We start from the raw sequence: 72,089 nt of genomic DNA on the forward strand, positions 1-72,089 counted from the left end.
CGAAATAATACCAACACCTATTATTGCGAGAAGTTTAGAGCAACACAAACACGAAGATAAGTGTCAAAATCTTAAATAGGATTTGGTAGAAACAACTTTTTCTTATTGTTACCAGAATTTCCAATGTCTACCTTCAGCTTAACAGCTTAACTAAAAGTGTTCAAAGTCCCTGTAAATGAATTATTATCTTTAAATAGACGGGCTAACTAGATTTAAAAAAAAGAAAAACAATTTTATTTGGCAATTCAATCCTGTGGGATTGGTGCACATTTAGAAAGTATTTCAGGAAGCATAAATCAGAAAAGAGGACAGGTGCTAAACTTGCAGAGCTGCAACAGTGAGCTGGCAGCTGCTAAGATTTTAAACCAAGTGAGGTGACGTGAGACGGGAATTGATTCAAATCTTTTTTTTTTTTCTTTTTTTTTTATCTCTACAGCTGCCCGATAATCAGAAAATAACTCTGCTGATAAAGACAAGATCGGCAGCTAAATGTGTAATTAACCACAGGGAGTTCTTTGTTCTTGAATTAGAAAAAAAAATAAAAATAGATTTCCCAACTGAGTGTAATGCTTGAAGTTTTCTCTTCCTCTCTAACAAACATCAAGGGGAGATTTAATCATTGTTGTCTCCAAAATATACCTGTTACTCATTGAATGCTTTTGATGTTGGAACAGCAAATTATATCAAACAAATAGATCAATTTTGAAGTCTGAAGAAATCAGAATGTCAACTGAAAACCCAAACAAAAAAATTATCTAATCTATCAAATCGTCCTTGAAACACAACTCATTTCTCCCTTCACAATTTAAGGTAAAGGCAAGATGACATGTTGAGCACAATGTGATCTGTCCTGGGCTTTAAAATATATATAAATATATGTATACCTGGTGGTGTAGTGGTGCCTAAAGAAGTGGGTATAAATACGTTTTCCATTCAGCAGAGTATAAATGGCCTCTGTTATAAAAAGTGCCATGTAAGCATATTTGGTTAGTGGGTACCAGCCAATTAGAGGCCGAGTAGGGAGGGTCATTCCTTCACCATACTAGGAACAAAATTATTGAACTACTGAATATTATTCATCAATCAATGCTGTGAATCAGAGGAGCTTTAGAAGTGAGTGTACCCTATGGAGAGGTATACTCCATATACCTGTGTGTACCCTGCACTACACTGACTGTATATACCACAAGTAGAAACAGTGATGCATCATCACATACATTACTTACTCATAGCCACAACCAGGAAATCAAGCCAATTGTAAAAGTATTACAGCCTGTTTAAATGCACATTTTCCAGGTAATAGCCGGGACTGGAGGAGCTGAATAATGGCAGCTACATTCAATAGAAAGATAAAAGACCTCAGTCCAACTATTCCTCCCCTCTGTCCTTAGTATCTGTGTTACTTCTTTAAAACTTTTCACTTTTAGCGGTTGTTCAAACAATGAAATCAATATTATTATGATTTTTAACGTTCTGGTTTTGTGGAAATGTGTAAAACAATATATAAAGAAAAATGTAGGCTAATAACTGCGATACGTCTGTGCTTAACTTTGCCCAATAAACAAAAAAGTTGCCAAACACACACAAAGAGAAATTCATTGTTTTTCTCTTGATACTGCAAGACAACAAGATGGACAATTTATAGCATTAAGTCATAGCCCAGCAGGCAGACATGGGTGGAAATATCACAACAAACCGAGGCAGTGGTTGAAGCAGCTTTGCTGAATCCAGACAGTTTATCTAATTTTAAGATGTTTATGCTAACAGGACAGATAGATTTTTAAATGCAGTCCTGTGGTTTTCAGGCAGGGATTGAAGGGAAGTCACAATGGTAAAGATGACTCACTCTTTGGCCACCACTTTCCTTTTTTTGTGGCTCTCTGTGCATAATACAAATGATTTCCCTACTGAAAATGAGTGCTGTTATGGAAACCTTAACATGAACCATGACCCAATATTCTTTATGTCTGGTTATAATTAATAAGAAAAGGTCTCTGTTACGTTGCTCACAGACAGTTATATAAATGTTATAATGAACCACTTATGCATCTTCACGGTGGGTGCAACAGGGTTCGAAAAGCATTAAATGGGGATGCTTGATTTTATTATCAGTGTGTAGTTAGGAATATAACGATACCTCGAAATACAATTGCGAATCGATATTAGCATGAAAAATTAAACCGATATGTATGAGTGTATCGTTACATCCCTCTGTGAAGTAGATCCTTTATGACCCTTAATACAACACCTCTTCAGTTTATTTTTTTTTTACATCATTTTATTAAGAAAATAAGTATAAAAATATAAATATAAAACAATATGACTCAGCATTCAAACAGCGTGAAATCAGTGTATGACAGTTTCGCCTACAACATACACTTTCCAGTACATTTTACACCTATATGATGAAATGAATTCACAGTTTGACAAATAAACTGCACCAACCACTCACATGGACATTGCTTGTCGAACAAAGATAGCAAATAGTATATAGGGTGTCCATCGTTTTAAAAACACTTTGTACATATACAGTTATCAATGGAGGTGGCTGGAAATACCACTCGACTCCACCCCTACAACCCCCGCCCACTCCCGCTCCAGTGCCATTAAACATTGATAGTATACAATACTACTATCGCTCATTACAAAACACATTGTCCACACCATTTTTCACAAAAATCCTAAAATTCAAAGGCATCTTCACTGATTATGACCAAAAAACGGTAAAACTTTGAGAATTATACTGCATCTCCATTAATGAGAAAACTCAGTTCAAGTCTTACTTTTCCGTTTATTTTCGGCTTCCACGGGCGGACTGCAAGGAACTGTTGTTTGTGAATCAAACAGACTACTAGTTAACCAGCGAGCTAGCTAGCAAACTAGACGGATAAACAGATAGATAGCTTGATAGATAGGTAGGTAGACAGACAGTCAACTAGCTGGCTAGCTAACTAACTAGACACAGAGCTGTCTGGCTAGCTAGCTAGGAAAAACAGACAGAAAAAAAAAATGGGCTTGAGAAAAAGAGACTCGTGGCCCCCCGGCCTAGGTCTCTCTGTCGGGGCTTTTCCCTATGTACATCTCCGCCAGTTTCTTGAATTGTGGTCCCCAGTTTCCGAGGTAATCGTAGTCATGGTCCCCCTCAGTGGCCGCGGACTCCAGAGAGCTGAGGGATTCTGCCAGCGACCCACTGCCCTCGTAAGCGTACGTGGCCAGGGAGTCATAGGGGGGCGCCGTGGGGTCCGAGTCGTTCTCCTGCAGCCTCCCGTTAATGAAGTCTCTGACGTCCGTGTTATCCTTTAAAGGTGACGTCCTCCGAAAGGGAAACAGCATTTCGGGTATGATGTCCCTGCGTAGCTTGTTAGCATCCATCACCTCTGGGTTGCGCAGCGTGCCGATATCAAAGGCCTGAGTGTCCTCCTCTCCACCCCCTTCATCGTTGTAGCTGACAACGTTGTCTCTGACATCCTCTTTGGAGATGATCAGAGGCTCCTTCTTCCTCTGTCTCCTCAGGGCGGCGAACAGCACCACGATCACTACACAAAAAACAGTGGGAAAGACAGAGAGAGAAAGCTCAGCGTTAAGACGTGTGCCTCCTAACATGTGTCATGCATTAAAGAGCACGAGGGAGCAAAGGCGCAGAGGGAAGACACATTTGCTAGCAGTGATAAATCCCCAACACTGCCTCAGGCATTCACCTCATATTATTAAAGATTCAGTGAAAAAAGCGTTCTCTTTCCTTTTCCCTTGAACGGCACATTCACTGTATGAAACGCACAGAGGTTGGAAGATCCTTCCCCCCCCCCCTCCTCTCTTTTCATCCGGCACACAGCCTCATATCTCACCTCATTCTCTCTTCTTTTTTCCAGCAGGAGACTAGAAGAGACTGCAGAGTGAGCATGTTTCCAGAGAGTGGCACTGTGTAATAAGTTTTTTGAAGCCTCTTGAAATTCTGCTTTGAAATGCTACCAATGTAACATAAAGGTGTACAGCCTTATTAAGAGTCTAGAGTTGGGTTCGTTTAAAAAGAAGAAAGAGAGAATTAGAAAATCCAGATCACAAAAAAAATCTTATTATACATTCGGCTTGACTCATCTGCACAGCAATGTGGTAAAAAGTCTGTTTCAGTTTTAATTATCATCTTGCAAATGCTTTGCTATCCATAAAGTTACTTAGTAAACTACTTAAATTTCTTCTTAGCTTACCTTTGTAACTTAACTTAAAGCAGTATTGTATTGTATTTAATCCTCATACATATCACAAATTGTATATTCAACATATTTTACTTGTATTTGATGCACTTTTGTGTTGCTCTATGTTGCGCTTGAATTTGGGCGTAATCTGAAATTTAGAGATTTATTGAGATTAATCTAGACTTGTCTAATCTAAGTCTATCTTACTCTATCATACATGATGGTTTAACGTTAGCATATACATAAAATGCTGGCTATTATACCCCTACAACTCTGAAAGCTGTGAATGAATATTGGTTCCACATTATTAAGGAGTAAGGATGTAATGATACCTTGCAATTCAAATAAAATCTATACAAATTTAGACCATTGAAATCTGTTACAAATTAGAATGCAATGACCTCTGACCTCTAAAACAGAAGGTTTTTCAGATTTTACCTTTTTTTTTTTAAATGATGATAAATCTTGAACCCAGTATCATATCCAGTATTGTGAGTTGAGTGAATCGTAGCGTCCCTGTTAAGGAGATAAACCCCTTAACATCGGGCACTAAATCCCTCCAGCCTTAAAAGACACTGCAGTTAGCATTTCAGTTCATTCTTGGATTGGGAATGATACTCAAACTTGATGTGAACAGCTGCATTTGTTGCCATGTTGCTTTTCCTTACGACTTGATCTTTAAACTCAATATCAGAAAAGTTTTGAGAAACTTGAATGACAGCAAATTGTAATATTTTGTAGCTTTGTATACTTAAGTATACATTGCTAAAATGCTATTTTGAAATGTATAATTATTTGCAATAAGAGGAAGTAATAGCTTATTTTGGACAGGTCTAAAATCTGCTCAACCTGTGCTCCTCTTCTTTTCCTCCTTGCCTTTTTTGTCCTACCAGCAGGCACTATAGTCGTCTAACTCGCCTCCCACCTGGGTGTTAATTACAATGCCTTCATTGTGTGTTAGATGGAGGGTGTGAGTGTCTGTTTATAAGGTCCTTCATGGACATTTGCAACTGACCAGTGCCACAGTTTTTAGGTAGTGCAGAAGGCTGCAATGATGAGGAGCAGATAGGGAGAAGTGATCCAGCTCAGCGGCTGCCTGTCGGAGTCAAGCGGAGGTGAATGAGACAGCCTGCCGTGGGGGGGGTGGGGGTTCATGCGCGAGAAAGCGACGGATAATGAGCAGATGTCACGGTATTTTGCTCACGAGAAGAGCATGGAGTTTAACCTTCAGTACACCCGATACGTGAGAGAGGATCTGCCCACCATCAGAGGAGGAATTTAAAAATTTGGAGTCAAAACAAGCAGATGGAAGGAAAGCTGATCAATACTAATGTGCTCGTATCACAAGGTTGGTCAGGCGCAGATCAAATAGGACACAAACTTCAAAACTAGAGTTCATGACAGGAAGTGGATTCAGATTCAACCCACTGAAACAATTACAGGCTGACACACACACACACACACACACACACACACACACACACACACACACACACGCGCAGTTTCCTGAGGAGCATTTTGTTAAATATTTTAATCACATTTACCTCATTCTACATTCACAATGTCTACTGAGCCATAATGCTCGCCACCACGCTTGGCCAAGCAAAGGTGAGGTTCAGTGGCAGTTGAAGCCCATTACTTATTGATACGCCCTTGACCACGAGCACTGCACATTTGTGCTTTTTCTGCTGGGTAAAACGATAGGCACTGATGCTGTTTTGCCCTGTATGCTGTTACATACTGCACTGGGATCACGTGGAGGGCTGAAGTGGTGCTTTAGAATGTCAGGCGCTAACTAACATACTTTACCTTTGAGATACACATCGAGCATTTCGTTAAGTGGATATATCTGCTAATGAAATGAGCTTAAAACCCCAGTCGGTGTGTGATTTTCTCAGGGAGCTCTGCAACATTTATGTGAATATGCAAAGCATTTGGCCTTCATTGGACCTGTCTTGATTACTAATGACAGCTTACATGTTATAAGGAACCTCAAAAGTCCTCCTGGACCTGGATCGATCATTTCCATGTCTTCTGATAATGATCAGTGAAATAATAGCTGTCCTCCGCAGAATGAACAAACGCTGATGTGTTTTTTAGGTTTGTGATCTAGACGCAGGTCATCATTAATTGTTTAAAAAAAAAAAAAAACATGTGACACAGGTTAACCACAGGCTTCTGCTTCAGTGCTTTGGTTCTTTTACACATCTCAACCACTCGTTTCTATAGCTTTCCATCAAGCATCCTTTCGCCCAGACCTCGACCCATTGAGCGCACACTTCCCAACAATACAAGCACGGTCCTTTTTAAAGGAAACATACTGTTAAAAATTGTTCAAATTTATTGTCACTACGGCTTCCAAGACCTCCTCCAGCCGGAGTACGGACCACTGGCTGAATTGCATATTCTACAGAAAGCTTCTTATTGATTGCCGCGAGATGGGACTCCAAGGTTTCACTCAATGCCCTGTTTGTGATGATAGACCTTGTTATATCAGAGATATTCACTGGTTTTTGTGTGCTCTCAGCAGCACATACTTGAGCAAAACAACTCACTCTGGGCCATGTTATTGACTTCAGCAGCCTGAAATGTCTGCAGCAGGGAGTTTATAAAAGACAGACCTGACTGGAGTGCTAATGTTGCATGTTTTGTGTGCCGTGTATCCACAATGAGATCAACAGAAAATACATAAACACGGTAAAATGAGTATGACTGAAGCATAAAATGAGGATTTTGTTATTGACGTTGTTTTTATCTGATCTTATTTGCTACAAGTGTAGACTTGCCATAAGCATCTCTGCACATACACATTCTCATACAGGCGGGGGGGGGGGGGGGGTGACTTACTGAGGAGGATAACGACACAGAGCAGTATGGCCACCAGGGCTCCGGTTGTTAGACCATCTGAGAAGGGCAGGACCTCGGGGTTGCAGGTTTGCATGTTTCCGCGGCTGTCGCAAGCGCACACGCGCACTATCAGCGTGCTGGTGCTGCTCTGGATGGGGTAGTCGTTGTCTGAGATCACTACAGGCAGGAAGTACATGCTCATCTCACGCCGGCTGAAACCTCCCCTCCGCGTCAGGATATTAGCGGTGTTATCTGCAGGAAGATGTAAATGGAGGGGGGGGAGCTTGTCAGTGTGAAGATGTTTCACTTAGCTAAATGATCATTGAAAGAGCAATATCTTCTCCTTCCTCTGTGTATCCTGTAACAGACAGCTCGTAGTGATTTTGCCAGGGCTTTCTAAATTCACTGTGAAGACATTTTAGAGCTATCAAGAGACAAAAACAAGCATATTTATTACAAGTTATATTGCTCACTGACAATATTCTTCAAAAACAATTTCTCATATTCGCTTAATCAGTAATTATTATATAGTATTCTCCCTTTTAAAAGTACACAAACACAGTGTTCACGCACGGCCACTCTCTCCTGCAAAACTAATTAAAGTCCAAAATGTGTTTATTATTCCATGAAGCCTCCTCTTCCTGGTTTCCTTTTAGAGTCTGGGCTGCAGCATTTTTTTTTGGCTCCTGGAATATATTGCTGGCTGTTGAAGAGCTGTCTGCCTATAAGCTGAAACTGAAGTCTAACATCGTCTCATAGCTTAATGATATCATCAGTCAATGACTTTACAATTGGTGTAAGTGTTGGTGCAGGGTCAACATTTATAGTCTTCAACAACTTTTCAGTGGAGATTATGTCAAGCTCCAGGGTGAAAAACGCCAATAAGACAAACAATAGTGTAGAAACTGAAGCACCTTTTGGCCTCTTGTGTGCAATGGTTTGGGTTGTCTGCAAATAATGAGTCCATAACTTTACCTGGGTTAGCATTGTGAGCCTCTAGACTTGCTTTTCTGTCCTTCCGTATTACTTAAAAATCCCAACACTCTGTCACAGTCAACCATCATTGCAACAGTCTCCTTACAACAGGCATAAGCCAACAATAGCATCATAATCGATGAGGACACAACAGAAGTGCTTTTGGATGAAGGCCTCTTGAGTGTGCTCCTTTTAACATCCGTTCAGCAGGTATACTTCCTGTCTTGAGCTGGAGAGATCTCACTCTGGTTGATTATAGTGTTGTTACAATACCAGATTTTTGAACTTTTACACGATTCTAGGAAAAGTCGAATAGTATTGATCACTTTTTATGATACCACAGCAACGAAAATAGAGGTGTTAGTCCCCGTATTGGGTAATTTGTTGTTTTGAATGACCAAACGATTGAACACTGTCTTCCATTGGACAAATATTGGGGCGCCAATGGCGTTGCAATCAGATTTGCGCCCCATGTATGGAGGCTTAAGTCCTCCAAGCTGGCAGCCTGGCTTCATGTCCGGCCTGGGGTTCCTTTTCTGTTTGTCCCTACTCTTGATTTTCTACTCTGTCCACTGTCCTGTCTAAATAAGTAGACTAGAAAAGCACTATACAAGCTCAAGTCCATTCAGCCTTTGACTGCAAGCATGCTTAAGTTTAACAACATCTCTCTTCCAAAGATTCTTATTCAAATGAGATTTTCTGTGTGACAGAAAAACCAAAGTCTGTCTGTAACACAATGCAGCTTATATGTGGGATGCTTGTCAGATGGTTTGCTTTCACAAAGACTCTTCTGTAAATGCACTCCGCACAACAACTCCAGTCGTTTAAATGCTTTTCAAACAGTCAATCAAAAAGTTCAATCGGACAAAGAAAAAACATGTTCCAATTTTATGATTTTCTGCAGCATATTTGAGGTAATGGCTCTTTAGATTGCCATCATATGAAACCCCCTCTTTCGCTCATTCCCACATGAACATCTTCAAAGTTTAACTTTAAAATACACAGAGAAGCACTTTCATTTGGTTTTCCAATAAAAATGCAAATCGGCTTATCTTACCTTCCCTGTCAACAATGGTGAAGTTCGGGTTGGTGGCACTTATACTAAAGACAAACTTGTGTCCAACAAGGGGTTCATCTGTGTCAACAGCACTTATTGTCTGAATCAGCTGCCGAGAAAAACAGAACAAGGGATCAGAAAAAACACATTTGAGTTTGTTATTTGTCTTTTCAGAGAGAGGGCGGGTATAAAAGCATCTTATCTTGAACGCATGAAAATGGATAAATACATCCAAAACTTGAACATTTCATGCATTATAGTTCACTGACTTTCAAAGAGGACTCACACTGTAGTAAGAAAAAAAAACAGTCACTGAGAAGAAACTCAAATTACACTCATCTGCATGTAGTGCGAGGCGTTTGGGATTCGCTGTCTCTCAAAACTACAAACACATACTCTGCAGTGTGAAAGACTGTCCCCCAACACAGATCTATCAGTATTCAACACGCACCGTGAGCATTGTGGGTCACCTCCCCTGTACATGTCAGGAAGTGACCGGCGTGAAACTCCTCCCTGAGCTTCCCTGTTGTTTACTGCCAAATTTTGTTTGGCCTTTTGCCCAATAACACTGGAAATATGTTTCCCCCAAATGGTTTCCAAAGACTAATACATCCCCCCCGATAACTACAGGGTTCTCATACTTCAAGGTTATTTAAGTTAAATGCATATATGTATTCATATATTCTGGTGATTATACGTCTCCCGCACACAGATATCAATTTCACTTTGACAGATTCTCTCCGGATTGTAATCCGACTGAGGGAAAGTTACTAAAAGTCATCTAAGTGCAGGGATGGCTGGTGTAAATGTGCTGGCAGGTCTAAGCCCTCTATTTCTTATACAATACATATGAGAAAAACATTCTTCAAATAACTTACAACAAATTGTTTTAAGGTTTGGTAGAACCTCGAATAGCAACAGGACAGAAAAGTTTCAAGAAAAACACCTGATATCTCGAAATGAGCTAATACTTATTTAAAGCTGCTCAATCACAGCATCCTCTTTCATTCACTTCCACAGTTAAAACTAACGATATCTGTCATGGTACGCCCCCTTGATTTGCTGATCACTTGAGCTAAAATCATTCGGCCAACTTTTCACCAATGACACTACGGTAGTGCTACTGTAGAGATTCAAAGAAACTAACTGAGCATCTCTTTAATAGAGAAACAATCTATTCTTGATTTAAACATACTGGGATCGTGATGCTAATTTTGTTAGTTTGTTAATGGCAATTTCCATTTTGTGTTAGCATCAAGCTAACAAGCTAAGAAGTACATCCCGGTCCATCTGTGTGAATTTATGACTCTCCAGAGAATAAAGTCCCAGCTGCCTCTGCCTTTGTGCTCATTGCACATTTACGCTCTTAACTTTGCGTCACTGTATCACTTAATATGAATATATATCAACAAGAAATAAGAAAAAAATAACAGTCACAATACAAGGATTCTGTCATGTTGTTGATAATTCAGCAACATGGAGTCTAAGTTGAAGTGCCAAAAATATGTTGACACGTTGGCATAGCTTTAGATTTGAATTGACTTCAACTTGTCCTCAAACAAACACATTCTTTGATTAACATAATGATAATGAAATTGTATTACCTGCCCTGCTTTGACATTCTCGCAAACAAATGTATCGTAGGACATTGCAAACTCGGGAGCATTGTCATTGACATCCAACACCTTAATGAACACAGGCACTCGAGTCGTCTGACGTGGGTTATCTGAAATAAATGAATTTTTCAATAAAGTCAGCGTGTTTTTGAAAAGAAGTCAGAAAACTGTTCAAGAAATAGAAACACATCTCACTTATTTCAGTGGCCACCACAGAAATGTTGTGCCATTTGGACATTTCTCTGTCCAGGGATTTCAGTGTAGTGATGGTGCCATTCACAGAATCGATGTTGAACAGCCTCTCGAGATCTGTATGCCGATCGATGGAGTATCTGAAAGCATGACACACAGAGAGGACAGAGTAAATACAAAAAGAAGGAAAAAAATAACATTTTGTGAAGTGTAAGGATTTAACACTTCACTTAAATTAGACTAGCCTGTATTCATTCAAGTGTTTTCACCTTCATATTTTAAATTATAGGCAGAAAGCAAATCCCCTCATTGCAAAAAAGTTGTCCAAAAATAAAGAAATCTATGCGAGAAATCTCCTTATTCACAGTTGATTAATTACCTCAGAAAACATTTTCTACCGACCGGTTTCAAGCCATTTTCATATTAGAATGATGTTCATTAAAGTTAAAGTATGGTCCCGTTTATGTAAAATAAACAACAAGAAAGAAGCTGGGACTACTTAAGTAGTGATTAGATTTAAATCATGTGACTTGACCAGAGATATAACATTACGTTAAAGGACACACGAGACTCCATTGCAGTATCGATGAGCTCAAAAGTGATTGATTTTTCAGGTTGTGAAAAATACAATGTTGATCCCCATCCCTAACCGCGACTCGGTTTTTGAACATGAACAGCTTTCAATTGAATTACGAATTAAAGTAAAAGTTTTAAAATCCTTTCTTCTTATAAAAATTCAATTTCCACCAAACATACTGAGCAGCCAAAGTACATCTGTACTTCATAGAAATCTGCTTTATACAATACATCACTGTTGGTTTCCAAAAGACAGATTCCATATTCCCCAATGTCTAAAGATGATATATCTTCCCTCATGCCAGCTCATTTGTCATAGTCATCTTTCATATTCCACTGAAATTTGAATATGCAATACAATACGCCATGTGGCACGCGCCGGGAGTGGCATATCTCTGTGTCAGAGACGGGCAGGCGCCATATGTGTGGAATGGCGGCACTAAGCTGTGTGAGTCGATACAGCAAATTAAGCTCTTTCACTTTGACTTTGTGCAGTGCCACGGCGAGCTTACATAATGCAAAGAAATAAACAGTGTCTGTATTCACTTCACAGGTCGGCCGCCATCTTCCACTGGGGAAATGACCAGGAGGGAAGCATGAATAATATCCTTTTTTTTTTACCCTTCTCCACCTACCCTCCCTCTCCTCCACACTGACACATGGCAAGGCTGATGGATTAGATTTAGCCAAGTGGGCACATTTTCAACCTCCTGCTAAAGAAAAAAAACTGATACGAGGAGACTTTGTATTTCTGCCATGTGTTGCTTGTTTTCATATTGATTTTAAACTAGTTTAATTAAAGCTGGAACAATGAGTTCGGGAACAATCAAATTGCCACAATAAGGCATTACACCCTCCGGGTTGGCGAGGAAATCTTTGCTTAAAAGGTAATTGATTATCTTCTAAGTTTGCAGAATGGTGAGTGGTTATTTCCTCAGGGGTAAATTTGTGTTGTCGAAAAATTGGTATAGTTAAGGTAGGGTAGTTTAGAAGAAGTAAAGGAGGAGAAGAAATGCATCAATGTAGACAAAGCCAAGGCTTGCACACGTAACCCAAGTCACAAATAAAAATGATGAAAATGACAATGATTATTCCAAAGTTTTGCTGCTATTTGGATCTTCATCAAGTGAGAATGTTTGAAAGTGGAAACCACACTCACATGTTACACTCTCCACATCAATCGTCTCAAAAGCTCTAGGATATCTAGGAGTGCTGGAGGCTTAGATCAATTGTTTCAAAAGTATTGACTTTGCCTTCATAACCCATTCATTCATGCACTTCTGTTTTGAACCCAAGTTGGACATTTCAGCTAGCACGGCCTAAACCAGAGGTCACCATATTGGACAGTCGTTTGGATACACATTGCAACAACTCTATCCCGGATTATCCTGGCTGTATTGAATGGCACTTCAAAGTAGTAGTGGGGACCATAAACTCCTTAAAGAGGTCATATTATGCCCTTTTTGGGGTTTGTATATTTAATCTATGTACCTACTAAAGTATGTTCACAATAGCTAAAGTTATAAAAAAGTGTCTGTTTTCATGTTCTGTCGCTCCATGCACCGGCTCTCTTCTGACTCTCTCTCTAAGGCTCTGAAGTGCCCACGTTCAGAGTCCCCACGTGTGCCAAGTCTGATCTGATTGGTCAGAACTGTCGGCTCTGCCGTAATTGGTCAGTCGCTCAGCACGGTTCTCGGAAATGTCACGCCCCTTTTACCATATTGGGAATGCAGCCACTTTGGCTCCGAGGGCCGGGGAGCAAAAACATTAGCACCTTAGCACTGCTGTGCTACCGCAGGCTACGGCATATCGTGGGCGTGCTACGGAAGTTAACGGGCGTGCAACATGAGCTGCTGGGCTTGCCACAACGAGCCAATGGGCTTAGATCAGTGATCTCACACTGACAAGACGTCACATTGGCAATTTTTGCGAGTGTTACATGCAGCTAATGCTACAGCTAACAGGAGGACGTAGGAGAAGCTGCGTTTCCGCGGACTAAACATGCACAGGACACTTGGAAAACACACTAAAGAGCATATAAAACCAGAAAAAGCATAATATGACCCCTTTAAAGGAAGTGTTAACAGAGGTTATACATCAATTCTAAAAGTAGGCTAATTTTCCCCTGCTGGCCGTTTTCCTTTCACGTTGACTCCTCTTTAAAACCAATTGGTTAGTTCTCTGCTGTTTACATTACTTGCTGCTATTTATCATATCAAGTCACTTTAATCATCACTTGTCATTTTATCTTGTCATTCTCTGCAAATACTGTCTCAATTATATGCATAGTTAACTTCATCATTCATTTTGTACTTGTATATACCCCCTATTTTTATTTATCTTATCTAATCTATTCTGTTTAATGTGTATTTTGTATTTTGAGCTTACTTGTCTGTGCTGCTGCAACGCCCGAATTTCCCCTCTGGGGATCAATAAAGTATTATCCTATCCTATCCTATCCTAGTATTCAGAAAAAATTAACATACTTCAAATACCCATAGATATAAATACATATAGAAATCTGCACCTACTCATTCTGAGAATATGAAGTTGGAAAACATAATTATGTGAACAGGTCTTGTTTGTATACCATATTGGATACAAACAATCAGGAGAAATCTGTTTCATAGAAGAAGAAAAAAAAACAGATTTCTGTGCAGGTTGTTGAAATTAAAAGTAAGAATGACAGTAGCATGATACTTTCACAACCTGCTATATTCATGAAGAAACATTGTTGTATTTTTATAATCCTGTAGCATACCTCTCAGTTTAAGATTGTAGAGGGTTAAAATGAAACATTTTTGAGGTACGAGTGAGTGTGCAGGCTTTGTTTTCTTTTCATAAGGAAAGAATGGGACATTTGGCTTTTTACAGTCTGCCTCTGTCTAAGCTCCAGACACTTCTCTCTGTGTCTCATAACATACTTGACTGGCTTGTTGTCGGCGTCAGGGTCCCTGGCCGACACCACACCGACGAAGCTGCCAGCAGCCGTGTCCTCGTGCACCTCGATGATGTAAGGGTTCCTGGTGAAAACGGGCGGCTCGTCCACATCCTCCACCGTTACTTTGACTGTGGCGTAGTCTTTGAATTGCAAACCGTGGATGAACCTTGCATCTAAGTACGTGTTTCTCACCTCCACTCTGAACTCATAGTCCTTCTTACTTTCGTAATCCAGTGCCTGGAGATGAAAGAGCATCAGAAGTCAAGCTTTAGACTTTTCCATAAAAGAAAATATGTATGAAAAAAAAAAAAGAAAACGTCTGCCTCCAGGATTCTGATAGGCAATTCATTGCATTTCATTTGTCTGCCTTTATCTCATTCACACTCTAAATTCAAAGTTACAAATCCAAGTGAGGAATACTGATCTGGGTGATCTTCAGGGAAAAACTAAAAAGTGTTTCTAGCAAAAGAGGGCTTTATATTATTCATTTCACAGGCTTAGGCTATCTGATTCTACACTGGAGTTCAAATATATATTCCGTCATATGTCTTTATTACAAGAACAAATGTTATCGGGGAGCTGTTTCTAATCTGAAAGTGTACTATTCTGTCTTTCCATTGAAGTCAAATGTACATATCTGGTCGAGATAAAACGAAAGCTCAAATTTTAATTAAAGCCTATACTACAACTTGGAAAGCCAAGAGAAACCCCTGAACTTTGAAGAACTGAAATACCTTTTTTTTTACAGAAATAACACACACAAGCACATTCCAGCTTTTTACCGCATGTATATTTAACTTTCTTTCTGGAGTTGTGTAATCATATTTCAATCCAGGTTTAACTCGTTCTATTTTCCAATCTATTTATTTCAAAGGGCTCAACTTGAAAGCCCTTCAGCCTGTCTTGAAGGCAAAAGGATGTTTCATTGGAGCTGTATGAAAACATGTCACTTGTCACTCGATGTGTTATGTCTAATTGCACAGCCATTAGCAACCAAATCATAGTTACATAACAGCTGAGGGTGTCTTGTTTGATGCTGACTGCCGACTACAAAGTATGAAGAATAAGGACATGAGGGACAGAAATTAAATTACCTTTTTGATTATGATGACTCCTTCCTGTGTGGTTTGGTCAGTGATGATGTTGAATATGTCATGACCGCCAACAATACTGTACTCCATCTCTGCATTGCGCCCAACATCTGGATCATCAGCCTTAATACGACCGATGGCGCCACCGATCTCTGTGGACTCCACGGAAGTCACACGAAAGGAATCTGCACAGGATCAACCGGTCAAATGTTAACTGTGTAGAACTTTTTGTCACCAGTAAATGCAACAGAAAGTGTTTCATAAGCCAGATCAAGCAAAACATTGTAAAACAAATGTATACCTTTTTATAAATACCACACTCATAAAGAGAAATTTTCAATAAAGCCAAATAAAAAAGGGATTCATGATAAGTTTTAAGAAATCACATTGAATACGACTGAGTATTTCAAACTCTAACTTTGTTTATTTACACATTTATACCAACAAATACAAGTGACTGAAATCCTTAACTATATGGATGAATGAATAATGAAAACTCAATTAAAACCAGACTAAATAGATGAAATCAAATAATTTGACTGAAAAATTCATCAATGCAAGTCAATTGGAGCCACACTAAATAGGTAAATAAGACTCAATTAAAAGCTGCTCTTTAATGGTCATATATAACATAAATGGAAGAATACATAATTAAAACTCAATTAGAAGTCCGACTTAAAAGCTAAAAAACACCTCGAGCGATGAATGAATGAATCACGATCAATCTAAAGTTTCACTGAAAAGGTAGAATAAATGATATAGACTGATTGAGCCGAGCAAAAGAAGTTGAATAATGTCTAGAAGTCTGTTGGAAATCGGTCGTTGAACCCCATCAGCCAACGGGAGTAACAACTTTCTGGAGCTCAGAGTGTAGCAAACAGCCAGCCATGGAGGACCTCAGGATATGACTCCCATTGACTTTGTATGCAATCCGACTACATACATAAGAAGTGAGAATGGAGTTAAAAGGGTAAGTGTTAGGTAGGCCTCTTCCCGACTAAGGATTTACATAGACCAACCTGATTCGTCAGATTTTGCCTAAAGTCAATCAAAAGTTTTGTTGTTGTTTTGTTTTTGTTTTTGTTTTTGCGCTCAATGATCCATATCTTGATGTGAATTTAATCAGATCATTAAACTATTTGTCTTCTAATCTTGGAATTACAATTAATTCCACAACAGGTAATCGTCTTATCATAATAATCCACCAAAATGGTTAAACGGTTTCATCTGAACACATTACATCCACAAAGATCCCCAGACTGCTTTAAAAAACTCTGCTATTCCGCTGACCATTGAATGACACCTCATTACAGCCTATAACAGCCAATGACGGCCTTTGAAAGGAGATGCCTCCTCCTGTTCTGACGCCCGATTGCTCGCGACTGTGCCGATGACTGACATCTCGTGTAGCCAATGACATTTCCAAACATTGATATGCTTCTATCAATACTACTAGGTGATTTCTTCATGCACACACTAATGTTACCAACAGAGGCTACTGTATGAGCCATGAATTATTTGGAGAAAATGGGCAAATCTATGCAAAAATTAGACATTAAACACCCCCATTTAGCTGGAATGGAATAGTCCTTGTGCGCGACTATGAGAGTGGCAGTCGACTGAGGCTCTGATGAACGAATTGTTGAGTACTCGACCATATGGAGTCACCCCTAGTGTTAGGTGAAGACAACATCCAAGAGTGGATTTGAAGCTGCTCCTTAATGCGGATATATGTCAAACATTAACTTTGGGTTGGATGGTTCAGAGATGGCAATAAAGCGGAATCAGTATTGCATCTTATGTAGATCTAACATATATATATATATATATCCTCACACTCAGATTATTTGTAAAACCAGACAAGATGCAAATCAATACAGCACAAATGTATATATAGAGCTCTTACGATTAGCGAAGCGTGGTGGACTGTCGTTCACATCAGAGAGCGTAATGCTGACCGTCGTGGTTCCTGAAAGCCCGCCCATCTGACCGGCCATGTCTTTAGCTTGGATCACCACCTGGTAGTTTTCCTTCACTTCTCTGTCCATGCCGGGCAGGGCTGTCTTGATTGTGCCTGTAAAAAAAAATAAAAAAAAAGAAGAAATTATTTCCAGCACTTTTTCCAATTTAAAAAGAAAACTTCATTTTGGTGAAATTGATTTGCCGTCTTGCTGAAAATGAGATCAGATTAAGATCAATTCGATCTCTGTTCCCAACCATGGTTCCCAGAAAATTGCATTTATTTACAGCTAATTAGGTTTGCCAATTACGTTTTGAGGGGAAATGTAGCTGCTGCTTGGATTATGTTCCCTGGCAACGTGCTTCTAGTGTCAGATGTGCTACGTTTCTGTACGGCATAGAAGAGGTTGAAGGGTGAAGGAGTATGGAAAGCAATGACTTTGGCATCCAGAGTCCTGAACCTCATAGTCTGTACTACACAAATGCACCAAATGCAATTTATTTGGCCGTTTCCTATTTTAGATTTCTTCTTGTTTGGACCTAGATACTATGCTGTATATTGTTCCAACTTTTAAGAACCAAAGTTGACAGCAAAAACAAAAACGTTTTTTTGCAATTTAAAAAAAAAAAAATGTAAATCCAATTTGGAGTTTCATAATCTCTTTATCCCTTGTTGTTTAATATTAACAAATCAAATCAGAGTAACAATTTTTACAGCTCTATTCTCCCTGACTCCTGAAGAAATGAAGGATTACAAACAACTACAATCACTGATTTCATCTTGCGGCTGCGTGCCGTCTATTAGCCTTGCCTTGCCTCTCTCCCCCCACTGGCTCTATGACCAGTATTTGTGGTTGCACAGAGTTTTTAGTATTTTTTTATATCCACTCATTTTCAATATTAATCTATAACCTCCTACAAAGTGATCCCACACCAGATCAAACTTTAAAACCTTAAATGTCTTTCCCTAGAGAGCATGTGAGCTGAGTGGAGCCCAAATAATCAGGGAAGAAAAGTCTGGACTGAGCACAGAGCAATTCTGTTTTTACTCTATCCTACTTGAATTTTGCAGTGGCACCATTCACACCATGACTTCAAAACATGCCGGCCCCAGAATCCAAGAGAGCATAACTCTATGTATTTTGCAAGCAGTAATTTTATCTGCACATTATGTTAATACGAAGTTTTTTTTTTCTCATTTCGGAGTGTGCCATGGGTAATTCTCGCTCCGCACTCCACAGGACGTCTGATTGAGCGAGGAGCAGCTGTGGGTCAGAAGAAACGGATATGAATGCTGACCCACAAAAAAAACATATCTGATGGGCTCGCATCTTAACCCTTTATCTGACTGAAATACAGACACAACCAGCTGATTGACAGTTTGATGGACTGGACTGGGCATGGGTTGTTGGAGGGTTTAAGCGTTTGACGGGTTGGTTGGCTGACAGTCTCCCAAACAAAAGTTGATATCTTGAATTGTATGTGCAACCTCTCTGAATAGGCAAAAAAAATAAGTAATTATATCTGCTCCACCACCAATCGGAAAGGGTTTAGACTTTGAAAAGTCCTTGTTGGCCTTGATTTAAGGTCACTCCATTTCTGCTTCACCTCTCACACTTATTCTTCTCTTATCCGCTCACTATCTCTGTGATTGATGGCTGTAGTTATTACTTGCCATCTTCCAATCTTTCTTCTCTTGGTGATGCTGTTATTGAAATTAGATTTGAGCTGTTCTATCCTTCACAACACTTCATAAAAGTGAAAAGTATTTTTTTTTTCTCTTTTGATTCTAATTTTACAGTTTCTCATCTTTGAATATCGGAAATAATAAGCATCTTTCCGTCAGTCACAACATCACAGTCACTGCAAGACTGTAAGAGAACTGAAGTATGGCTTTATCATTATTTCAATATACTGTACATATTGACACTCTATTGGCAGCCATACTGCTCATAGATGATGTTTGTCTCTTCTTATATCAGTGATAGAACTTCAGAAACATAATATGTATATTATTTAAGGGTCATATCATACAGCAACTCATTTAAAAGAGCGATGTAATGCTTGTACATCACTTGTATTTGAAATATGATGCTCTAGTTTACTTCCTTGTTTATGTGATTGATGGCTTTCTGATTGGACACTGCCACAATTGTGGCCGTGGCTCAGTTGGTAGAGTCGCCGCCTCTCAACCGGAAGGTCGCGGGTTTGATCCCCAGCTGGGCAACATGTCCGATGTGTCCTTGGGCAAGACACTTAACCCTGAATTGCTCCCGCTGCTTCAGTGGCGGTGTATGAATGGGATTAGTTACTTCTGATGGATGATACTACATAGCGATCACTACCTTCAGGGTGTGAAAGGGTAGGTGTGACATTTGGTGTAAAAGCGCTTTGAGTAGTCGGAAGACTAGAAAAGCACTTTATAAGCTCAAGTCCATTTACCATTTGTAACTCGTTAACAGATTCACACTTTTTTTTTGATGCAACCCATTGAAGTTACGCATAAGTATGGAAGTCATCATTTATGCAATACTATGTTTGAAGATGCATTTTTCACCCCCGTTAAATTTACATTAAGAGATAAACTTTATTTGCAGAATACTTTTAAAAATCTGTTATAACATGCACTTTTAATTCCCTTTTTCTTTCATCTAAAAAGTGGGCTGCATCATATACCAATGAGACCAATATACCAGTACATAATGCTGATGCATGCGCCTTCATTATCCCAAGTGCAGCCACCAACATCGCCAACTACAAGCGGCCTGACACGATGGATTATTCAGACCCATTTATTGTGTATTGCAGGCAACGCAAACATGCTGGGATTCAAAGTGATGCAGATCAGGCCGGGGTCGTAACTTTCACATTTCTCTCCCTCGTCAGGTCATAGTCATGCATTTGAAGAAAACAATGGTATACTTTCAAGAGAATAAAGATCGTGGAGCCTGGTTCGATTGAAAATAAATGAAACACAACATGTAACCAGTGGAGGTGGGCGGGGTAACCATAGACAGAGAGCTTAACTACTGTAATGGTAGCTGCCTGGATTGTAAATGCAAAAACAGAAGGAACTAAATAAGCAACACAAATGCACAGAAACTGAGTGTGGTTGACTTTGCAGACCACAATGGAGATCGTCTCATAGGAAGACAGTTTTAACCCTTTTCCCTCTGGGAGACCCACAAAAACAGTCTGATACACTGGTCTGTCTATATTCCTGTATTTACAGTAATTGTTGTGATGGTAAGGTTATTTACTGTAAGTTCCACAGCTCTCACATGTAGATAAATGCTTATTCTGCTTGTTTATCGCTCAGAGATACTTCACATTGCAGTGCAAGAGAACTGTTTATATCCATGCTTGACATTAAAAAACTGAATCCAAGACATCCCGCTGTGTTTGGCTTACCATTTTCAGAATCTACAGAGAAATAGGGCTGTCCCTGTAGGATGCTGTATACAAGCTTGGCGCTGTTCCCGTATGTTTGATCATCAGCGTCAGTGGCAGTTATAGTAGCAACAGATGTGCCTGGGAAAAAAAGAAAGGAAGAGCAAACAAAGTCAAGTTCAATGCCAGAATCAGTGATTACGACACAATATACCATCAAGTAACAGACTTCACTTATTTTAAGCATCCACTGTTCATTTAGAGAGAATGTGCAGTTAATCTGACAGTTCTTTTCAGCAATGCAATGAGTCACACCGACTGATCTCCCATCGTCATGTCAAACATCAGGGATCTGCAGAAAATCAAATAGTCGGCTCCACAAAGGCGGAGAAGTCTGAGTAAAATCAATCAGGATTGTAACATTTGCAATCCCCCCTTGGTAAAAAAACAACATAGTATAGATGCTGCAGATTTGCTCAATTATGCATACAATAAATGAAAGGCTTGCAGACCATAACTGAGTCTCTTTTTGTTAGTTTTAGTTCAAATTATTGCTTTGATTAAAGCCTCTGTGCTGCTCGATTGATGTCTTAATCGTGAGATCGTGAGAGTGAAAGTGTGTACGTCATCAAGATATCAAGTGAGGATGTCTGCCTCTGAGTAAGATATTTCAGATTGTATGATGAATTCAATATTCGCCGCGTCCTGTAAATAAATCATTTGATTTTTTTAGATTTTTTTATCTGAATGTCTCAATATATGGACTCAATGTAATGAAATATTTACAGATCATATAAAGTTTTTTCTTTCTACAGTTATTATGTTTGAAAGAATTAGGGCAGCAACTTACCATCCTTTCAGAAACTACTGATTATTTTTGTGATTGATGAATTAATTGCCTTGTTCATCAAATATTCAAAAAGTTGTGAAAAACATTCACATCAATTTATAAAAGTCCAGTGTTTGTTTTGAACTTTCTTCTTAAACATCCAAAGACTCTTCATTTGTAAAATGATGAGAAGTGGGATACATTTAGCAGCGCTCTAAAGTTCACTTCTGTAGACTCCCATGCAAACATAAATCCAGACAAGCAGGGCTGTTTTAAGATAAGCAAGTCATATTATGGTTGCATTTCTTTTTCTGACCTCCTTTGCCAGAGCCAGAGGTGCAAAATCCTACTCAGGAGCTGGGATATAATTACTGTTTTCATAGACTTTCTTTGAGTATATGTGCTCATGGATAGTGATTTTTTTTTATTACAGTTTGGGATTAAATCCACTGTTCTTTTCTGAAAGTCTTATCTGGCAAAAAGTAACCACATCACTTACACTATCTTAAAAACCAACCAAAGACCTTCTATGCACATATCACACATTAAACATTAAAGTGATATGTTCTTCATTGCGTGATAAATATTATTTGTGAGCTAAAGTAAGAGAAAAAGGAAATAGATAGAGATTTCAGCCCTTGCAGAGCCCAGTTCCTCTCGGACTCCCTGTCATTGACTCACTCCCATATTAAGTCCTACATAATCCACCCAAGCGTTTCAATAACGCCACATTGCAAAAAAACGTCCTTGGCATTCAGGAGACCTCTGCCGTGTCCTGTTTGGGTCCGACTGTCTCCATGCATACTAATGAACCCTTGAACATCTGTCCCACTTAGTCCCCAGCACTGATAGCATAAAAGGGAGCTGCTGATTTCTCATGGCTGGCTGGCTTGATTAACCAGCGTGTTCAGTCTGAACATATAAGGCACTTTATTAGCCCGGAGATGAGCAGCGGTGACCCTGACCCACCTTTAGCCAGTGTGCATACAGCTCGGAAATCTAAGAGCAGCGCACATTATGAATCACAAACAGGCCATTGTTATTTGTCAATTGGGTTTTTGATTCACCCTTGATTGCTCCTGTGTATTAATTTGCGGTTGCATAATTGAGGATTGATTTCAAGTTGCATGCATTATTTTTTATAAGCTTTGTTTATATCCATGCCAATTGGTTCATTTATATTACTTGAATGGGACCAAGTGGAGGGCAATGAAGCAAGTCCTTAATTGGAAAGACTGCGACAATTTAAACTTTCAATATTTTCCGCTGCCTATTAAAAAATGGCAAATAGCATTACTTGTTATGCATGCTCAATGAGCCTGACTAAACAAATAAGGATCACACAAAACAACAACTCTGAATACGGCATCCGAGGAGGCAAGTCCAGCTCCTTCACAGCTTGATTGCTGAAAACTGCAGTGGTTTTTGACATGATATCCAAACAGTGGCCCGTTAAGTAGAAAAAAAAAAACTAACTTACCAACTTCAGACATCTCAGGGACGCTGGCAAAGAAGATATCCTTTTCAAACTTTGGCTCGTTGTCGTTGATATCGTGGATTTTGATGTTGAATTCAGTGTCAGGCTCCAGCTCTGCATTAGTGGTCCTATCCAACACCTTTGCATGGAGTGTGTACATTGCCTTCTCCTCTCTGTCCAGCCTCTTGGTGGCGTGAATGTCCCCGGACTTCTCATCGATCAGGAACAAGGTGCCCGCCCCGTCCCCGGTCAGGACATACCTCACGTTGCCTCCACCTCTGTCCATGTTTGAGTGCAGCTGAAAATTAGAGACACGGGTTAACTCACACGGAGTCGAACTCTTATGAACACAAGGGGGATATGTTTTGATTCCAATGGCAACAGGAAATAGAGCTTTAAATCTACCAAAAAAATGAATGAAAGAAAATACAATCCAGAATATACCCAAGGCACAATCACCTTGAACACACCTCCGCACAAAAACAATTCCTTTCCCCCGCTTGTTGCTCACATCAAGTCTATTTGCAATACTGCATGTTGTTTTTCGGACTGTGGCTCAACATTTTGTTCTTAAAATAAATAGAAATGTGCACCCATGGGCCTCCCAATGTTGTAGGTAGTAGGAGTATTGCCAAGGTTCTCTTGTCTTTATGCATTACAACAAGGAAATGTGCTTTCATGAAATATCTCCTCTTTCCTATGCCCTGACAAATTCACCTCTCTCTGAGCCTTCTTTCAACAAAAAACTTTCAGCATTCCAACGGAAACAGCAAACAGGTAATCTTTGTGTAATTTAAACCCCCCAATTAAATATTACATGAAAAAGTTAAGCTCTTTTAACTTACTTAAATGTCTATCCTTTCAAGGAATTTTGGCTTTATCTCTGTTGTGTTTAGGACGTTTGGACATTGATATGAGAATAGGATTTACTGGACTTGCAATGTAATTTACACTGGATATTTGTGTGTTCCAAGTACCAAACTTCTTGACACAGGCCATCGAATGTGTGCTCAAACAGGCCGTTTGGAGATTTTCCCTTCATGACATCACAAAGGGCAGTAACCCCTCCCCTAGGTACTGTAGGTGACACTCCCACAGCTATAGGGTGTTTGTTATGCCCTCTGAGTCTGCCTACACCGTTAACAATCAGGAATTGGCCACCCAAAGCCCTTCCAGAGAGGGGGCGTGGTCAAACACAGCTCATTTGCATTTAAATCTACAGACACAGAATACAGCAAGAAACTTCACAGACATATTTTGGGTTCGACATGCAGGTGGCAGTCCCTCATCTAGACGTAAAAGGACGCTCTGAGACTCGTTTACACCTCTCGAAAACGAGTATATGTGACCGGTAAAAAAAACTCCTCGACAGCTCAGTTGATGAGTCAAACGTATAATGTGCACCTGTGACATCAAAAATGTCACTTATGCACAGTTCCCTTTAGCTCTTTCCATCAACTTTTCAACCGGTAGCTAGTTCCTTTTTCCGTGTTTAAGTTAATGTCATTACTTTGATCAATTGGAAGTTCTGTATTTTTAAAGCAAACTCAGCTTAAGAAAGAACAAAATACAAAACTGTTTTGAAATGCAAAATAATGGAAAGGCAAACAGGCAATTAAAAATATGTTTAATCACAATAAATTATTGAAATTCAGCAATAAATTGCGATTAAAAAAATAAATGGTTTGACAGCCCTGATTTAAACCATAAAGATGTTTTGCAGATGCAATACATTAACTGAAAAGTATTATTCTTTTGTAGCATGCAATCTGCCTTGTTTTTGCAACCAGTGGAGGCGCCCCCTTCTGGCAAATAAAAATAAGGTTTCAAGTTTTAGACACTTCCACATTTGCTTCACTTTAGAGAACAGAGACTATACCAGCCTTTTTTTTCTGTATGTATAGTGTATCATTTACACTAATGTCTCGATTAATTTAATAGAATCCCAGCTCTGTTATGAACACTGAAATAATGGTGTAAAAACCCACTGAAGAATCAGTGAGTGAGAACAGAACATGGCCTTGGCAGTGTGACACACTCCATTAGTTCAGATCAAATTAGTCTTAGATTTTTCTTCCAAATTGCGCCTTTTGAAAAATGATGATAACCTGACCTACAGCAACAACTGCTAAAATTAGTCACCTCTGACCTATCCATCACCTTGAAGCACGCTCTGAGTGTCACTGAGGAGTAATGGCGGTCTGCTGTGACAGACACTTGATTCAAGCTCATTACTGTACTGGAACTGTCAGCAGATATATTTAGAGCACTATCTCATGGGCTCACATTTAAAATGACATGTAGTTAGGGACACAGAATGTACGTCAGGAACTTATTAATATTAATATTCTGCATGCTGTGAGGAAACTAATTATTTTTTTCCCCGCAGTTGGGAGAGCGATGTCAACAGCACAACTTTCAATGGAAAATCTGGAAATGTATTGCCAGAGCGCTGGCAATTTTCAGGCCGAATTAAGGAAATGGGGACGCGTGTGAAAACAAGATGCTGTCAAGTTCAAGATGAACAATATGCACTGAATTTCAGGCTGTGTTTGGGAATATTTGAATGCAAATGAAGCCCATTAATCCAAAGTCTATTAAAGAGGAGCCTTCATTTTTCACATGTGTTTGTGTTGTGGGAGAATCTATTTGTTGTTTCTGAATATGAATTCTCTGCTCAGTTGTGGACAAGTGAAGCGAGGATATTTTATGTGTCTAGGATGTGAAGGCTGCTGCTGCTATTGACTGTGAAAGTCGGGCTAATTTTGGTGACTGAGAGAGTGTTAGTATGAGGTTTTTTTGCATCTTAATGGCCTTCACATCATTGTACATTTTCTCCTGTGAAGTGAGCCTTCTGCAGTACCACGTCAACCTTTTTTCTACTCTGAAATTCACTCCACTCAATATTTTTCCAGAGCATTTTTTCATTCCCAGTTCTGAAACATTGATAGAAACTCGATATCATTTTGTTTAAAAAAAATAAGATACCTGTAGGCTATCAATATAGAGCTCAACAAGACTGACCACCTCTTCGGGGGGGCTCTGGTTCTGAGAGTAAATTCCTCCATTGACATTTCAGAAAATCCTCATATCCATATTTTTAATCCTGGAACTAAGCCAACCATCTCCCCCGAATACTCGTGAATATAAAACATTTGTTTTGGCACAAAAAAAAGATTGGAAATTGTAGAAAAGGATAAAGGTACAAGAATGCAGACAAGATTTTTCATGTGAGAAAAGGAACTGCACATCCCACAATTCAGTGTAATTCCAACAAGAACCAGTGAACATAGTTTAGCTGGCTTCTTTCTGAACGTACACGGTCGTCCTTAGCAGCTGCAGCCCCTTAGCTCAGCTCATTACTGTTGTCACTGTGTGTGTTTTAATAGTTTGAACTATATCTCTAAATACAGCCTTAAGCGTGTCTGGACAAATACAGAGTCTTCACATTTTGCTAACTTACCGGCTAACCGGCTAGCTAGTGGTAGCAGTAATCTATACCGTTCCTTTTCAGCTTGTTTTGCAGAGGAAGCAACAAGTTTATCTTGTGGGTGGTCATGAATGATGAAATCTGATTGGTGCATAGACTACTCGCCTTTACCTGATACCTGATCCCACATTTCATTATTTGATGTCTGTATCGGAGCAACTGTATGAATAATGGCTGCAATAAACCGGTTCACTTGGCAGAGCATATTTCATTACTGCTGTTCAGATTCATTACAACACACACACACACACACACACACACACACACACACACACACACACACACACACACACCAAAATCCTTCCATTGTAATAATTAGGACAATACAATTTCGAACAACAGGAAATGCATTTTATTCCAAATCTTTTGATTGTATCCTCAAGGACCTTCCGTCTGATTATTACCATATTTCCTTTCTTTGTAGTTAATCCTGCAAAAAAGGAACCTGAGAAGCAAAAACAACAAACAAGGAGCCATCAAAGGAGTCTCTGCTGCAGTCCCAGCTGTCTGCAGCATAATAGGAACTTTACAGAACCTTGTGTTCCGTATTTTACATATTTCCCTCGGTCGACGTGGGAGCGTGCAGGCCCTCAGCTCCTGCGTTTTGCTAATTATTGGATGTCTACATAGCGTCAGCTTCCTAATCATATGGGTAAACAGATCTGCTCCCCAAGGCCATATAGATTTCTTACTGAGTGGTAGTGCAAGTAAGGAGGTGTTTCGCTGAAGTAAGCACCCCTGTTGTGTTATTATGGGATAGCATCGAAAAAAAAAAAGAGTGCTCCTGTTCATGGAACTTTTGCAGGCACTGTGCCAGTGACATGGAGGTTAAATATTTGATTTTCACAGGGATGTCTGGTAGAAACTGTATGGATTCAATGTAAACACTGTAGTGACTTCGAGTTCAGAAGCTAAGCTAAACCGATTTTTATTGATGTGTACCAGAAGGGAGATATTAAATGTCCAAATGTAGTTTAAAACCTACTACATCCACTACAGCCTTTAAAAAAATGTGGCATCCATACTCTTGACAGAGTGTTTTCCACACAGCCTTAACAAAATCAAATGTTAGCAGCACCCAACTATATTTGCAGGGATTTAGTGGCTCCCCTTTCAAGGCCTTGCAGCACAAACACAGCCCTTTTCAAGGCCTTACAACAGAAGCACAGAAGAGAGCCTTGATGAGTTAAATCGCCTTGCACAAACACTGAGGAATTGTCAGTAAAGCAGCAAAATCATTGGCAATTCTTGTCAGGTCTCTGGTAAGCATTGCTCGCTGCTGCAAGGGGGAGATAGCAAAATAGAGCGCGGAACGGATACAGGATAATTACTCTTCCTCACTCGCTCCCTCTGTCTCTCAAGACAGAGCAGGAATTCTGTACTGTTGGAAAACATCAGTATAATGCACCGGTATACTCTGCAGGTTAAAGTTACAGCTTAAGGTATCTCGAGTATGCTTTGCATTTTCTTACAAGTTCTGCAAAAAAAATTCATGCAAAAAAAAATGTATCGAGCAAAAGGCCCCCTGCAATATCCCAAGGATACTTATTGGCAAAATATTAGCACAACAAAGCGAGCTACCTTGAATATTGTAATTCAGGGCAACACATTTTTCTTTACAAGGCACAAGACAATGAAATGAGGCAGGAATTTAATAGGATTTTGTTCACTTCAAACACGCCACTCAACTGCTCCAGGATGCAAACTTTGGGCTTGTATTGCTCAGCATTGCAAGTGTTCACACAGTCCACACAGCCCTGCTTAAGAAGTAGGGCACCACAGCTGCACACAGCGAGTGCTCACACTCATTAATGGCCCCGTGAAAGTCAGTTAGAATGAGATTTGAGGGTTTTTTTTTTACGCTTGACGCATGCAAAGCCACTGCGTAGTATATTTACAGGAATAAAAAATGTACTATGCCTCTTTTTTTCACCGTTGACTATTTCTGCAGAGTAATTGCTTGAATAGTGCTTTAAACCGGCCATTTGTTCTGATCATTGTGCGAGGTATCAGTCAGCAGCACTCAGTATGCGAGCCTTAAAGCAGCTTGCCTTTTTCGACACCTTGATAAGCAGTAAAAGCTACATTTATTATATGTTGCAGCGGTGAGTAGTGCTCTCTTTTCTGTTACAAAGTGAGAGTGTGACTGTTCTTTACATCCATTTTTTGATTGCCCTAATCAAGAAATCAACCTCAAGTGACAGTTAGTGAGTGTGTGTGTGTGTGTGTGTGTGTGTGTGTGTGTGTGTGTGTGGGTTGATTGGAGAGGTTTGTTCAAATGTGAAATAAACAAGGCCTCCCACGGTGCACTGCAAAGGCCATTAAGTGATCTTTATAAGGAAGACTATCCAGGCTGTGATGGCTTTGTGCTGGCCTTGAAAGTGCTTTATTTTTTGCATTTGGTCTCAATCTTACTCTCTCTCTCTCTACCTCTCTAATCTCTTTGCTTTTCTGTTTATGTGTTTAAAGGTTTCTAGCACTCGTTCGATTGCCTCAGCTCTTTCTGTCCATCCATTCAGTCGCAACATAGTTGGTTTAAATTGACAATAATTCAGTCTTTAATGTTTTACTGACATCCACAACTTAGACTTGCCTGCTAAGTTTTGCTTAAAAAAGAAGATAATACAATAAATCAAAGCTCCTGTGAGGACATTTTAGCAGGTTATGAAACTGACTGAAATGAATGCTGATGCCTTTGTATGACCTAAAATAGCAGACAAGACGATGAGGTATGAGATCAATTAATTAATTAATTAATTTTTATAGGGTTACTTTTTAAAGCTGCCACAGGGTGGGTCTCAGTCAAGACAGTTTTACAAACATCCTTTACTCCTTTACATACAGAAAAGTTTTAGACAGATATCTACATCCTGCTAAATGTCTACAGAGGATTCCTAAGTCTCTCTCTCTCCCCCTCTCTCCCAGTGCAGCATGTTGGCATGTAAACATGATCCCACATTATCTATCTTTTTACAATTGATGTGTTTTTCTGATTTTGTATACAGGAAAACATTCTTACAAGTTTAACTCAACAACATTTCCAATTTGTCCTGTTGATGTCGACATGGGCACCTGACCCAAATAAACTCAGTTGATTCAGAGATTTAAACAAATAAAGCGTTAAATACTAGCTTTACGGTAATGAACCGTAAAAAAAAGAGTTGCAGATCAATCAGGAATCATGTATGGTCTTCAGCTCTGCTTGTTCGATATCTATCCATCCATTCATGACCTGTTCTCCATTCATCTCGGCATCTTTTCAGAACATTGCTCTCTGTACATCCATCTCTGCTTCCACCGTCTGTTCCTCAACTTAGAACAGATCAGCTCTTACGGTTATCCATATGAGTAGTTTTAGTACTTCTTCCTAAAGGACAGTAACAGTATGTAACTGCTCCGCCCCCCCCCCTCTGCATTAGTAATTTATTACAGCCTGGTGTTTTTCTGACAGTTTAATAGCGACTGATATTGGACACAGGAGGAGAAGAGGAACCTGTGAACGCGATTGCTGTCATGGTGCAGAAGTTTGGTGCCAGAAAGCGTCAAAGAAAGGCGAAGAAGAAAGCCACATCGCACCCCTCACTGACACATCAAGGCATGGCCCCATTTAGAGTCAGCATTTGCGTTTGCTGCTTCATCACATAACACAACAAGGTGAGTTTCATCGGCCGTCGTGATTGATATGTTTTCGTCTCCCACCTCCTGTTCCCCGTATTCCATTAATTTTTCCGCTGTTCCTTCCTCTCCACCACATCAGGATGATGCTTTCTGCAAAAAAGAAGTTGTCATATCCCCCTACTCAACCTCGCACAAGACACTTGTTTACTCCGGAGAATGAGGTGTGTGTGATGAAAGCCAGCTTCCTCTGAGAAAATTGGCTGTCGACAGTCACCTCATTTCCCTCCCTCGAGTTGATAACTGTAGCGTTCCCCATCACACCTGTCTTTATAGTGCTGGCACGGGTGAGCTGACAACAACCTCTCTGATCTGGTTGGGTGGGAAGGAGGAGCATTGTCCTAAAAACTTTTAATTTTGAGGGGGGGATTATTGTGAGGAAGGTGTCTTGCAAGTGCTGAAGTTTTTGTATTTAATTTGATCTACAGACAATTTTTCTGACTGCTGGGATCACTGAAGTCTAATGTCTTTCTTAAATTTGACTCGTCTCTGCCTTTAACTTGTTCATTATTAAATCGTCTATATACAGGCTCTGTCAAACTTCCATACAGACTTATACAGATTTTCTATTTAAAAAAAGCTTGTAATGAGGATGTTGTTTTTGTAAGTATGTTTTCCAAGTGTGTAGAGTGTCTTATTATTTTATTTTATTCATTTTGGAGTGTCCTGTGAATGCCCCTCTTTGCTGACCCATTTTTCATTGTAGAAAAGTACAACACTGTCTAAAGTTTCCTTTCTTTCTGTACTTATGCTTGCTATTTTGGGTGCATTAGAACATTCATTAGACAATCGTGACAAAATTCAGTGCACTGTAAGTAGTAAAGAACTCGTGATGCACAAAACTTTAGTGAAGGAACATCTGAAACTTTCTTAATAATGGTCACCATCTTTGCTTAGCTGTTACATCTTTATCACCACATGCCACAGGGGGCACACAACAACAATTTAAAATGATAGTTACTTCAGTTTCAATCTTCACATATCTTCACAGGAAAAAACTGTAGTATGGTGGCGTAATTTCCCTGGTAGCAATCCACCATTATAAAGAAGAAGACAACACCATTAAAAGTTGCCACAGCTGTTTGAGTTTGATGCCTAAAAGCTGTGTTTTAATGGTGAAAAAAGTTACCTGTTTTAAGTCACACCCTACTCTAGCACAGAGTACATGATAAACCACAAGGTAGTATCCAAACAGGTGTATATGAACTAATAATCCCTTGTTTGCACTCCAAAGGCCAAAAAGTGTGTAACTCCTAGCCGTCGAAAGTTACTGATTGGTGACATGCTGCTGGTTTGGGGCCCTAAGAATTAGCGTCCTGGGCCTACACTGACTTTCATTATGAGTTGACCGTGCACATTATCAATACAAGAGATAAACGCATTGATAAAAGTAGGAAAAAGTCGTCTATGAACCCACTACACACCACCACCCTAAAGTAGGCAGCAGAGGGAAACGTCCCATGAACTGAGACATAAAGAGCGATTCATGCAGCGTCACTGGATCAGAGCATTGACTGCTAATGAAGGTGGATCAGAGCAGCAGAGCAGACCTCCATGAGTCAGCAGTTTTTATAAGTTTGTCTCCACAGAGTTTAAGAATCATACGCCTGAGAGTACGAGTGTATATGGTGTTGTGTGTTAAGTATAATAAGTAAATTAGATCATTGTGATGCTAATTCCGTTAGCCAGTTAAAGGCATTTTCCAGTTCAAGCTAACCAACGGCAATATAGGCTACATCCCGGTCCATCTGGGAGAAATTGTGCACTCCTGGAGAACAATACACCAGCTACCATTGCTCCAGAGAATACATCAAAGTCACTCAATTCAAATCTAGTATTGATATTGAGTCTTTTCTTTAATGACTGTGGTTTTAAAAAGGGCTCGCCAAAATTAAGTTTCAGCCTCATTGGCTGATGACTCATGTACCCTAGAATTATTTAAACTGATTTGATGAGGTGTCTGATGAAAATGACTTAAATTCATTGTAAGATAAAGCCACTTCTTTCCCCCCGCCGTTTCGATCCCAAAAAAGATATGAATACATTGATGGCATCTGCTCAACAACAGATAAAAGGGAGTTTGAGTTTTTTTGATCTAGTTGTGTGTTTTCACTGTTGACACAATTTGATAAAATGCATTCTAGAAAAAGAACGGTGTAAGGCTGCGGGGGCGGAGAGAGGAGTTAGTGTGCCGTGTATCTGAAAAGCTCCAGTTAACTGTGCCTGTAACCGCCAGATTCCTGGCAGCCCATTCGTCTTCAGCCAATTACATCAAACACTTCTTTAACAAGCTAAAACCGCCTATAATTAGTCTGCAGACAATGTGAGTGGACACGTTACCTTGCCGACATATTGATGGTCATTTCCTGTGTACTCCTCCAGCAGAAAGAATTGATTCCACATCCATCCACGTTTGGAGCGCTGCAGAACCCTCCCGTCACTCTCCGGCATCCCAAACAGATTCCCTATAGTCCCAGGCGGGAAAGGCAGGGCAGCGCTGGGCCACAGGATGGAGAGCATCAGGAGGAGCAGAACCTGATTGATTATCATGGTATCCAATCGGCTGGGAAACGTCCTGGACGACTTGTGAATTATGGTAATAGGCTTCTTGTAGGATGTGTTATCAGAACAGACATTGTATTCCTCTCTTTGATGTCCTTTAGATCCCTGTGAAAAGAGGAAGCTTCAGTCAGGAAGCACGTCCAGAACACTTACATTTACATCTTTTACATTGAGCTTTAAATCCTGTACGGGGTAGAAGAACCCCCGAGACAGCTTAGACACCACAATAGGGCAACACATCTTTGGATGAAACAGTCATACCAACATTCCTGTTCACTGGGTTTCTGTTTAATATCTTGATTTAACAGGCAGCGGTTCTCTCTGCAAGGCAAATACAACTCAAAGGTCAGAAATGATGGAGGCAACAAAATACTTAAATCAAGTCACTTCTCATGAAAACAAGAATCTTACACAACAAAGTTTTACTTTTAGTTGGTGGCAGAGAATCCTGAACTTTTTTGGTCGTCTTTGCCTCCTTTAAAAACCCATCTCTTAAAAGTACCACCTTACCTTAATAGAAGGTGGACTTGTGGGTAATGCATTCATTTGGCATATTATGGACTGTGCTTCATTTGGTAATATGGGCCACTCCTGTCTATGGTTCAGAAAATGACACTGCAAAGACTCAAATCTTAGCCGATGTTTTTGTCCAGGCCCAAGGCGAGACTGTCTAATAACACTAACTTTGTGCCACATTCATCCGATAAGTCCAGATAAACATCCTATTTCAAGATGTTTCCAGCAAATTGAGACATTACATCCCGTTTCAAGGAACTTAAGTATATTTCGATTACTGCATTGGCAGCCAGCTTTGCTTATTCCAAGCAATGCGATGAACATTGCTTTAGACCGCAGCTGGGCACACGTCCGTTAATCCATTCATTGTTAGTTATTGACAGAACTCTGCAGGGCTGCCATGGGAGGGCTACTCTCCAGTGCTGGGAGAAGAGAGCCTAATAGGTAAGAGGTTTCTACGGCTCATGAAGAGGCATGAAGCCCTTGGTTTCATAGCAGGGAACTATCATGTGATTTGCAGGAAAACCCGTTTAGTTCCCTCCTCATGATCTAAAACTTTGCCCACGTTTAGTTTGGGCATCCAACATGTAACACTATTTCAATCAGGAGAGACTTCATTAAGAATGAACAATTATTTATTCAACAATATAGGAAATAAATGTTCAAAGCCTTTGGGGATTAGACGCCATCATGTTGACTTCATGAGGGGTAATGAGGCCGACATCAGGATGGGATGCCCCCCCTATGGAGTCTAGACACTGTTGGTGATGGTGAGGATAGGAGAATGCAGAATGTGATGAGGAGTGGGTTTCTGAGGCTGTATCTGAACTCTACTGAGCTGGAATGGAGGTGACTGAGGCGGAGGAGGTTTGCAGCGATCGCACTGAAATGACAGACTGACTGTTGAAGAGAGAGAGAACACGTTTTCAAATTTGACCGCGGCAGGATGATTGGTTGAGTGAGGTTGTGGCAGAATCGGGTTGGATTGTTTAACTTCGAGAGTAAACGCCCAAAATCAAGTGATCACTAGAGCAGGGAGACGGAGGAAGTGGTAGAGAGGGAGTGGCTAAGTTGTAGGAAGAAATTTGATAAATGTGTCAATGTGGGATCAGCATAATTGGTCAACTGTGAGATTATTTCTTATTCCTGTAACTGAAAACAATATATGCTGCTTCCAAACATAAATGTAACTTATTAGATAAGTCTCAGTAAAGCAGACAACCATTCACAAAAAGGCTTGAATCCAGGAATACTGTAGTAGGTGACTCCAAAAATCTCAGAGGAGAGAGAGAGGAAGAGAGAACAGTCTTCAAGTATTAAACCCCAACTTAGAAAAAATATTTGGATAGGTTTTATGTCATAAAATTTTTAATTATCCAACAAGAAGAAAGCATGCGAAACTAATGGAAGTGATTAATGACTAAGAGAAATAAAAAAATAAAAAAGCCACTGCAGTGTAAGAGGCTGCGATCACTGTAGTGCATCAGCAGCTAAATGAATGTCAGACCCAAATGAAGTTTAATAACTGCAGCTACAACTCGCTTGTCATGTCCCCGTCTCCCTCTGTATTTGAGTTGTAAAGGAGCGAGCCGCACTAATTATAAGTTGCATTACTGATCCGCAAACAGTGCTTCACAGCCGGTGAGTGTGTTTGAACAGCATAATACAGGCACCTCCAGGAGCTGAACGCTTCTGACAGGAGCAAAAGGCACTGCTGTAAAAACGCTCCACTGAAAAGGCAGCTCTTATTCTTTTTTTTTTTATGTCCTGCAACGCTCTCATTCGATTTCTTACGGACGCTACAGGAGGAAAAAGTACATTACTGCCACATCTAACCCAAGAAAAAAAACTGCTTCTTTTTCATCTTGTCTTTCAATTTTTTTGTCCAAAAACTTTAACTTCTGGGAAGGCACGGTGTTATTCCTATAAGATTTAATGATGAACAAACAGGAGAATACGTCTAAAATCATCAAAGTGATCCCACTGTGTGTGTCAGATTTGTGCCTATAATAAGGTTTCTCCTGTTATTGGTAAGACTCCTTCCAATACTTCACTAAGGCTCTGTCCCTATTAGGACTCATCCTGATAGGTAATTTGGGTATGCATGCATAATTGATGCTCTTTTGGAAGTTAATCCTCATAAATCTTGCCTCTCTTTCTAATAGAGCCCATTTAGTAGTTCCCCCTGTACCAGAGTTATCCAGACAAGCTTTTCACTGAATCCCTAAGGGGAGGTGGGGGGGGGATGCTGCGTTAAGGCACATGCTACTTCCACAATTCCTCTTTGCTTTTGTTCGGCACGCGCTTAAATAAGGACTTTAATGTCAGCGGAGGCATTCGCTATGAGCAAATTAGTATTAGAGTTCCATTGATGAATATAAATGAATGTAATCCTTTGAATAGAAAATCAAATAAGTGAGCTAATGAGATCCCCACGTAAATCATTCTTAGTCACTCAGACAGTTTTAGCCAATTAAATCGGCAATCGTTTTCAAATGCCACCCAAGTTTACATCGTTTTTTTTTTTTTTTTGTCAAAGTTTGACTCATTGTGCTTCAAGAAATCCAGTGAAACACAAAGAACTATGGGGGATATCTTGGTAGCATGGCAGGGCACCAGAGCTGACTTTGACCTTAAATAAAAAGTCCATAAACATGTTGAGTTGGATAACTAAAATATGAGTTTTCTTTATGTGATGCCAGGACAGAAAGTTCTGCTACATTTTTTTAATGTTACTTCCTTGTGCGCGCCCATCGTGTAGCTCGAGCGTGACACGTGCATTCCCCGAAATCAGGAAACGCCGCCTTGCAATTAATCTAGTCTGATGCTTGTGATTGCATTTTCTAATTATCATTCCAGCCTGTCCTTGAGTTTTAATAGCATTCTGGATATTAATCTTTGATGTGGTGTGCCTATTAAGCATTAGGGGCGAGTGTGTGTCTTTCCCGAATTCTTCCAAACACTCCATTAAAAAGGATGAGCGAGGAGCTGAATCCAAGCCAGATCCTATAGACTCAAGCTGAGTTATCTCAACTCATTTAGCCCATTAAACGCCGGGTTTATGAAGAGAGGAAAAAAAGTTGTTTATGATCAGATTAAGTTTAAAGACAGCTTATATGGCTCGGCATTTAAAGCCAAAGATGTGAAGGGATGGGGATAGTTAAATATGCTTTTTAAGTGTTTTTCCGCGGCTGTTATTCTTAATCTTGGCTAAGACGCACTCTGGCGAGAAGAAGCTCGGCTGTGCCCCACTTCTGTAATCTGCAAAATTATACATTCTTGTTTTGCTGAATAAGAATATCTTTGATCAGATATAAACTAGCTGTTCATCAGGATATGCTTCCTGGAAGAAAAAAAAAAAAAAAAGCACAGCCTTGCACATTAGTCTGTATAAATTTGTATGCACATGCAGCTCCCAAAATTGAACACGCAGGCTTTCCCCCCACAAACATTAAACGGAGCGCTGCAACTAAGCACTTTTTATGGCTCCTCTGACTTTAGGAGGACAATCATTATAGGTGCAATGTGCAGCACAAGTCTGGCTGCATGGTAAACCTTTTTTTTTTCCAGAGGTCTTGCATGCATAATGAATCGATGATACGCCATATATGGGAGACTATAAACACCTAAATTGACCATCTGCTCCTGATGTTGCTGCAACCTTTCGGCACAGATTATTGTAAACATCTCCCTCTGTCTGCATGGTTTTAAAGCAGCGCTGTACTCTTACCCACAAACTCCCATTACATGAAACATTTTGCTTTTTTTTTTCCTGCAAGGAATATCTTCTGTCCTTAATGGATCCCTTTATGAAGACACATATATGACAAAAGTCTTCCACTCATTACAGTACTGTATGTACTTTCCTTTGTATCATCTACTTTGTCCCATTTCTTGGCTCATTTTCTCTGCTGCAGTAATTACGTCATCATATGTATTCTTTTTTTTTCTTTCCAATTTTTTCTTTTCAGTGCAATCCAGTGCAATGCATGATGACCCTTTGGTTGTACCCTGCCTTCGCCGTGCATTATGGGACTTTTTGAATCCACCATGTGATGTATAATAGTTATCACCATACATCCGGGCACTACCACAAAACAGAGAACTCACCATATAACTGAAGTTACAGTAGGATACTGCAGAGAGGGATTTGAGAAACAGACTATTTTTTAGATATTTAAATAATCAAATGTATGTATATTCATTAATATACATTGCACATGCACATAATGTGCACGCAACCTGATGCAGATCCAAAAAAAACGTTTTGTCATATAGATCATATTTTTACAGACATTCAGCTCCTCAGCATTCAAATTTCTTGTAGTGCAATGTACAGATTTTAAAACGTCCTAAACATCTACAGTATGCATACTGTATGTCTGTTATGCAACTGTTTTAATAATTGAATTATTTCAGATATTTACTTATGATTTTGTCTGCATGCATTTCCATCCTAAAAATAGATGGAACTCAAACTTGACCCAATTTCCCCCTCGGGATCAATAAAGTATTTTAGATTCCGTTCCCACATCTTACCACAGAAGCCTTAACCCCCACTCGAACCAAGAAAAAAATCACACACAAGCACACTCGCTCGAACACAAATGCAGAGCTTCATATGGATGGCACGACATAATTATGCATCCGCCATCCAAATCCTCCTACCTACTGCATAATTTCAATGCAAATGTTTCAACTGCTGGCATTGAAGCACCATTTAAATTACAGCTTTCTGCTCTTCTGTTTGAGGAATTCAACAAGTGGCTGTATTTTTAAGAGCCATAAATAATCCCAGACGGATATGGATTCATTAGGGGGGATGCTGAGATAAAAAGAAAAAAATGGAGAGAGAGAGAGAGAGCAGTGGAAGGGTTGCAAGGTCATAAACCCATTGTCACGATTTGTCCGCGTGATCATTTTTAACCTGCAGCATTCTTCCAATAACGCGATTTACAACTGGGTAAATGCAGTTCTTTTGCAGCCACAAACACTAACTACATGTAAGAGCTGGCTGCAAACTAGTGTGATGTGATTGGCAGTTTGAGTAGCTCCAGTGATTGCTCGCCGGCACTGACAGACCAACAGAGACAGAGAGAGAGTGTAAATCTAAAATGAGGGGCGTCGATGCACCAAGATGCAGCAGCACCTGTGCAAACCTCCACTTGGTGGAGCCCTAGTCCTTTCCTCGTCTCCTGTCTACCACCGGCTGCAGTCTTTGGCAAACCTCAGCAAGCTTTACTCATGTTTTGAAATCCTCTGAGCAGTTTTTTTTTTGTGATACAGTGCACACTTCCTTGTTGAAAAGCTGCTCGAAGAAAGGGAGGGAGGTCCGCTTTTTTTTTTTTTTCTTGAAAAGGGTGTATTGACTGTGAAAATGCAACAAAAAATTTCAGTCGATTAGGGGAAGAAAAAAAAATTCCAATATTGGGTTGACCTCAGGAGAATTTAAGCATATTGAGGAAGGAGAAGGGGGAAAAAGTAAACACTGCATGTCCTTTTTTTCTTAAAGATCTAACAATAGTCTGAAGGAGATTTTATCTTCACCAAATCACAAGAAAATTCCTACAGCAAAAAGATAACACTTGGATCTTAAAAAAAGGGTCCTGGTATTGAAACAAAAATGTTCTTATTAAGTCTATAATTTCTAATATTCTCTCCTCCCTGTGTTCTATTTCCTCCCTGACATGCTACAACAAATAAATATTCATGCTTAATCCTCTAAAAACCAGCTGTGAAAAGCTCCTGAGAGCCTCTGTGCCTGTGTGGGAGAAACACATTCCCCACCTCTTTCTCATTCCAACGCCGAAAAGGTCACTCCATATCTGACTATAATTCAGGGCGCGTGTTAGTGGCTAATTTGCGCTAAACAATAATGGCTTTACATGGGCGACCTGGAGCACACTAGCATACCCTACAATATCACTTTAGTGGTTGTAAAGCTGTCAGAGTGCGAGAGCAGCAGGCAGCACACGGAGGACTGAGGCGCTTACAGCAAGAGAGAGAGAGAGAGAGAGAGAGAGACGGAGAGAGACAAGAGGGGAAGAAGAGAAAAGAGTGAGCGGTTGGATTAAGTTTGTGCTGTGGAGGATATGCACATGTACATACTCGGCAACACTGCCGGGTGCTCTCGTCTCGCTGCTCGAACACGGCGATAAACACCTCCATGCGTTTTTTTTTTCCTTCTTTTTTTCGGGGAGATATGAATGGTACAGTGCCTCTCCATCAAATCTGCTCACAAAGTGTGATTTGCTGTCACTGCTTCATCACTCACACACACACACACACACAGACAGACTCACATAGGAGACACTAAAACAGGTGCACAAACACTTAGAGGCATTCATTTATACATTGCACATGTGTGCACATTAGCTGAATGCATCCACCGGTGCGCAGTATGGATGTCAGAACAGCACTTAGTTGCATGCTGCACTTTGGAATGAGTGACAAAGTCAGTGTGAGTCTTTATAAACGCACAGGCTGACCCTTTAATATAAGGTCCACATCAAAGTGACTTAATGCACTGTGTGACATGTGTCATGGGCTGATTATTATGACATTTAAAGGTGATTTCACACATGCTAAAACACATACTTTAACATGTTTTTTCTATGTGCTTCATCAGGTTTTATTAACAGAGAATCTAAGAAAAAAAATCCACATATGAATAAAAATACTTTTTTTGAATTCTGCTCTGGTGCTGCCACAAACACTTTCATTCATTCCTCGTCAAGCACACCTCGTACATAAGTGAATCAGGAAGACAGATACGAACGTTCTCACTGGACAGAAAATCACATTTTCTCTCACTTCAGTCATTTTTATCAACCTCTTTGAAGTTGCAACACTTTCTTTTTTTTTTTCTTCCAAGAGCTATCCACACTGATGCATCCGTCTGGCTCTGTCACAGAGCAGGAAGCAGATCATCACCCCCGGAGTCTGGAGGCAGACAAAAAATACAAATATGTCCTAAAACATTCATCAGGAAAAAAAAAAAAAAGCCCCTTACCTTTGGTTTTTCACAGCTTAGCATCCATCTGTGTCAGGGAGTGCGCGGCGGCTGTGTTCCTACTCCTCAGCAGTGCTTAGCGGCGGAGAATCTGACTCCTCACGGCAGTGCTTACATTCCAAGACTGACAACAGCACAGCTGGTGCGAATGTGTATGGGAGTGTGTGTGTGTGTGTGCAAGAGAAGAGGGGAGAGAGAGAGAGACTCCTGGCTGCTTCCCTCCCTCGCTCTATGCTTCTCTCTTTCTCTCTGCCCTCCCTCGCTCCAGTTCTCCTCCCCGCTCTCTGGCTTCTCTCCCTTTTTCCTCCTCTACACTTTCTTTCTCTCATGTCTCTCTCTCTCTCTCTCTCTCTCCCGCTCTGTCTCTGCCCCCCTCCCTCCCCCCCTCCCTCCCTCCCTCCCTCCTCCACTCTCTTTCTCTCTAGCAGTGCATCACTTCTGGCGGTGGATGTCACCGAGGCTGAAGCTGAGGCGACTCTGTCCCTGATTGGCTGCCATTCACAAGTTAGCGATAAAGAAAGAAAGAAAAGGGAGAGAGAGAGAGAGAGAGAGAGAGAGAGAGAGGAAAAACAGGAAGAAAAGCAAAACAAAAAGGGGAGGGCAAGTAAGAGGAGGGGAGGAGGGAGAAAATAGTGCCCTTACATCCCAGTGAGCATCAGTTGACTGTGGAATGGAGAAACGGGGGCTGAAGAAGAGGGTGGATGCTTGGATAAGGCACAGAGAGACGTTTTTTTTTCTTTATTTTTCTTCTTACTGTGAATGCATCCAAAAAGTCCTTTTGCATAAGAGGCTGCTATGACGGATCATCTCCGTGATGTTTGATGTCTAAAGCAATCGGCCCCATCTAATCTCTTTTTCAATGACAGTGGAATGAAGGAGAAAAAGGCCATAACTTGTAAATCAGCCACACAGTGATGGCTGTTTGAAAGGGGGGAGGTTCTCCCCCCCCCTGCCCTGTTCATCTTCATCTTCATCCCCCGTCGTCCCTGCTGACTTGGCCGGGCAGTATGTGGCAGGTGCACACGGCGTCCAGGCACTCTGTCATCTCTTCTCATTACATGCCCCATGTTGGATGCATATCAATACGTCTCCATATATTGAGAGTGATATAACATTTTAATTCAACTGAAGGGGGAATGGAGTGGTAATATATCAGGGAACTGTTTGACGCTGAGGGGGGGGGGGACAGTAGAGGGAGTTATTAGATGCCGATATTGGTCCCTCCCCCCGCCCCTCCCCCCTCCGACGTGTACCTTGAGCAGATAAACGGCCGCTTGAAGTGACTTTGAAATGCATGGGATGCCGTGAACTCGGAGCCAGGCCCTGGCCTGACTGTGGATGAATAATTGAGGAAGGAAAAAAATAAAAAATAAAAAAGGCGCAGTTTTTCGCTAACCGACCTCGTCTGAGCTTAAGTTTTATCTCTCAATATCAGTGTGAATAGATAATCAGCTCCAAGTCTCTGCAGCAGATAAATAAAAATGCAAACAGGCCAAACTAATTAACATTGGAACAAGCGGCGAGGTAGCCTCCCTGTGATACCCGGCCAAGTCCTCGCTGTTCATTATTCACTCCCTCGTTGTGTTTATGGTGCCCAGAGATTAAGAAGTAAGTGTGTGCGTTTGTATTTTCCGTGCATATGTTTGCCTGTACATGCGACTCGGGGGGGTGGGGGGGGGGGGGTGGGGGGTGTGTGTCATGTTTACTTATACCCATGTGTGCACAGGGTTGGATTTGGAGAGAGATGGTGTGCTTCTTGCTAACAAGCTACTGTGAAAAATTAAAACGAGAAGCCCTCATTTGTTCATCTCTGCATAGAATTAGTTTTAATTTACCTGCTATCTACACCCTCAGGGATGTTAATAACACTGTTGTTACACAAACCAAACAACTCTGTGCAAACATCAGAGAACAGCAACCGGCATTGTACCCGACAGTTTCAGAAAAAAAAAAAACATAGAAATCTGTGTCAGTGCCAGGATTCTCCACTGCTAAATCAGAGGAATTAAAGTTCATGCCATGGTCTAGGGGGATTACTTGCATCCTGATTGGCTGCAGAGAGTCAAATAATGGACAACAGAAGTAGATCTGATGAAACTGCAATGATCTTAAAAGATCCCATTTGCAAAGATCTTGCAGCTTCTGGCTGAAGCTGACAGTAAACAAGCTCCATCATTGGTTCGGGGAAATGTGGATGCTGATTTTGGGAGGGAAATTAATATGGCATTATAGCTAGCTAGTCTTGTTGTTAAGGAACAATGTCAAAATTAGCTGTGGATTAGTCAGCAGCTGTGGATTTGTTGGTAGAGTCGTTCTTCTCTCAACAGGAAGGTTGGGGGTTTGATCCCCAGCTCCTGCAGGCAAATGTCAAATGTGTTCTTGTGCAAGACCCAAATTGCTCGTCAGAGGCGTATGCATGTGTGTGAATGGGATTAGTTACTTCTGATGGTCACTTTTAAATAGCAGCCTCTGCCATCAGGATGTTAATAAGTGTGAATGGGTAGGTGTGACCTGCGGCTTAAAAGAGCTTTGAGTAGTCAGAAGACTAGAAAAGCGCTGTACAAGCTCTCAAGTAAAAGCACTTTGAGTCACTGGTGTCACTCTTCACCCTGCCCTGCCTCTCTCTCCTTTTTATATAAGGGGATTTTTTATTGTCATTCTTCATTTACATGTTGTCATTGTGGCCCATATGGATATGACTTAGAACTGACTCTGTTTTTATTTAGTTTTTGCAATATGATTTTTGGTTCATATTGCCCAGCCCTAGCCTATACAAATACAGATTAATCAATGTATTGATTGATTGATTGATTGATTGATGTATCAGCACAACAATATGATTCAAACAGGAAGATCATACACATGAATAAAAGTGAAGTAGAACATACTGATATCCTGCATTAAACTGATTCACACGTTTGTGATATGAAACATTGATCCTTTTCTAGAATGCTTTTACATTATTTTCAGAATAATTTAGGTTTATAGGTCTTTCAGAGGATTATTTTTTGGGCTTTTTATGCCTTTATTTCACAGATAGGACAGTGGATAGAGTCAGAAATCAGGGAGAGAGAGAGAGTGGGGAGTGACATGCAGGAAAGGAGCCACATGTCAGATTCAAACCGGGGCCGTCCGATTGCAGGACTATAATCCCCGTACATGGGGCGTGCACACTGACCACTAGGATACCGGCGCCCAGAGGATTATTATTTACATTAATTCTGTTAATATGACCGTTCAACGCTTTTCCTTTCTAAGTTTTCCTTCATTTAAGAAGTTGAATCATCACTTGTACAAGTACTTCTGCTTAAGTAAGTCATTTGTGGACTTTTTCCTTCTCCATGTTTTATGCACCAACAAAAAAACCATTATTCTCATTTACATTTCATAGGCCATCCATGCAAAGACTTTCCAAAATCCTCATTGTTTGTTTTCTTCTTTTTAGCCTGCTGATTAGGACTTCATTACACTAAATCAAAGTTTTCCAGGCTGAGGAAACAGCTTCCTTAAGTAAGGGTATCTCCCGATCCTTTCCCAATTCTCGGTGTCAGCTTCCATCAGCGTCACCAGCTTGTTGCTCTCCCAGTCCCCTCCACAGTCCTATAGCCGCTGCTGATTAGTTCTCTGATTTCCCCGGGCCTTCCCGAAGGATCGCTCAAGAGCGGATGTCTACCCACTGTTTGCTGTGCTAGCATAACAACTGCAGCTGCTGATGGGTTATTGATATAGCTCTCTGTGTGGCAATGACAAGGCTGCATTAGCAGAGTACTGAAAACACAAATCCTGTCTCCTGTTGCTGCTGTTAGAGGCCGCTTGAAGATTCTTTACAAACTATCTATAACGATTATTGGTGGTCTATTAAAATACACAGGTCATACTCACACACAGACATTTCCAATAAAGATGGGAAAGTGCTTTGGACCTATTTTTTCCACTGTTTAACTGAAACAGGTATCAATATTGTTGGTTTTCTATTAGTATCATATCAAAGTTCCAAATTCTTCTTCAAGGTCATTGGTTTGATCATGGAATCTGCGCTAGACTCTCTCTCTTTTAAATGGCAGTATCCACTCCCCCATCAAGCATTTATCAAGAAATGAATCCAATTGCTTGTGTTTCAAACGCATGACCCAGTTGGCATATCGAACTAGCTTTGGGGATCTGGGGGTGGTGAAATACCAAGAGCACCTTCTATTTTTGCATCCTTGTACAGGATTGAAATAAGATTACATTGGTTCAGCCCATGATTAAAGGTCCAAAAACTATCCACATGTTGTAAGACTTCAGTATCAAGGGTTTGTTAGGGAGCCCTGTTTATAAAAGCCACAATACACTGCACATTTAATGGATGCAGGAAGGTTAGACGTTGTTCCCAGATCATCACAGATGTACTTGGTGAAAGGAAAAACAAACATAAAATCATAGAGTCCAAACTATGTAAAGCAGCAGCATGTAGTTATGATGTTAACCCTAACCCTGACCAGGATCTAACTTTCTTACATAGTTACCCTAGGCTACTATGGTTACCAACATATTACCAATGCACTCAGAGAAACAGCACATAGAGAGGCGATCATTGCACATATCAAGATTGTACTAATGATGGTTACTTGTATATGAACCTGTAGTAGAGCCTATTATGAATACCATGTTTTTGCACATATACAGTAATTCACTTGATATTAAAGCCAACGTAAGGATTGTTAACAACCACAAGTCTGCAAATTTAACCAATCAGAAGATAACCCACTCTACCTCTAAGCCATCATCACTTCTGTACAGGGTGAGATGTCACCCTGATGGACCATTAACAGTTGGGCAGATTGGAAGCCCTTTTGTACGCCGTGGGTGGTGAAGGTTGCTGTGCCCCTTTTGAGTTGCATATCCCCCCCCCCCCCTCTCCTCATTGAAAACATTCCTTTTAAAGATTTTAACAGGTTCTATTTCAACCCACTTGCACATACAGTAAACGTACTTCCTTTTTGTATGAAGCTGCTACAGGTTTATTGGGTATGGACCAAGTTCAAGAAAAGTGTCAATCCATCCAAGGGCAGTCATTATGTTTTTTGCCTGAATAGCCCATACACAGAATAAACCAGAACAGTTTGACCTAGTATGTCTCTTCAGAAATCCTCAGCTGCCAGGTGTGCAGCTGTGTTTTGTGGTTTGTGGGTTTTTCTTCATATCTGACAGCATTGTTCACAATAGAAAACTCTATATTGCTGGAATTGCAGAAACAAAATTGACTGTCAGCAGAAGGCTGGGTTTGTCAAGGCCAAAACTAAGTGAAAAAAAAAAAAACACTCATCGTCTCGTAAAATGAAGCCCAATGGTGTAACATAAGCTATAGAAGATTTAAGTATTACAAAGTGACATTTGTCTTTTTCTAAGCCAATTCTTATTTTCATGTTGAGTGCAACAGGTGTCTCAATTACCTCGCTTAATAACTGCAGTGATAGAATACTCAAACTCAAACTGCTTCTCCAGTGAAAAGCACAGCAGTAAATTAATAATGATTCTCCATCGCTTTCATACGATTGGAGATGCTGCAGAGCTGGGTTATTATTTGGTGAATGTCAGAAACATTCTCGCTGATTACAAACTGGAGCGCGTAAACACAATACCTTGCGCAATCATTTGATTCAGAATACACAGTGGAGTGAAGTTGTTTAATGTGAGAACTGATTTTTACAGCCGTCTTCACAATGAAGTAGATAATTGTTATCCATAGAAGTTCACAATAATCAGACATGTATCGCCGTGTGACTCAAGAATCAAACATGTGCTGTGTTAAACTGGATTAAGACAACATTTTTGTGTTTCATGTTTATTTTTTTTACTCTCTGGAAAATTCAATGATGCAAAATAACAACTCGAGAATATCTTGAATTGAACCAGAATTTTAAAGTGAGAAACTGGAGTTAAAGTGTGACATCTACTCTGAAAGTTGCAATTTTCAAAGCTTGATCAAAAATCCAGCTGGACTTGGTTGAAGATGTTGAAGATGTAGCCAGTTGCCTTTGGATCGAGCTTCAAATTTACCATGACCTGGAGGACTGAGAACCAACACAGACAAAGTTTCATTTTATACCTTTCAGGGGCTGCAAGCTAAGCTGCAACTAACATCACATGAACTTGCCACTTTCATCACATCAAATATTGATTTATGGACTGATTGATTGATAGAAGTCTGCAATTTTTCGTATCTGAAAAGAAAATCCAGGTCAGGGCCAGCAGATGAATCCAGTGTTTTTTGTCTAACAGACATAATTCCTTAGTGTATTAATTCCCCGAAATAGCACATGAGAAGAAAGCGCTGGAGACAATCCAAAATTTGGTGCATAAAATCATTTATTGTATCCATCCAAGTCATGCAAAACAATAAATTGAGTTTATTTACCCAGGCAAAAGAACTGAAAAATGGCTTCAAAGCTTCATATTTTGCAATTCAACACATCTGCTGATGAGGAGAATTAGTTCATCTTGGTTGTCCTTTACTGAAGAGCCTACTTTTTATTTGTCAAATAAATCATTTTACCATGTATTAGTATAGTTGCCATCTTGAATTTGACACCTGGCTGTTCAGGGAGTAAATATGTTTTTCTTACATTCTGACATTCGATGTAACTAATGGTGCGTTCCATATGATCTTGGAGGTCAGACATTCCAAGTTACCGGTCTGATATGTCATTGGGAACGCCCTCCTGAAGTGGGGCTCGGAGCAACTTCAGTAGTTGGAGTTAATATCCAACATGGCTGCTTCGTGAATCAACAGTAACATTTAGGCTGTAACTATTGTGTTTATTAGCAGCTTAGCTTTTTCTGTCAAAATGTTGTCATGTTATTTTCAGGCGCAAACTATCATGTTGTGGGTTGTTATCAGGTATAAGTTAACAAAAAGAAAGGTACTCCTGGTGGCGTCCATGTTGCTTGCCCAACTTGCCATTTGGGTTAAATCGGGTGTGACATCATTCCTAGCTCCGAGATCTGAGTTCCTGGGTAAATAGAAAGTGCCATATAAACTCCAAGAAAGTTGGCTGGAATGTTATGAGACTCAGGGATTTGGGAGTTTTGTGTGGCACTGAGATTGAATAGAAAAGAAACAATCTCACTGAACAGCCAAAGCTGATTCAAATAACACAATTGCTACACGCCATTCAAAGAGGGCTACAAGGCGACTTCCCTGCCCCCACTGGGTAAATCAGACCATTCTGCCATTTACCTTTTGCCAAGGTACAAACAGACTATTGTACGTGAAAAGGTTGTGACGAGGCAGGTTAGGCGCTGGAACGACCAATCAGAGGCTACGCTGCGAGACGCTCTGGATGACGTCGACTGGGGCATGTTCCAATCCAGCTCGAGTGATGTAGACAAGTTTACAGAAGTTGTGACGGACTTCATAGCAACGCTGGTAGAAGATGCCGTTCCTATGGTGTCTGTCCGGTTTTTCCCAAACCAGAAGCCATGGGTGGATAAATATATCCGCACTGCTGTGAACGAACGGACCGCTTCATACAACTCGTCACTTCTCACCGGCAGGGCGGAGGAACACAAAGCGGCATCTTACAGACTGAGACGAGCAGTGAAAGACGCTAAGCGGAGGTACAGGGACAAAGTGGAATCACAGTTCCAGCAACGTGATTCAAGGAGCTTGTGGCAAGCACTGCAGACAATTACTGACTACAGGAAAAGAGCCCATGTCTCGGTGAGTGCAGACGCCGCTCTGGCTGACGAACTTAATGACTTTTATGCGCGATTCGAGGCTAACGCTAGCACCGCTAACGTTAGCATGCCGATTGATGCAGCCAGCAGGATCTCCGAGGCCGGAGCGTCACACTCGCACCCGCTCACTGTGTCAGAGCACGACGTGAGGAGGACACTGAAAAAGGTAAACACCAGGAAGGCTGCCGGGCCAGATGGTATTTCTGGCAGAGTGCTGAAGTCCTGTGCTGACCTGTTAGCTCCAGTGTTTACCACCATCTTCAACCTCTCCCTGAGTCAGTCTGTGGTCCCCACATGCCTGAAAAAAGCCATTATTGTCCCTGTACCGAAGAATGCCTCTCCAGCTTGCCTTAATGACTATCGCCCAGTAGCACTCACCTCAAAAGTGATGAAGTGCTTTGAGAGACTCATCAAGATGCAAATCTGCTCCTTGCTCCCCGAGTCTCTGGATCCACTTCAGTTCGCATACAGACTGAAGAGATCCACAGATGATGCTGTCTCCCAGGTACTGCACACCACCCTCACCCATCTGGACAGAAGGAAGGGGGACTATGTGAGACTGCTGTTCATTGATTTTAGTTCAGCTTTCAACACCATAGTCCCCGCCAACCTCCATTCCAAGCTGATCAACCTCGGACTTAACACCTCCCTGTGTGCTTGGATCCTGGACTTCCTGACGAACAGATCCCAGGTGGTCAAAGTGGGCAGACACACCTCCAGCCCCTGCACCCTCAACACCGGAGCACCACAGGGCTGTGTCCTCAGCCCCCTGCTCTTCACCCTGTACACACATGAATGTGTGGCCACAAGCAGCTCCAACATCATCGTGAAATTTGCAGATGACAGGGTGGTTGTTGGTCGCATCAGCAACAATGATGAGCAGACGTATACAGGGGAGGTTGGAAACCTGACACAGTGGTGCCAGGACAACAACCTGCTCCTGAAAGTCAGCAAAACCAAGGAGCTGATTGTGGACTTCAGGAGAGGACTGCAGAGGGATTACACCCCACTGAGAATTTATGGGACGCTAGTGGACAGGGTGTGCAGCTTCAAGTACCTGGGGGTGCACATCTCTGAGGATTTAACATGGACAACCCACATAGACAGTCAGGTGAAGAGGGCGAGGCAGCGCCTCTATGACCTCAGACAGCTGAGGAAATTCAAAGTCTCTGTGAAGGTCCTGAAGACTTTTTATTCCGGAGTGGTGGAGAGTGTGCTGACTGGAAACATCACCCAGTGGTACGGGAACAGCACTGTATGTGACCGAAGAGCCCTGCAGAGGGTGCTGAAGTCAGCAGAGCGTACCATGGGTACAACACTCCCCACCCTCCAGGACATCTTCACAAGGAGGAGCACAGCCAGGGCAAACAGGATCATGAGTGATCCCCACCAACCAGGTAACGGACTGTTTACGTGGCTACCCTCTGGCAGGCGCCTTCGACACGTCAAGGCGAACACAGAAAGACTCAGGAAGAGCTTCTTTCCTCAGGCTGTCCGGACTGTTAACTCCACTCTCCTCAGTTAAAAACAAAACAGAACTGTGACTACATGATGCACACACACCACACATTCCAATCTGCACATTGCACTTTGACACCCTGGACACTTTACACTGTTTACATTATTCTATATTTTATATTTTGTATATTCAAATAATTATTTTTTAAATTTTACATTATATTCTATTTTACTGTATATATGTATATTAGTAATTTGAGTGTTTATTGCATGGCCTTGCGGAACAGTCTTTACATTTCACTGCACATCTGTATGAGCATGTGACAAATAAAAATCTTGAATCTTGAATTCGGAGTCAGGTAAAAGCCTAGTTTGCTAACAGGGTAGCGTGTGATCCATAATGATTTCCTGCATTTCACAGATATCCTGCTGCTGAGGCTCCAGCCCTGACCATCCAACACCGGGTGAGTGTGTGTACACCAAAGTCTCAGGTCCTTCATCAAGGACACCTTCAACTTTTTCTTAATGGACACATTTTAACCATTACCGGTCATTGAACCTGAAACATCTTGGTTTTATAAACACACGCCCAGTGGGTCTTGATAATTTTTTTAATTTTTTTTTGTTAATATCTAAGGTTATTCAGAAGTCATCTTCACTTTGAATGTAAGATATGTGATTAGTATTTCATTATGCACCTGGCTCTGTTAAAAAAATGAAAAAAATGAATTTGGATTCAGGCCATTGCAGTAAATTGGGAGTCCTCTAAAGCAGAACAGGTTCTGCAGTATTTTTCATGCTTTTAAGAAATTCTTGTTTTGTGAGGAAGTCTGTAGGCTTCCACGGAAATAATGGATTGGTTACCTGCATAGATTCATTTGGAACTCGATAGTTGCACACTGCTATGCTTTCTGTTAATTAGTCTCTCACTGTTCCATTGGATAAAACATTTATTTTTCTACCTAACAAAAAAGTACTCTTGTTCTATTTCTGTATTGCTACAGTGCTACCAAAATTAATGAAGACATTTTAGTCAAATCGAGCAACAAATCATGTGTATTTGTGTTGCTAAGAAAACCACAGCAGGTACTGTTTAAATACAGGACCAAATGCAACTTTAAACACGCCAACAGTGTTCCATGTTAGTTTTGGAGGGAACCTCCATCACTCGTAGGCATAAATCCACACTAATGTTCAGTGACATTTGTGTGGAGTGAGGTGGTGTGTGGGAAGAAGTGCTGGATGATGGTTTCACAAGAAAAAGCCCCGAGGACGCTCCTGTCCCAGCCAAAGTGATGACACTTCACTCCGTCTGCGAACACTTACTTATGGAAGTGCTCAGCGGGCGATACATCTGCTTTTATTGACTAAATTGCTACTATCATAAAAATTTCACAGTCCACTCCCTCCTCGTGGGCATTTCCTCGATTTTTATTGTGGTCTAGGCTCGGCTGGGGAAATTATTCATTTACTACTGGGGAAATAATTATGCTGAGAAGCTATTTGCATAATATACCTTTATTTTTAATGAATTTTTCTAGCTTTTTTTCTAAACAAGCAAAGATCAAGTTATAATTAAATGAGGAAACAATGTTTTTTTAAGCAATAAATTGACAAGTTAACTTTCCCCTTATCGCCCCAATAAAAAGCACATTTTTATGCAACAAACAATAAATGAGTGTCAAAAGCAACAACTTTACGGAACCTTGCTGGAGTACAGCTTTTGCAACAAATAAGCCCTGATCCTTTGGTAGTATATTTTGTCACTGAAACTATAAATCAATAGTCAAACTCCCCTGCGACTCGTTCACTGCAGGACTTGCACAAAAATAAACACACCTTCGCTTTTCAAGAAAAGATGAAAAAGGCTCCGTCTCTTAATAAACCATTCAGGCTATTTCCTTTATTACGGCATGCAAGGTCATCCTTAAAGTTTTTAATTTCCCTGTGAACATAGTTCAGCAGAGTAAACACAAAGAGAGACAGAGCAGAGCTTTAAACTGTGGTTTTTGAGTGAAGTGACAAAACGTTAACAATTGCACCAATTTCAAAGGATGCAGTCTTATTTAGTGCTTTTGCTTGCATGCAAACATGATGTAGCTCAGCTTGTGTGCAGTTTATTTTCAACTGGACCAAAGCAAAGTGGGTGGAACACAGTAGGAGGTTTGTCAATATTATCATGCAGCACCTGTGCAGTGGGCTTAATGTCAAAGGATTACTGTGAATTTGATCTTGTGTCATCCTTTTTTTTTTTTTTTTTGTCAAAATGTTGGCGGTATACGGTGAGGTCATCTTCTGTGATTTCAAGGTTCTATTATGTGATGCACTTGTGAGTAGTTCCCTTTAAAATCATCAAAGTGTACCAGAGTGAAAGCCAAAAGGAAAAAAAAATACACAGGGGTATTTTTGGTTTTGGGGTTCTCAGTTAGTTTGGTAACACACTCCAATCACAGTGGGGGAAATGCAAGTCTCAAGTTAATGATTAAGGCCCTGTGTTCACCTAGAGTTGTATTTTTAGTTTTTTGTTCAGAGCACCTGCATCTTTTTTTTTTATTGTTACCAATGAGGAGGGAGCGTTTGCAACAGCAAGCAGCCGATTAAATTTAGCTCGTGTGCTAATTCTGGCATATGTACGTAACTTAACTGATAAGCTGATTAATGTACACAGTCATAATTACTTTTTTAATTTTATAAATAAATAAATAATTTCATTAAAAATTAAAATGGGATGTTGAATTTGGTTTTACCATCCCACAATATTTAAATTCTCCCTTTCTCTTTATAATTCCAAAGCAGCATTCAGAGAAGATGTTAGGTAAAAAACATTGACTATATAAATATGGACGTGGTATTAATAACATCAGCCATCTGTTTCTGAAGCGGATTTTTGAAGCCCAATGCTGGCGGTCGCTATATTAAAAATGCTATCTAATACAAACTGTTTACCACATGATTATACATAACTATAAGCCTTCATATAATCAAAACCGATGAGTAAATCCCCCCTATATAAAGAAATAAGCCATATTTTTTGTCCCCAGAATGTTCGTTCAACAGATTTTTATTTCCTTAAAAGAAAAAATAATTGTATAGATTTTTTGGACTTCAAGGGTTTTTGGAGTCAGCCTCAAATGGATACTTGAGGAACTGCAATTATTTCTTTTGCATTTGACACTGCATGTGTCCCTGAGATAACCAAAGGCTCAAATATTTCAATTAAAATAAAAGTTTTTCCAGACCTATAAAAAGAAAGTCACAATTTCTATGATATTTATAGGCAGCAGGATATTTGTGAAGCCGACTCTGCGGTGTATGGGCGCATTATTAGAGGTTGGTGTTGAGTTTTGTTTGTAGTGTGATAATGTAAAGTGTAATCTATGGGGGAGGCAGCATCCTAAATAGATGTGAGAGACTGATGACACACGCCGAGGGAAATGTGTCACTTCCACTTGAGGCTGATGAATACATGTGTGGCACAGCTCTGTTCCTATGTAGTTTCATTTAATATACGTTTTAGTTATCCTGTTGATAACACACCTCTCACCACGGATGTTGTTTTTTGTATGGGTTTGTGACCCTCATGACCAATCTGTCCTCCAAAATTGACATGGATTGTAGAATCTCTAAGTTGTTCTTTGAAAGAGAAGGTGATGCGATTGTTCCAGACAACCTTGATACAAGCCTCAACAGCAGCTTCTAGCAATGTATTCCTCCTCTGTGTTTCTCACTGTGCGGCTGTTACACAACACACCTCTTGACCGTACTCAGGGTGCGTGCTGTGGGCAGTGATCCTTGAAAATAGATCTTAATGAGAGTCAAATTGTCTTTTGGTTTACTTTTCGGATCAGAATAACATTACTAAATCCAAAATGTAATCTCATAAATGACACTGAGTAGAGAATGGATTAAGGCATCAAAAAAAATACATTGTTAAGTTACCAAGACGAAATACAGTCCAAACAAATGCGAAAAACATCACCCCAAAAAAAAAGATTTTTGATTATGCTTTCATTTCCAGCACCAATAATATGTTTTTTGACTGTTACAGATTCACATATCAGGAAATCCAAAAAAAATAAAAAAATACAGGCTGTAAATTAAAATTGAACACATAGCCCTGAGGGGTAAACTCAGACAGAAAAACAGCTTGAGCTCTCCTAGCCAACAGCCCTGAGTGCCCTCACAGGATTGTCTGTATACACACTGCATGTCAGCCACTTTCCATTGTTGAAAATTCACACCTAAATGTTTCTGGAGGTTTCACCATGGCTGCCTTTTTGTCCCTCCAACAAACTCACTTTTGAATAAGAAAGAAAGTCCTATTACTGTAAGAGTTGGAGACTTACAAATACAGCGGTGTAAAAGATCAATATCAGCTTGACCTCTCGCATGCCCTTTTATGGACACCAAGGACATGTGCTGTCAATCATAGCTAGAAGAATTAGAGAAGCATTGCTTGGATATATGTTGGGTTCTAAGCTGTAAACACTACTGATATTCATTTGAAGACTTTCGTATTATTTTAAACCTCAAAGCTCTTGTATAGTTTTAAGTCATTCAGTGGGATTTCTAGACCAAATTAAAAAGCTCATGAAGCTCATAGCAGATGTCCAAAGCTTTAACTGTAAAGTTAATGCAGGGTTCATGTGGCTCCTTGAAGTCTTAAGAAGTTTTTGTTTATATATATTTTTTATACTATGCTCAAAGAATGTCTTTGAAAGTCTTACTGTTACTTTTGAGAGGTCTTAAACTGTGTTCTATGACTATTTATCGATCTTTTGGGGGTATTTGGTTATTCAATTGGATGGCAGTGTGTTTTGTACATTTTCAACTCGTGAATGAAGGACAAGCATGCAGCAACTTACGGTCTTGAAAAATGAAGCCAGTGTGGAAGTGAAAAAAAGTTACAGTTCCATGAGTGTCCACTTGAGGCTGGTTCCAAAAGATCCTTAAGTCCCATACACACTCCATATCAGAATGTCCATTATCACATCAGAAATAAACATGTTTACAGCCTGGTACAAAACAATGATTTTGGTCTTGTGTCTCTATCTGCAAACACTGTACTTAGGGTAATAAGACTTATTCATAATATGAGACGTTCCTCACCTGACTGAGAGGTGGAGGTGTTGTAGCTTTTTGTCAGATGGCTAAAGGCCCACCTCAGCTCCAGCTCTTTGCCTGTTACTACGCTGACCGAATGTTAGTTTGAAAAAGCATTTCCAACATGGCGACCACCATTAATGGGCTTCAAAAGTCGCCTTTAGAAACCAATGGGTGACATCATTGAGACTACGTCCATGTCTCTACAGTCTATGATGACAAGGAACAAGAAGGAGACGAAGAAGATGGTGAAATGCAAGAACAAGGCAGTTTATTTTAAATAGTCATTAGAAGTTGTTTAAACACTTGACTTGTTATCATTGAGAGTTCTTGTGTTGCACAATATCCATCCGTGGTTCAAGTATAATATCTTCCTCTAAACCATGCTTTCCCAACTTTGGGGTCCCCAAGGGGTCCCCCTATGCAGCCCCATGTTGGGTTGCTTCTAATTCAAATGGGGTGACCTGAAATTTGTATTAATTGATTAATACAATAAATATATTATATATATTGTATATTGAACACAGTTTTCTGTGGGTTAAGCCAAATCCAAAACAAGAAACTTGCGGAGTGTTTGTCTGTCATCCATTGTGCAGAAATGTCACCCCAGCCTTTCTTCCTGTCCAGAATAACATACATGAAAAAGCCTAGATGTGGCTTAAAATGAATCTTTACTTGCAACACAATAGGAAAATGATGACATGATTTAGCACAACATTTGAGTAAAAAGCTGTTTGTGTTTTTGGATGTCTGAGTTCACCAGAGTTGTGTGATGTCAAAGTGGGGTCACAAGCTAAGAAAACGGTTGAGAAGCACTTCTCTAAACTGCGAAGGAACCCAGTTGAGATGCATCTCACACATCTGATCATGATTCCTCCCTGCTGAGGTATTCTTACTGGCCAAATGTGAAGCCATGCTGTAGAGAGCCCAGAACACACTGCCGGGATTATACTCTGAATCCCATCTAGCCCACAAATACACCAGGATCTCCAAGGATAGCCACAGGCAACTAGCCAGGGAGATGGGATGGCTCAGTCATGGATAAGTGCTGGAAAGTGGACGGATTGATAGGATCATTTGCTCCCCTAACATGTCTGACCAAAAAGTGGATATCACAATGAAATGGTGGGTATATGTAAGGTACACAGTTAAAACTAAAACAACACAGGGCAAAAGTTAGAGCTACAAAGTAAGAGTGTTGGCTAACAGGTTTTCACTTAAAAGAGTTTAAAGAAGAAAATCTGACAGAGGATTTTAAAAGGTGATGCAAATGTCCGACCCTGATGACATTATGCAAATTTTAAGTCACAATTAATTGATGAAATTCAGTGATTATTCGCGAATGAAAAAAATGTATAGCTTTTCTGCCCTAATATAAATGTATTATTCTAAATTCCTGTTTATAAATAGAAGGGATTTCAAAGATGAATCTAACATTTAAAGACGTTATTCCTCTATGCCCATGTACACAAAGTAATTTTTCTATTTCCTGAACATCAGTCAAGCTTATTGCAAGCTTGGATGGTAAGATATGTATATAAATAAGATCTGTCGTGTGATGTCCAGCAGGCTAAAGTAGTTTAATTGTATCAAACAAATGTACAATAAAAATCAGAAATAAAAAACATGTGGGAAAAGTTTGACTCAGAACATCGTTTATTATTGACTTTAAAACATAACCAAAGACATATTTCTCTATTAATGGAGCTATGACTAATTATGCAAAGCAGAAGTTAACCTTGACCACTTTCAATCAGTGAAGATATTTTTTCACAGACTCATATATGAATGTGTCTTTTACGTCATAGCTAATAGATATACAACATAGAGGACACTTGAGTTCTCCCCCCATTCCCTTTGGTTCTGCATGGCGTGACCCATATATCATTTTATTTGGTATTATTCATCTAGAGGATTTTACGTTATGTAACTCCTTTTTGTGTAAAATTGTACTGTACGCATGGACAGGCTGAATATGTGGTGGGAGGCTATTATAAATACAACCATTCATCTCTTTCTTCTTTCGGCGAACAATTATTTGTTTTTCAGAGGTCGGTGTGCATCGCTCTGTGGATTTAAAAACCATCCATGTAGCTGTTTTTCCTTTTTTTTTATTGGCCTTGTTATAATTCTCTAAAAACAGTCTGACGGTAAATGACACATCCGGACGTTGACACCTACATGCGGCAGATATTTCTCCCCTTCCATGCTATTCGTTTTCTAATTAATTTTCTAATTCTCCGCAAACCAAGTGCCGTGATAAACTCAACGATCCCCACACATACATCCATGCATGCATTCAGTGACTATTCATCCAAGATAACGTTATGACAAGAAGCACAAATATGACAATTCAGTCCTTCCAACCTGTTTCTATTCAATGTTTTGATCCCCCCCCCCCCCCCCCCCCCTGTCTCCCCTTAGGGATTACATGGAAACAGCGTTGCCATGACACACTTTGGAGAGGTTACAGGACATCAAATGAAATGATGATGGATTCCGAGGCCTCATTCCTGTTAACATTTTTTTTGTGAAAAACAAAGGAATGAGTGGTGTTAAAAGAAGCAATAGCATATCCTATTTCTCCATCTGGCTCTCAAAGGACAAAAAAAAAAAAAAAAAGGATTCTGTAGAGACAGATTTGCCACGGAAATGTTGACATGTAGATTAGTTTTTGTTTCTTTGGGTTATTCATGACATATACAGTAGGTAGGAGGAAAAACCTTTTTGCACTGTGAAATGTGTTATTTCGATATTTGTCCTCTCTCACATCCATGTTTTTTTTTTTTTAAATAGATATTTATTCCACCCACAAACCCGTGTAAACACATTTCACCTGAAGGACATAAGCATTTCAACCAGATACTAAAGCCCAGTAACATTCCTTGAGGGCACAGGAGGACAGCTGTCCTTAAAGCCAACCATTCAAAAAAACGCTTTCCTCCTCTGTAAGCTCGCACTCTGTGAGGATAAGCAAAATAAAAAGAAATAATTCTATCGACAATTCACGTTTCCATCACCGCACGCTGAATTTTTGTCTGACAATTTCTCTTGGGGATTAGGAAGACAGCAACAGCATCATTCAGCGTTTTGTCTGTGCGGTAGGACATGCTTACAGTTAAGTTTCATATCCAGACATGCGTGAAAGCAGAATAAAAAAACAAAGCAACAAATACGACATCTATGTGTTTCAATAGATTTCCTGCTGTGAAATTTCATGCGCACTGTTTTCATGGAATTTTCTCACGCAATCACACATCCCAAAAGCGGCCGCATGCTGCCATCGTAGAGGTCGAGCAGACTCACTGTGTGGAATAATTTTACGTGCGTACAAAAAAACATTGCTGTGCAGGGCTGTAACATGTTAAAAGTAAATTAAAGAGATTAATAATATTGTAATTATTGATAGTGGATAGAGTCAGAAATCAGGGAGAGAGAGAGTGAAGAGAAAGGAGCCACAGCCGGCGCACATGGGGCGCACCAACCACCAGGCCACCGGCGCCCCCTACTGTGAGAGGGATTCTTAATGCAATGGCCAATGGGCTTTAGCAGATATAAACTAAAGTGCTTCACTCCCCCCCACTAACCACACAAACTACAATAACTGAATTCCACATAAGACATGCGTTTGAGCATATGTTTCTGTACAACGAGAAAGCATCTAAATGGTAAACAGTTGAGCCTTGTGAGCATAAAGAACGCATTCTTCCTTCTAATTCTGTGTCTGCAAAAACTTAAGTTTTGGGCTGATTTTCTTTGAATGCGTTTATGAACATTTAGTTTATTAGTTTATTTTGAATCCTGGGCAGTGTACTAAAAAAAGTCTCAGAGAAGAAGAGATGCTTTGTACCAGATTTAGCGTACTAGCTGATTTCCATCTGTTGTCCCTGAACAGATAAACACTTGTATTATTGCTCATCCCTTAAAATTGATTCAGAAAATTCCAATCAAGTTCAGAGTTGATCGAATTTCTTAAATACATTTAACACATTATTGCTTATATTGGAATTAGACAGTCACGCTGCCATATCTTTGAAGTTTGGATGAATTCCTTGGGGAGAGCGGAAACACAGATATAGCAACTCAGCAATAAGTTTGCATTACCTTAAAGAGGATATTGCATTTCTGAAGAGTTGAGTTACATATTCAGCGGATTTGAAACAGAGAATCACATTATTTTTGTCCATGTAGTGCCATTATGTCCAGTACTCACCTTCATTGTAATTATGTTTTTTGTACCCTTTTGGCTAAATGAACCAATATTTCCACCCACTACGCACTAAATGTTGTTTGTCTGCCATTTGGTGATGGGCAAGGGGCAAATTCACCAAAAACACAAACATGAGTGCAATGAAAGCAAAAAAAAAAAAAGTACAGTTGTGAGACTGAAATGAAGTAAGCGTGAATAAACCGTGAGCTGACAGAAACTACATTTATTTTATTTTTTATTTAACCTTTATTTAACCAGGAAAAAGTCTCATTGAGATTAAAAATCTATTTTACAAGAGCGTCCTGGCCGAGACAGGCAGCAGCACAATTGCAGGGTTTCAGACATAAAAACACTGAACAACAATGAACATAAATACAGGAATCACAAAAAGAACCGTTCATCAGAATCTGTCAGAAGTCATCAGCAACAAAGCGATCAAAAAGGACAAAACGAGTTAGCTAAAACATCTACAGTCAGATATTTCTGCCTCCAGATCATTAAGACGACCTTTAAAAACATTCAAGGAAACCAGCTCCCGAAGCAAGTATCTTGCAACCGATTCCAAGAAGAGGGAGCAGCATCCTTGAACGCCTTTTTTCCTAATTCAGTACGGGCTCTAGGGATGGTTACAAGGTGTAAATCCTGCGAGCGAAGATGGTAACTTCCAGTACTTTTTTGAAGTATGTAGCTCTGTAGGTAGGATGGAAGCAGACCGAGAATACCCTTGTAAATAAAAATATGCCAGTGGTTTAGTCTACGTGCAGACAAGGCAGACCAACCAACCCGAGCACACGAGGAGCAGTGGTGAGTAAGGGCTTTTTACAGTGATGAAACATAACTATGAGGGACTCTACTTGATGTATCTTGGAAACACCAGAAGTAATGTTGTTGATAATTAAATATCCCAATTCCCCAAAAATTCAACTGAAATTGGGAAATATAGTCCATCTGCCACATGGGATATGAAAGAAAGAGAACATTAAATCAGATAAGTGCAGTCTGCTTATGTCTGCATCATATTACTTTGTTCAGTATTTCAATAAGGATGATGTTGAATTAACAAACCTTAGAGAGTGCATATTATCTATAACTCGTTTTTTCTTTCTATCTGCTGATCTTCGTTTTTTACACAAAGCTTGTTTTTAGAACTTGTCCCTTGGCAAGCCAAAAAAGATTTATTTTAAACCACTTAACGAAGAAGGCAGAGTCAACCATCTTCTTGGCTTAGCATAGGCTCTATGAGTCAGAAAACAAGCCTGGACGACTTCTGGCAAGACTGGGGAGACCTAGGATCGAGGCGAGTACCATATCATCATTGTTAGATGATAATCAGGTCAGGCACTACAAAACCAAAGACACTAACAGCATCATGAGGCAATTTAATCAGAAACTCTACTCATCAAAAGAAAGTGACTCTTCTGATGAAAGAATGACTGATTTTCTCAATAGGCGGCCTCTCCCATCCTTATCAGAGGAACAAAGGGAAATGTTCAACTCCCCAGTGTCTGAGGAGAGCCAAAACCTCTCTCATGGGTGGAAAGGCCCCTGGACCTGATGGCCTCTGTCTAGAATTCTTTAAAAAAATGAGCCATCTTATAGGTCGACCTCGTACTGCCATGATCATGGACTGCTTTGAGAATGGACCCAGATGTGGGTCTCCTTTTCTTGGTTACTTATCTGGAAAATTGACTCAGCTAGAGTTAAGGGGCCAAAACTCCATCAAATGGCCAAACCTGTCTAGGACAAACTCACAGAAGTCATCCTTCTTTACTTAAAGGCTTTATATGCGATTTTTTGATCCAGCAGATGTCGCCCTTGAGCACCAGCATGAAAGCGAAACAACTCGCGGTGCATTGTTGTGTTAGCATGCTAATGCTAGCGATCTTTATTCTGCTCGTATCTTCACACTGCATGTAAATTTACCTGAAATGAGCGTGATCTAGAAACGCAGTTAAGCAGTGAGTACAGTATGTTATTCTTCTTTTCTCTAGTCCCTCAATTAAACAACTTTTATACGCGAGGGGAGGAGTCAGCCGGCCGTCCTGGCGATGTAAACAAAGTGAAGATAGGACTCTGAAAACTCTGAAAACATCACAGACAGTGGGACTCGGGTGTTACACCCATTGTAGACAGTCATGACTCACAGAGTTATTTTCAGAGGATATACTTGGTTTCTACATTTAAGAGTGAAAAATCACATATAAAGTCTTTACTTTAACTTAAATATTAATGAGTTCTAATTATTGCACTTAGTCCTAAATGATGTACTGGGTGATCCCTTAAGGTGGAGTTAAGCTGTTGTGACTATCGTATACATCTAGATGAATCTCTATTTATTTGATGTATGGATGGCAGTATGGATGGCAGTATTTCATTTCAGTATTGACTGTCTTTGGGTAAAGACTCTCAGTACAAAAGGCCTGCTGTGAAATTATTAATTTTGGTCTGACATCCACCTTTCCTCCCTTTTTTTTTCTCCTTTCATCAGTTTCTGTGGCTTACAGTCTATATCTTTTATTGAACTCTTGCTTTCCACAAAGCATTCATCCGACATCCAGCAGAAGGTTCCTTGTAAAACTACTTTTGAGAACATCTCAGGCTCCACAGTTACACCTCCACTCCTCTTTCTGACAAGTGGTGACACAGTAACTGTCGATCTTTCCTCCCCCATTAAGCAGGAGGTTTCACATTTCTCTGCTCCGGGCTGCCAACATACCTTTCTGTCTTGGATATTCCTCTTTGAAACTTCCCACAGACAGAGAAATCAAATTGTGACGTATCGAAGAGCACTGTTCTCAAATAGTGGCTTCTCTGACAATGCTGCAGAAAAGTTTGGATGACTGGTTTGGTATATTCTTACATTTGGTAGTTGGCTGTTATCCAACAAGAACTCTCTTTCTCTCTTGTGTTTTTTCTCCTACTTATGTTGTGTTTTTATGCAGATTTGGTGCATCATGGGCAATGTTTGGTATTATTTATTGATTGTGGTTTTCATTGGTATGTGCTGCTCCGTTTACATAGGAAATACAGTATGTTATTATTATCTCTTTTTTTTATTGACCTCTATATGACTATAGAGGCAGGTAAATGTTAGCAGCACTCGAGTCAGAGACACATTTCTCCATGGGGACAATAGCATGTTTCATATACTGTAGTGTTGCATTGTATTGTGATGGGTCATATCACATTGGTTCGTTTCTTAGTTATCATATCACCTTGGTTAGCAGGTAGATGTTAGCAACATTTAGGCCAGAGACCAATTTCCCCAAGGGGACAGTAACGTGTATCATACCACATTGGTGGTTCAAATTGTATTATATTGTATCACATTGGTTGAATTCCAGGTTGTATCATCATTTTTTTTTATAATTTATATTTTATTGATTTTTATAACAACATTATAACGGCAAACAATTATAAAAACAAACAAACAGACTAAAAGGGAACAACAAAACAGTCAGGAAACATAATAGACAATAAATGGATAATATAAATTAGATACAACAATACAGAAAGTATCAATAGTGCATCACCAGAAGGAGGGCATATGACATGTGCTTGCAAACAAAAGTCAGTCAACACCCTGGCAGTGATGTGTTGCGTTCTCCTGATATAAACTGGCTGAAATTGTCCGATTGCTCCTTAGAAATGTCATTTTTCCAGTTCAGCTTTCCAAGCATATTTTCACAAGCAGCTATTGTAGGTTGAATCATAATTAATCATTTTGTATCCTAGTGTATCATATCGCGTTGTGTCATATTGCGTTATGTGGTATTACATTGGCTCGTATTGTAACATATTGTATCACACTGTTTGGCAGCAGGTAGTCTAACAATGACCTTTGAAGCAAAGTCATTTGTAACTCATCATTTAGTGATTATTGCAGGCGAAACTTTCTATTGGCAGGACTTCAGCTTTCCCCTCTGTTTCTGTCTCATGCATCTCAAATTCACTTTTAAGGGCTGCATTGTAGAGTATTACATGTACCACTGACGTGCAGGCCGGACAGCTGCCAATCAAAGTAGGATCATCCATGCCCACACAGGTTTGAGAAATCTTCTAGCAGCAAAACAAGCAATTTTTTACACAGTGCTTTTTTTTTAAAATCCCATTTATGAAGTTTGTTTGTTTTTTTGGCGCAGATTTTTGGAGGCTTAATGAGACTATACACTTACAGTATATACAGAAAAAAACATGTTGGTATTTGAAGCCAATTTTCCATAGGAGTGAAAAAGCCTTGACAGTAAATACAACACAAACCTGTCTGCTTTTCTTTCCATTTTTTTTTTTTTTTTTCAAAAACAAGCCATTAAAAATTGCTTTTAAGATCTAGACATTTATATAAAACAGGTGGGAACATGTACTTGATCCTGTGCTGGTAAAACGGACAAGGCAAACTGACAGAAACGAGCTGTGTGCTGCAGTGATGGTGTTATTTTTGTCGTCTTGTCTGTTTATGTCTTATCTTAATCAAGAAAGCTGAATTTTAATTAGGAACCGAATGTGAAATCATGACTGAAAAGTTTCAAAACAAGCATTGACTCCAACATATTCTTTTTTAACTCGTCGGTTCAGTGCGAGCACACCAAATTTACATGTTTTTGCATTTCAAATTTCTCCCTGCTGGTGCTAATATCTTTCCTTGGGCGAGCTGTATTCAATAAAATCACACAAAAAAAAAAAATGGAGCCCAGTGTTGCGGTTTCACATTAATTGCTTGTTTCCCCCCCACTATTTTGTCAAACAGAAAACTCTTGTTACTTTGGGTGAGTTTCTGTTGAAGGCATAAGGAAGTGTGCAGGTGCTTTAAAGGTGTGGATGTCTATCACTGGTGTCTCGGTGGCCTGTGGGGACCTGCACTGACAGTGGCTGCTGGATGGATTTAGCTCCTCCACCAGATGCTTTCTTGGCTCAGGGGTATTCCTGGGGTAGAAACTCGTGAGGGAAAAGGATTTAAGCCTGTGGAACATGACTTTTTTTTCTTCCTCCCCCGTTTTAGGATATAACACAAAATAGCTCATTCTCAAGGGCAATTTGGTTGGTGATATTGCGCCTGGTGTGCTAGCACGGCTCATCATAATGATGCACAGTCTGGGGAAGTTATTTTCGAAAATGTATTCATTCCATTATTCTGTGGAGTTTAAAAAGGAACCATTGATGATTAAAAAGGGAAACGTGTAAAAGAAAGAAAAATGAGCGCGGAAAAAAATGATATACATCCAGTGTGAAACTGACAAAGAAGAACTGTTGCTGCCTAAAAACAGGCACAAATACAAAAACATATCATTAGAAAGCTGATACAGAGAAGACGCACTGAAGCGTAATTAAACTGGAAACTGGGATGTTTGCATTTCTGGTTCAGTTTGTTCTACAAGCCATAGACTTGTAATGCAATGAGATTATTCACATTCACATTAATACTAGCTGAAGGCCACATTTTCCCAAAATGAATTACCATCAAACTTCACGGAGCAAAAAAAAAAAAGGAAAAAAGGTGCAAGTAGGTCAGTACGTAGATGAATTTGAAATGTTTACCATATAACCTGAAACACTAAAATGTGCAAGAATTCACAATTATTTACCAGTGTCATATACGTCTACTCAGTGTGTTATCTAAAGTATCTTTCCAGCAGGTGTAACATTCATTGAGATGCATATCAAGCCATGAAGTAAAGCAGGGCAAAGGCTCCGGACAGTTTTAATTATAATCAGCACTGACACCATTCACATAATGATGGAGGTTCAGCAGCCGCTAAATGAGTCTCACTGCAGATAATGCTGTTAAAGCTGAGGTGACCACATTCTGTAGATAAGACACTACTTATTTTGTGTCTCTGTAAAGACAGAACTGGGACAGCTCATTCTGATCCCAGGTCAGCTAATACTGGCACTTACAATGGATTAGACACACATGGTAGCTTTTGTCTAGTGCCAATTTCAAGGAAATCGAGGTGTCTGATTGTGTGTCTAATGCACAATCCACATTGCCTGGATCGGGTTTGGTTTATAGGAAGAGGAAGTTGGTAGGAATTAAGACTCAGCGTTGACTTTTTGTTTCACACAGGACTGGAACCTTGAACTCCTGGCTGATATTCAAGGGTTGTTTGGCCCATGCATGGCCTTCAGTATGATCACATTTTATGGGTTTTTCTACAATTCACTTAGCAGACACTTTTATCCAACGCAACGTACATCAGAGAGTAAGAACAACACAAGCAAGGATCTAGAAAAAAGGGAACAATGTCAGTAAGAGCAAACGATCAGCTTTGAGTCTGATTGGACACACAGGTGCTGACAGGAAGTGACCAGAGGCAAAGCACAACATTGAGGGCAGTTCTTGAGAGCTCTAATCAGTATAGAAACCATCTTATAAGTCGTCGTTATCAAACAAAAAACCATCGTCATTACCATCATCATCATCAATAATATGGAGACCATCATCATTAAGTTAGTAGGTATTCATGAAAGAGCTGGGTCTTTAGCTTTTTCTTAAAGGTGCAGAGGGACTCTGCAGATCGGATGGAGTTTGGAAGTTCATTCCACCACCGGGGGGCGACAGAGGAGAAGAGTCTAGTCAGAGTCTTAGGACCCTGTTGTGAAGGTTGGATCAGACGCCTTTCATTGGCAGAGCGTAGTGGGCGGGAGGGAGTGTAGACCTGGATCAGAGAGTTAAAGTAAGGAGGAGACGTTTTTGTCGCTGTCGCTTTTTGTAGGTTTTTCTGCTATGTCACCACACACTAATGTTGCTGTTGATGGTTTTACTTAGCAGTAAGGATGTGCTTGTTGGGGAATTTGAGGTGACTTAGTCTCATTTTAAATCAAGAAAAGCTGGTTCTTTTTTTGTTTTGAAAGAAAAATGGAATGAAGGAAAGAAGAAGGACAAACATAGGAATAAGGGTATAGAGGAAGGGAAAGGAAAGAAAAAAAAAATACAAGCATACATTCGAATTACACACACACACACACACACACACACACATACACAAGCAGGGCCCTTCAACACCCTCAACATACAAAATTGCAAAATGTTATTATTACTCCCTGCTTGCCTGTTTTGTCTTTGTCTCTGCTGTGCATTGTATCGTCGTGTCTCCCCTGTCTCCTACATACTTTTGCTCTTGTCATATTCCTCACTTGTCTTGTATTGTTCTGCATCACCTAATAAATAAATAAAAAAAATGCTGGTTCAACTTGAAATAATGTGCAACACTGCAGCCTCACAAACTTGGTTTAGGCAACCAAGGTCACATCTGGGACACCTCACAACCTTCCCACAGAAAGGTCTAGCATGTTTGTTGTCTGTCATGGCTGTCAAACATGTCCAGCCACAAATTTATATATCTCTGTGGTCACCTAATCTGGCACAGTGACCATCGTGACAGACATAAAGATCATGTAGTGTGACCTCAGCATTACCGCTGATAAACTGCCTCCCCTTGTGAGGGTCAAAGGGCGTGGGTGGAAAGGGTGAGCACTCTTTGAACAAGGAGTGATCACATATATTTAGTCTGGTTAATGAGTGACAGAGTGCAAACGGCAACCGCCAATCAAAGGAGAGGAAAAGAAGGGAGGTAGGTTAAGAAGTGGAAGTTATTTACTTCACATTGGTGCAAAATCGTTCCACAAATGTCGTACGTTTGGTCCAATCAACATTTTTTCAGTGACACCAATGAGCCATCATTACTTGTCCAAACTCAATTCATTATTGAGATAACAAGGACAGACTCGTCAAAAATACATATTTGCTTTGATATCTTCAAAACTTTCATCTAAACCAAGCAACGGTCGCTGGATAAGATTTGGGGGAAGCAGCAATTTAGGTTGGAACAACTGTGAGCACAGCCTGTTTTAGGTAAGAGAAAAGGTGCAAGACCTCCAGCGGCGTCTGTGTTTTTATAGGTTGTAATACCTCAAATTGCTCTGTTGGTTTCAGAGAGAAAATGTGCCGAACTGGCAGAACTGATTCCTTGGAGCCACAGGACAGGTTGTTCTACAGAACTCTAAAGTGCAGCCTGCAGCTCTGCAGAGAAGAAAAGTCAGACTGACATCTCAACACTTGTAGGTGTGTGTGGTAACATGCACTGCACCGCCTGATAAATATGTTATCTTATTATGTTGTCAAATGCCCTCAAGTGCTGATGCAAATAAGGAATTTCTACTCGAGTGACATCTGTAAGTACTTTAGCTTCTAATATATTGGCTAGTGTACGAGTATCTTCCTTTTTGTATGACATTTTTCACTTCCTATCCTTCTGATAACTTTCTGACAGGAGTCGTATTTGAAGTGATTTCTTGATTTCTGTGATTTTAAGTCACAGTTCAGGTTGTTCTTTAGTTAGAGTGATGTGTGCAGACAGTGCCCGTTCAGAATGTGCTTGTTTGTAATGTGTTTGGATTGGCTGGGGGCACCGTGTAGTTCTGTGGTCAGCCAAGGTAGCCAAATGAGCCTTGAAGTAAAGGATTTCATATCAAAATCTATAAAGGATACAAGAGTCCCACTTTGCACGAAAGTGAACTTTATTCTACTTCTAATCTAAATCTGTATAGTTGTCCTTATCTCTTTACATTGCTCTTGTTTTCTTCCAGCTAAATGCATTTAATATCCACTTCATTGGTAGACAGCTACATATCATGCTGTCCTTGATTATTGTAGAAATGTGTTTGTTTGTTTTTTCACTTGTATACACAATCATGGTGGGTTGTTTCTTCCTTGCTGAGAATTGAGTCGTTTGTTTCTTTGCAAAGCTTTTCAATCGGTTTCCCAGCAACTGAAAACTGAGTTACATACTGTCTCTTTGGGGTTTAAAGCATACCATTTAGTAGAATGACCACTTGGCTGGATATTGAACAGCTGAGCAAATTGTGAACAGCAGAATTCTTTTTTTTTTTTTTTTTTTTTTTTGCATTTGAAAAGATTTTGTTGGAGAATACAAATAGAAAAACAACTTCTGAGAAAAATAACAGCTGGGTAAGAAAACTGAGACATTTCATCATTTCAGACCTTTTTGCCTTAATTGCACAAATATACAGCATGTTACATTTATTAACGAAAGAAGTTTTAAGTTAAACAATTTACATTATATTTGTAATCGCTTTTCAGACATAAGTCATAAAACAAATCATTGAAAGTGTAAATTATATCCTTGAAGTACATGTGACATTTAAGTAGTTGTTTTTGTTTGTTTGTTTGTTTGTTTGTTTGTTTTTGTCCCCTATGTTCCAGTATCAGACAAACCAAGGACAAAAAAGTAATTTTTTAGGTATTCTTCAAAATATTAATGACTCATTCTGCACCCTGGGGCCAAACTTTAGCACATTTGTGTGTGTGTTTTTTCGGCCTGTGTGTGTGTGTGTGTGTGTGTGTGTGTGTGTGTGTGTGTGTGTGTGTGTGTGTGTGTGTGTGTGTGTTTTATGTCTCTCCAAAAGAATTAAACAATTGAATTTCCTTTTTTATACTATTAAAGTATATATTCTATCTTCTTCTCATTTTGCATCCGATAAAAATGTGTTGATACATTATGAGATCATGACAATCATTGAAATCATATTTATAAATGATAGTCCTTCTAGCTTACAACCACTACATTAAAACCCATGTGCTATACATGACACTTCCAAGTCCTCCTCCCACCCAAGTCCCAAATCTACCCACCCAATCTATATGTGAACACAATGCAGCTCATTTCTATTGTCTACTGCTAACCCCAATAAGCATCCCTGACTAGTCCTCCCTCACATGGTTCTAAAAGAAACACTCAACTGTGTGCTATCAACAGCAGCAAAAAGAAAGGAAACATGACGACACCGTCTACATCTTTCATGTCATCATCAGTGCTGATGGGGCAGTAGACTGTTTCTGTTTCTAAATTAAGCTGTACCTTTCAGGCCTGAACACATCACGTGCACTTCCCCAACTCTTTATATTAAATGATTTCTGATGTTGCTTTTAAATGTAATTCATTTAAGACTCACGTTGGAAAAGAAAAAACACAAGCGTCTTGCAAATAGCTGGAAAGGTGTGTGCTATTTTCAGGGTATCATCAACTCAACATATGTTCCCTGTATCTTCCATCACAGGTTAATGTGACTTCATGTACCTACAGGTGTCCTGGACAGCACGCCTACCATCAACTCTGAACTGATGTAAAGTACTTTGACTGTACATCTGGTGTACAGTAAGTTGTTAGAACATTAACAGATCAGCGTTTAAAGCAACCTCCTCCTGCTTTAAAGGTTGGATTATAATCGCTGTCCAAGGTGCTGAACTTTGGCTCCCCAGAGATGCAGCGAAATTGCAGGCTGCATTTTGGTCTTGCTGTTCAGCACAGTTCATGTTAGAAGTTGTAGGCGAGCAGTCTGGATGGCTTACATGACCTGACTTTGAAAAATATGAATAAAAATTCAGACGTTTTTGTGCTTAGTTCCTGGGGTATTTTCCTTTGTCTTGGATCCACAATTAGTACATGACGGGAATAGACATATCCAAAAGAAACAACACAACTTGCAGGTTGTATTTGCTTATTTTGCTCCTGAACTTAAAAACTACTCGCGTGTGTGTAAGAGTCAGTTGTGCTTAAAAAGGTCGTACGGGTCAATAGCCCATGAACGCATACAAGGCAGGGAACACTTTATTTTATTCACCAACACTATCATCATGCTGTTTTTTTTTTTTAACATCTGATCTTTTCTGGACCAGTTCTGAATTGGACGCACAGAACAGGATATTATAATCGGTTCCATCAAAATTCTAAAGAAATTGTCCTTCAGGTCTTCAACTTACAATCCTTTTCAATATCGAATAAACTGCTGATTATGTTCGCAGTAATTTGAATTAATTCGTTGGTCCAAATATCTATGAAAGAGAGAAACACATCTCATTTCTCTTTAACCTTTTAAAAAATGTCATTTGAGTTATTATCGACAGTTTATCCAGAACATCATGACAGGTAAAGACACAGTTGAATGTTCACTTTTAAAAAAGGGTGAGCCTTAGATTTTGTACACATCGCCTGAACAACAGTGTTACTCTAACTCCACTACTGTTTGTGGTAACTTGTAGTGTTTCTAGTTGCTCTTCAGCAGTGTTGAGCATGTTACTGAAAATGTTTAACTAGTTCCAGTTACTAGTTACTACTATCAAAAAGTAACTGAGTTACTATTGGAGTTACTGCTTTATAAAAGTCACTCTAAAGTTACTTTCATAACGATATAACTCAGTTGCTTTTCGATACAGTAGTAGTAACTAGTAACTATAACTAGCTACACATTTTCAGTAACCTGCCCATCACTGCTGGAAAATGGACGAAAATGTTATTTGTGCAATACAGAGTCGACATTTCAGATCACAATAGCTTTTTGAATTAAATAAAATTTAAGTAATTCTAATGCTGGTCACTTTTTAAATAGATGTTTCAGTATATGGGCGGCGGTGGGCGGCAGTAGCTCAGTCTGTAGGGACTTGGGTTGGGAATCGGAGGGTCACCGGTTCAAGTCCCAGCACGGACCAAGTCCGGAAATTGGTCTGGTAGCTGGAGAGGTGCCAGTCCACTTCCTGAGCACTGCCGAGGTGCCCTTGAGCAAGGCACCTAACCCCCCCCACCAGCTCAGGAGCGCCCACTGTGGGCAGCCCCCTCACTCTGAGACCTCTCCATTAGTGCATGTCCATAGGATCCTGTTTGTGCATGTGTGTGTATTTCGGCCTATGTTTGTGTAGCATGTTAACTAGACAGAGTGTAAAAACGAATTTCCCCTCGCGGGATCAATAAAGTATAAATATTATTATTATTATATAATAGTCACAATTTACTGAGACAGTGTTAGATTTGACATCTGACTCCCTCCAGTTGTTAAAAACTAATTTTGGGCTTTTCATGTAAAATGCTTTGGGTTTTTTTTTGTTAGTTTTTTAAGAGAGTTTATACAAAAAAAAGCCTCCAAAACACATTTTTGCCACATAAAACTGTTCAGTTCCTTAAAATATCACACCATGCAGTCATCTTGTTCCCCATCCAGATATGTCTGTCTCCCACCGGCCAACAACCTGCAATCATCAGCCTGTCAACAGCTGCTCTGCACACAATAAGTCTGCTTTTTTTTCTTTCTTCTGTCTCTTCTTATAATGTGCTACACGCTTAACAAATCACTGCTTTTGTTTTCAGGGCATAGAGTGACGGGGGCCATATTGTTTCTAACAGCGTGACAGTTGATTTTCATTTTTCAGCCGAGTTCTTTTCAAGGGTCACAGGAAGTCATATTTTGAAGCTTGTGACACAAATCAAGTCTGTATTTCATCGCTCTTTTCATGCAAATGTCAGAAATGTTGGACCGTCTGTCGTTTTGATCACATGAGAAACAGTCAAAATATTTGGAGTGAAAAGAAAAAAAAACTATTTGAAGGCATTGTCCGGGAACTTAAAACCCTCTCACTACTTAATCCACATTTGCAGTGGCAGTTCCCAACAATGTTTCTTAATAAGCGCAGAGGGATGTTAAAAGTATCTGTTGGTTGTTTCTGATTAGCTGCCACTGAACTCTTGACTGTAATCCCATAAGCTCAGCCTCACAGCATACGGAATCGGAAACGGGTCCCAGTGATGGGAGTTAATGCAGAGAAGTTGTTTCTTTTAACTAGTTCTTCTAATCCATCATATACAGCTTATCACACATAACCTTGTGAGGACAAATCCTCGCACGGCAAAGTCGCCCGGGATGGCGATCACCAAAAAGTTTTACAGCATATTTCTCTGCAATGGGCAACTTGTCAATCACGACCATGATTCCTCTAAACACATTTAGCAGCACTGATAGGTCGACGTAAACTAAAGTTTGGTTTAAAGTTTAAAAGATCGACAAAGTAACCAAATCTCAGTGATGTGTGATTAATTAAATCTCTGCAAATGAGGGGAAAAAAAGCAGCCAAACAGAGGCTGCTTGGAGAGCAAAGTCTCTTAAAATTATATGTAAATCTCTTTTTTTATTTGCTGACATTGAGCCTTTTAGGAAATTGAAATGGTACTAATGCATCTGCTTAATTAAATGTTTAAATGTGTTGGTAAAAACTTGATTTGTTGATTTAAACTTCAACTTCAAATTGTTGATGAGACTGCAGTGTAATCAGCAAATTCCTTTGTACACCTTTAGTTATATTAATGAAGCTTTTGCACCCCCGACCTTCAGGTGGAGAAACAACCACCTCTAC

At 40.0% G+C, this 72,089-nt stretch overlaps 1 protein-coding gene across 1 annotated transcript; it reads right to left on the reverse strand.

The window, feature by feature from the left end:
• Window positions 1–2,256: 2,256 nt before the first annotated feature.
• Window positions 2,257–40,702, reverse strand: LOC132994258 (cadherin-10-like). The gene is made up of 12 exons (XM_061064488.1): window positions 40,399–40,702; window positions 32,649–32,975; window positions 23,147–23,441; window positions 20,859–20,978; window positions 17,395–17,562; window positions 15,492–15,673; window positions 14,381–14,634; window positions 10,884–11,020; window positions 10,677–10,798; window positions 9,073–9,181; window positions 7,041–7,292; window positions 2,257–3,536 (listed from the first exon to the last, which is right to left on the reverse strand). The coding sequence occupies exons 1-12, from the start codon at window positions 40,420–40,422 to the stop codon at window positions 3,046–3,048; spliced, it is 2,481 nt and encodes an 826-aa protein (XP_060920471.1). The 5' UTR covers window positions 40,423–40,702; the 3' UTR covers window positions 2,257–3,045.
• Window positions 40,703–72,089: the final 31,387 nt, after the last annotated feature.

Source organism: Labrus mixtus, chromosome 19 (assembly GCF_963584025.1).
Source record: "Labrus mixtus chromosome 19, fLabMix1.1, whole genome shotgun sequence".
In the NCBI taxonomy this organism is placed as follows: domain Eukaryota; kingdom Metazoa; phylum Chordata; class Actinopteri; order Labriformes; family Labridae; genus Labrus; species Labrus mixtus.

What these genes read in the sequence shown, in the direction of transcription:
- LOC132994258 (XM_061064488.1), bottom strand. Translation starts at nt 40,422, where the DNA reads ATGCTAAGCTGTGAAAAACCAAAG. An exon ending in ACCATCAATATGTCGGCAAG is followed by an intron (nt 23,442 to 32,648) that starts GTAACGTGTCCA and finishes TCTAATTTTCAG; the next exon opens with CTGCACTCAAACATGGACAG. An exon ending in GAGTCATCATAATCAAAAAG is followed by an intron (nt 14,635 to 15,491) that starts GTAATTTAATTT and finishes TTTCATCTCCAG; the next exon opens with GCACTGGATTACGAAAGTAA.